Here is a 71778-nt window from a genome sequence, read left to right as displayed (position 1 = left end):
TCCACAATCATCTATAATGCACACCCACCCAATTTGGCAGCCTATTTAAGCAGAGACAATTTCCTGTAACTCCCTTTGCTCACTTCTGCGTCAGTATTGCTGCCAGTTGCTTCAGCCCCTCCACCACCACAGCATCCACCTGTAGGCTCAGACGGGGGGGTTATAAATATTTCCTCATCACACTCATCATATCTATGTTATCATATCTGGCTTACTGATAAAGTCAGAGCCTAGGCGCCAAACATTAACATGTTCTACTGCTGTAATAAACATTTGAATGTGAGTTATCTGGCTAACTACCTTAAATGACAGAATCCACCACTGTGGAAAATGTATTCTATGTGCACTTTGACTATTTAATTTGGTAAATGTCCTATCCCCTAACATGGAGGAGTTTGGGATTCTTTCCTATCTTGCAGCCATCCACCAGGGGGCAATCAAGACGATGTTGCTTCATTTTTGGAGAGCAGTCATGCCGTCCATCTTTGTATACAGTCTATGGATTTACCCTGCTTCCAGTCTTTATTTTCAGTTTAGCTCACTAATGGTTATCAAAATCTCAGGTTTCTACTTTAACACACAAGCAGCGTTCTGATCACTCAACTCAACAGTAATATTATCATTCCTGTCTCTGAAAGATGTCTGATGCATGAGTTACTGTGTTGTATATAAAGATATCCTCAATTTCATTCACTGTAAGTTAAGATCAAAAGGCTCAGTGGATGTATTAAGCAGAGATCCAGATCCTATTTGATTTCTATTGGGGTTGTCATTACATTATTACATTCACTAAGTCAACATGTTCTTTATTTTGTAAAAATGCTAATTGCAATCCATCAGTTGGTATTACTGTCACATTTCCATAGAGCTACATTAGCCTGTGTTGTCTCAAACTACATCTCTTGCTTGCAGCGTCCTTCCTCATTTAATGCACAGTGAAGTTTATTGAGGGGGATCTAATGCAATGCCTGCTTTGTTTTTCAGCTCCTACCCGTGGTGCAGTGAGGAGCTCTGCCTCGTGGACACAATTTTGGAGCATCAGGCCTCCTTTATCCCTTTCCTTACCCCCATCGACCCCCTTCCCTCCCTCACCCTCCGCCAATCCTAGCCACCCACAGAATGGCTTCCCCGTAGATACCTCTTGCATAACGCAGGAACACGCAAGCATTCTGATCGTCTGCCATGCAGGTCGGGACGTTGTGAGGGAAGACAAGTGAGCAAACACGTACAAAGGAGAAGTGCCGGAGAAATACACAAAGGCAATACACACCAGAAGACGTGTAGACATGACCAAAGGAACGATATTTTTGGAGGAGTGAAGATTTATATTTTCTACATCACACTTTTAGTACAAGCTCAAAAACACAAAAAAAGCAAGGCACGGAAAGACACAATTTGCACGCACAATCCCCCCATTTAGATTTTTTCTTCATTGATAACTTGACACCCACGCCGCGGTCTCATGATGATGTGCGAGGTGATGCCCACCATTTCTGAGGATGGGCGAAGTGGAACCGGCGGTGGCCCCTCCTCGCCTGCTGGGGCCGGGGTCGGGGGCACTGGAGGTGCGTCGGCGGGCGGAGGCTTCGGCGGGAGGGAGCCCAGGAGCGGAGGAGACGAAGGGGGCAGCACGGGGAACCTGGAGTCCCTGATGGTCAACATGCTGACAGAGAGGGAGAGGCTCCTGGAGAACCTGAGGGAGACACAGGACTGCCTGGGCACGGCTCAGCTCCGCCTCCGCGAGCTCGGCCACGAAAAGGAGTCGCTCCAGAGGCAGCTGTCCATCGCTCTGCCACAGGTACAACTGTGTTCATGCATGTGTGTATTTACAACGTGTGCGTGGAGTCGAGTTTGGAGGCGAAAACCGCGTGATTTGGCGATGCAAGCGTCTCCTCGGGAGGCAACGTTGTGTATCCTCTGTGCTGTGGGAGTCTTGTGATGTGTGAGCGTGTGTCATTGTGCAGTGAGCTCATGAGACAGTAAGCCTTTGCTGTGACACTTCATGCAGAGAGAGACGCAGCGAGAAAGTGGATGTTAAATACTTCCCCTTCCGCATCTTCAAAAGTTCTCTCGCTAATGCAGTGGGTTTATGCTCCTGTCATCCTCTGGCTGTTCTGTCCAAGTTGCATATGCAATTTTCTCCTTATTGTGTAATCAGGCTTCATTGTGTTTGTTGACCATGTTGTTAGCGGATGATTAATGACACTGGAAGATGATGTTTGTTCATGGCTTCAGCTTAACTTAAATGAACACTAGGTTTTCTATGGATTCTCTTTAGTTTGCGGTTGGAAGTAGCTTATTAATAATGACTGGAATTGGAAGATTTTATCCTACGGCTATAAAACAAGCAGCTCTCTCCAGCACTAAACATGTGTATTGTGTTTACTGTGTCTGTAGAGCTTGCTGTCACACCTGATTCAACTTTTTATCACTGTATGTGAAAGCCTGCTTATATTTTCTCCAGCTTGCGTGTAGTGTATCAACTGTATGTGCACGTGTCTCAAGTGAATTCCGGCTCCTTGTGCACATTTTGTCTTTTAGAAGTCGACACTGAATCGTCTTGTTCTAAAATCAAATCTTTGTGTTTCTAGTTTCTTTGAAAGGAGAGTCAGAGGGGTATTTTTACTGCCTTTTTAGATCTAACTTTAATGTTTAAATGTGGAAGAGGACTGAAAAAATGATGACATCATTTCAACATAGTCCCTAATGCTGCTCTACTGAAGAACATTCGATATTGTCATGTATGGTAAAGGACGAGTAGGGTACAGGGAGTGGATACAATGTCGTACAACTATATAAAAGCCCATGGATGACATTTCTTTTTGGATATTATCAATAATATAGTGCTGTGGCCTTTCTAAGCCTGCCTGTTGGAATGGTATGTTCGCTCGGCCTGTGGTGGTGCTGGTCGCAGTCTTCTCTCTGAAAGGGTAAAAGCGACCTGCAGTAATTGAGCCGCGGCAAGACCGGCTGCAGGAACGCCGATACAACACAAAACTTCACTCAGTATACACAACCCTGAACAGTTGTTGTTACCGTTGTCTTGAATGCGCTATTGTCGCAATCAAGGTCACGTATGCTAAATACTCCCAGGCAATTCTGCTCATTGATTCATCCTTTTTTCCATTGTTCAGGGAAAAATGCAACATATTTTCCAGTTCTGGCTTCTCTATATGATTATATAGCAATTGGATTGTTGGTCCCAGTACAAAACATCACACACAAGAAGGCAAAATAATTTTCTAATTTGTATTTCCTATTTGTATAACTCAGTAGGAACTGTATATTTTATAATATGTAGATTTAACTGAATGGAGACTGTAGAGATAGAGCGTGGTGAAATATAAAAAAAATTACAAGGGGACAAGGGAAGCCAACTGAGAATCTGACCCTTATCCAAGCAAGAAAGAATCCCATAAGGCCAGGAGCCAATGGACCCACTGTGTCACCATCTGCATCCCCCTCTCTCTCTCTCTCTCTGTCTCTGGCTCTCTCTCTCCTCCCTCCCCCATGCAAACACACAGAACCGCTTCACGTGTGTCTATTTTTGACTGTTTACATATCATAAGGCGATCCTGAACTGTAAACATCTGCACATCATTGTCACTCTTGTAAACAGCGAGTGCCTCCGTGCTGAGGCCGTGGATGTGGAGACACGAAGGAACCAATGGCCCCGTGGAATTATACGGGTTTCTGTTCCTTTTTTTAAAACCAAATCATGACACGTTCTCCTGTTTGACCAAACCCATGCCCTGCACTGTCATGGATTGATGCTGTTTTTATGGGGGGGGGTGAGGGGGTCTCCCCCCGTGCACTCCAGTACAGAGCCATTGTGTAACAGTGTGACGTAACCCATCCATGAATGCAAGTTCACAGAGGAGGATGAGCGAGAGAGAGATAGAAACTGTGTCAGTGATTTGCATGATTCTTATGTCGGTTTACATCATGTGCGTCTTCCGACGTCCCTCCAGGTCTCAGGTGTTTCGCAAAGTCTGTTCCTAGCTTCTGTGTATATTTCTAGCCTCGCGTGATCATTTATGTTTATGTTTTATTACTTTCCAGAGTCGCTAAATATGGCGATGTGGAGCTCGAGTTATTATTTGTTGCTTTAAACTCTCATCGCAGCTCAAGTGGCTGCGCGGAGAGCATTTAAACTATTAAACCCATATATTTAAACAGTTTGTTTTCCTCGCCCCTGAACGCAGCTTGTGTGTGTCTGTGTGTGTGTGTGTGTGTGTTCCACAGGAGTTTGCTGTGTTGACTAAAGAGCTGAACGTTTGCCGGGAGCACCTTCTGGAGAGGGAGGAGGAGATCTCGGAGCTCAAGGCGGAGAGAAACAACACACGTGTAAGATGTTTAGCGGCCATTTTGCTTATTAGCACTGTAGCAGCCTCTGTGTTATCTTCCTCACCCATTGTGCTCGTGTGGGTGTGACACACTGTCTCATTTGCTATTTTTTTGCCCCCTCCCCTTTTTTCCTCCTCCACGTTCTCTTTTCTCGTTTTCCTTATCTGCTTCTGTTATCTCACCCACTCCCTCCTCGTCCCTTTCTGCTACCCTGCACTCTCCTCATCGCCCTATTTCACCTCCTTGTCACCCCTAAAACCCTTCACTCCTCTGGATATTCCCTTTCTCTTTCCCCCCTTACCCTGCTCTCTGTTTTTCTTTTGTATCCCCGTCCTTCAAACTCCCTTTCTTACCTCTACCTACCATCAACCTCCCCATCTCCTCCCCCCTCCCACCCACTCCTGTAGCTGCTGCTGGAGCACCTGGAGTGTCTGGTGTCTCGCCACGAGCGCAGTCTGAGGATGACGGTGGTGAAAAGACAAGCCCAGTCGCCCGCGGGAGTCTCCAGCGAGGTGGAAGTCCTCAAGGCCCTCAAGTCTCTGTTTGAGCACCACAAGGCCCTAGATGAGAAGGTGGGTCAAAGTGTAGATCAGGCTCATAGACGTGCACTCGACCAATCGTAAGTCAGTGTCAGTCCCAGTTGTGTGATACAATTCTGCAGTTCTTCTCCACGTACGTTTGAGCAACGTTCAGCTAATTGTTTTTATAGCTTTCAGTGACAAAGCATCCGACAGACAGTCTGGCTACGTTTTTTTTAATAATTAACAATGGAAGTAGAAGTTTTACACATATCTTTGACTTTTTGCACTCACTGAAATATATTTTTCTTTTCTGAAGATTGCCCTTTTTACTGAAGTTTTCCCTTCAGAGGAAAATAAATCTCATCAGATTAACCCTTTGATACACAAGCTATGCAAACCCCCTCTAAGGCACAACATGGGTCAAAAATGACCCGTATTGACTTACAATGTTATTTCATGCACGGCAGTAGTAGTTCTGCCAAGTGTGGCATGTGAAAAGTTGTCCACAGTAAACATGTTCCTAACTACAAACATTTACAAATCAAAGGTTCCTATCAAATTCACACTTGCATACATGGGTAATTTTTGACCCATGTGTGTAAACTTGATGTAGTAATACAAAAAACATTTTAGTTCAAAAATTAAGACAGAGAAATTTAAAATAATGATTTGTAGTAATCAAAAACAAGATATTTTAATTAATACTTTGTAATATTAAATGATTAAATAAATAGATTTTAAAAGATATAGCAAAAAGGCACAGCCATGCATGAAATAACATGTGAAATGAATACGGGTCATTTTTGACCCATGTTGTGCCTTAGAGGGGTAGTGATACAAAAACAATTTTTATTAAAAAAGCAAATAAGGACAAATAAAAATAAGAATTTGTAATGATCAAAAACAAGTTAATTGAGGAATTCCTGGAATTCTGAATGATGAAATAAATTTATTGCAAAGATATTTACAATTAAAACTCCATCGGGTCACTTTTGACCCATGTTGTGTATCAAAGGGTTAAGGGAAACACAATGCATTGTACCTCTTTGCAATGTTGCGATATTTTGGTCTCTCGTGAGCTGTTTAATCAACTCTGTCACCTCAGACTTTTTCTTGCTCCTTCTAAAAGGACATTGGGAGGGTCAGAAGAAGTAGATACTGTAGGCAAATCATTTGAGTTATACAAAAGCAGCTTGAATTGTGGTTCTCGATGGCATTTCTACCTTCTTCACCTCTTGTCGCCTCACCACATAGGTGCGAGAGAGGCTCCGCGTGGCCCTTGAGAGGGTTTCCTTGTTAGAGGATCAACTTGCAACGTCTTCTCAAGAGGTAAAATCCAACGCAAATGATTTCATGTGTCTCAAGGATTCTTAAGTTTGGTATAAAGAACGCTGTGAAGAGGAGAAATAAAGCATTTTTATCGCCTGTTTTCCTGTCTTGTCTCCCTCTTTCCAGGTAATCTCTTTAAAAGACCAAATTAAAAGACGTCAACAAGGGGCGGACGGCGGGAAAGATGTAAGGGAGGGCTTTGTGCGTGATGGTTCCAGTTGTTGTCAGTAGAAATTAGCTGTTTGGGTTTCATGTTGTGTCAGCGTGACTTCATCTCAGTTAATTTACATGTAGCTGCAAACGTAACTGGCTCTAACTGATTGTTTTTCCTCATTGTTTCTGTTTCGCCATCGACTCCAGCGACTACCCAACGGCCCCTCCTCTGGCGTGGAGGACAACGATCTGGAGAGACAGAGAGAGGGAGAGATAGAGCGACAGAGGTCGGAACTCTCCCAGCTGAGGGAGAGGCTGGCCCTCATGTGCCGACAGGTGAGCGCATGCCTTTTTTTTTTTTTTTTTATAGTGAAGATGCAATATGAGTTTGTATCTTCAGAGAGACAATGTTTTTTAAAAGTCAATGTTTCGACTTCAGGGTTTTAGGCGAAAAAAAAGTATAATGCAATGTCTTAAATTAGTTGAGTTATCAATGTTGAATATGTTAAGGCCTATTACAAAAAAACTACGAGGCTCCAACACTCAAGTCCAAGTTAAGTCACAAATTGCAGTCTTAACTACAACATATATGATAATTATAATTCGTTATAATTTATTAAGATTCTTAACTCAAAGACTCAGCTAATCTCTCACATGAGAACTGTGTGGCTGTGGTTTGGTCCGATTTGATTGACAGCAGCTTTGCAGCATTAAAAAAACAGACTCACAACTCTCATCACTCTCTCATTCTGCAAAAACCAAATTGATCCAAATCGCTCACGTGAAATATCCGACACCTGCTCTAACCTATGCAGAAAAATGCGTGTGCATGTATCATGTGGGACGTTGGCGCTCATCGTAAGCTGACTGTTCAATTTTTTTTTATTAAGGTTGAATTTAATCCTTAGCATGTAAGAGAGGATGCTGTTATGGTGAGAGAAGCTGCAGCACGACACAGCCCTGGCACGAGCAAGTGTCAGATTATATCAGCCTCACTGTACACCTGTAGGAATATTATTGTCTGTTACTGTTCAGCTGATAAACAAGCTCCATTCTATTTGATCGTTAGCAAATTGTATATGTGTCTTTACAATAAAATCTCATCTGGTCAGAGGATTTAAGTCCTGAAGAGAAAATAGAATCACAAAAAGATGCACAATCTCAGAATCAGCGTATTGTTTCGGTCAGTAGTGTTTTCAATAGACTTACATCGACCAGACAGACATTTGTAATCTATCATGGGTGTTGTGGCATGTTGGGCTCAATCTGTGTCTTCTTGTGTCCCTCCGTGGTGCCGCGTCAGGTTGGGGAAATAGAGGAACAGCTTGCGGCCGCCAGGAGGGAGGTGACGAAGTCGGAGGAGGCCAATCAGAAGCTCCAAAGGGAAGTGAAAGAGGTCCGTGTGTGCCAATCTGTCTCTTCCTGCACGGCCAAAAGATCCTGTGCTCCCTCGGCTCCCGGGGCTGCGAGTGTATATTTGAACACAATGGGCATATGTTGCAGAAATGATAATATGCATTATTTTTTAACGAGAGGTCAGTCAGAGAAATTAAAGAGTTTTGAGGTGGATTTATTTTTTGATTTATTGCAGTTGTTGGAAGTCTAGAATTAATTCAGATACATACACACCTAGTTGTTTTCTCTTACCAGGCCATTATGTATAATCACAAGCTGTTACATCATGTATTTAGCTGTATCTTGTCTTATTAATGATATATATCTGTCTCCTTCAGGCTCTTTGCCAAAGGGAGGACATGGAGGAAAGGATCACAACATTAGAACGCAGGTAAATGTCATTGTGTTGAAGGAGTCTGTTCCTTATAATGAGCACAAGAATCTTTTTGTTTCACACACCGGCCGTAATGAACACATCGAATGCACCATATGTTTCACTTGTTGGCTGAGACTGTAGCGCAGGGGTGTCCTGACACCTCCTTGTGCAGACTCAGGTTGTTTTACATAATGAGATTTGCATTGTGTTGTCATTAAGAATGCAGCTAAGTGCAAAAAGCAAAAAAATGTTGAGTTCCTGCCGAACGAATGAGAGTCAAATTAAATGGATGCAAAAAGTTTCTGCCTCAGTTTATGCCCCAATTGTCTAAAATTAGTGCACTTGTTGATTTTTCTATTTCTATATCAGGTACTTGTTCCATATGTACCACACAACCTTATATCAACATGTCATTTCATATACATTTGTTATTTCGGTCAAGAGCTGCAGCACAGATCTTACATTCAATGGCCTCTTTGTGCTGCGTGCAGGTACCTCAGTGCCCAGAGGGAGGCGACTTCTCTCCATGATATCAAAGACAAGCTGGAGAATGAACTGGCCAGCAAGGAGTCCCTGCACAGACAGGTGAGTCCCAAGTAATTCATACTCCGCTCTGTTACTGTACTGATACTGTAGTATTTAGAAAAATATGTCTCAAGTTGTAGATCCTCTCACTTCTTAAATTTAGCTCCTGAGAAATAGCCTTCTTCTTTCAGCCTGAGATCTCAATCTTTATTTTTCTCAAATGACAAGATTCTTGAGATGAAATTAAGATCCCTAAAAAAAGACAATGGTGAGCAGCCTGATTTTGTGTTTTCTATCTGTGTGTCTAGAGTGAAGAGAAGAACAGACAGCTACAGGAGCGGCTTGATGAAGCCAAGCAGAAGCTCCAGCAGACCCTGCAGAGGGCGGAGACGTTGCCTGAGATCGAGGCCCAGCTCGCCCAAAGAGTAGCCGCTCTCAACAAGGTACTTTGACTCAGAGTAACAGGCGTCCTCTAAGCTTTAATTGGCATCCATAATTCTTAGACTACACCTTTGTAGCATTTGTAAATATTCTTATGTTCCCTTTCATGTAGGCAGAGGAGCGCCACGGAAACTTTGAGGAGCGGCTACGGCAAATGGAGGCTCAACTCGAAGAGAAGAACCAAGAACTACAGAGGGTAACGTCATTTATCTTGCTCCACTTTACTCCATGCTCTTTATTCATGAAATTACAAACTTGAACTGACCTTTAAGCACCTGTCTCTTGGCCTTGCTTCATTTCAGGCTAGGCAGAGGGAGAAGATGAACGACGAACACAACAAACGTCTCTCGGACACGGTGGACAAGCTTCTGTCTGAGTCCAACGAGAGACTGCAGCTCCACCTCAAAGAGAGGATGGCCGCACTAGAGGAGAAGGTACGGAGCAGACAAATCACTCGTGCAGTATATTTAGCACCAAAGTGGAGAATAACACTATTTTCCTCTGCTCTGCTAGAACGCTCTTTCAGAGGAACTGTCCAATATGAAGAAAATCCAAGATGATCTTATCGCTAATAAGGTATTCATTCCCCTTTTTAAATTAACTTGTTCTTACAGGGGTTACAACACCTCCAGTTTTGTTACAGTTTTCTTTCACAGCCTTTCTCTTCTGTATTTTAGGAGACGCTGCTTGCGGAGCTGGAGCGAATCCAAGTGGAGCTGGATCAGCTGAGAGGCCGGCCTGGCTCCTCTTATTCCAGGTTAGCCCCAGTGAACCTTTAAGGGGATTTCTTTTTTAACGCTACAGTACGTCCTTCAGTTTGTGAATGACCGAATAAAAACTAAATCTTCCCAGGAATACAATACTTTATGCACACTGCACCGCCGGAGCCCATATATGTGTAGCTGTAATGTACTTAAACTAATATCTATTTTAGAAACTCATTGTTGATACTGCACCTAGAGGGTATTGTTCTGGCTGGTAAAAATGCAAATATAGTGTACACATCTTATTCATATGGATGCAACTGATTTAATATGCTTTGTTTTCCAGAGAGAGACGCGTTTGTTGTCTTTTGTTCTCCCTGGAATTTGGGACATTGTCTTTTCACGTGTGGTTATGTAACAGTTGAATTGTGGATCTTCTCACCGTAGGGCGGGCAGCGTGAGCTCACTTCCCTCCACCCTATTTCGAAGATCTCTCCCAGGGAGCGCCTCAGAGCTGCGGTACCCCCAGGGCGGAGGCTCTCTCCCGGCCGGTTACAGCAACTCCAATAGTGGGGTGGTGGTCAGGCGGTCGCACCGGGGCCGCTGGGGGCAGTCTAGAGACGACAATAACAAGGTGCTGAGCTCAAGCTGAGATAATGTTGATGACTGTGATGATAATGTTGAATTTTTCTACTGAGATGACTTCATGCCCTGCATCTTTCCCTCTCTTTCCAGTATGGAGACTGGGACAGCGGGAGTATGCTGGGTCCTGGGTATGACGGGGGTGTGGACGGAGGCTGCTCCGATGACGAGGACGACAGAGAGACTCTGTTTGGATCGGAGCTGCTCTCTCCCAGCGGACAGACAGATGTACAGACCTTGGCCATCATGCTACAGGAACAACTGGAGGCCATTAACAAGGAGATCAAGTTAGTTTATCTCTGTCCGTCTCAACAACAGAACTCACAGAAAAATATTTGGTTGTGCAGAATCACCCTTAGTGGTTTTACTTTCTCCTCTTCTCTCTCAGGCTGATTCAGGAGGAGAAGGAGAGCACGGAGCTGAGGGCCGAGGAGATCGAGAACCGGGTCAGCAGCGTGGCCCTCGACGGCCCTCTTCCGCCCTCCTCACTGGGAGGACGGGACAGCGTTGGGCGGGGCTACATGACACCCTCCATCACCTCCTCCACGTTGGCGTCTCCCTCACCGCCCAGTTCTGGACATTCCACCCCCCGCCTGCCGCACTCCCCCGCCAGGGAGACGGACAGACAGGTACTTTGTCGAAAGTTGAGATACAAGCTCTTTAAATGAGGTCAATCTGAGGAGCGCTGTGTAAATCTACTGAACTTTATTCCACCCTGCAGAATAGCAAAGATGGTGATGAATGCCGAGCACTTGCCCTGATTGACTCCAACCCTCCCTCTGTACCTCGCGCCCTACGATTGGACCGAATGACACACACTCACCCAGGGGCCGGCCTCGACGACCACCGTGAATTCCGCAGGTATGCCCAATATTAATAAGAAATTAGCTTAGCATCTTTTTGCGGGTTCATTCGTTCATTCGTTTTTCTTCTCCCTCTCTGTCCGCCTAGTCTCTCTGCCGATGGCGCCATCACTGCTAGCCAGGATTCCCTCCACAAAGCCAGCAAAAAGAAAAGCATTAAGTCGTCAATCGGCCGCCTCTTTGGCAAAAAGGAAAAGGGGAGGATCGGGGCCCCTGGGCGCGAGTCTTCCTCACAGGGTTAGATGACCAAGTTTGACACATTCACAGAAGCCAGTTTTGTCGTCTAACGCACAAGTTGTCATCATGGCAAAGCAAAATATACCATTTAACCTCTGAATTCTTTCAGCCTCCACTCCGTCTGATGACCTGGGCTCTGCGGACCCTCTAGGCCTGGCCAAACTTGGGACTGGAACAGTGGAAAAAGACCGCCGTAGCAAAAAGAAGTGAGCCCACACACTTCTCATGTAGGATAGAGATCTGTGAACCCCAACAATAGGCTCTCTCTATTTGCACAGCAGTACATTAACCAGGCGTGAGGTGGAGATATTTATTAATCGTGCCCTGGTGGTGCTGCAAGGCACACATGTCACAGTATCACAAGCTCAGTGGGATTTTTTCTATTTATAAAAGGACACAGTGGTAAGAAGAGATATGAAGAAATTAATCTCTGTCAAACCTGTCTTTCCACTCGTCTTGCCAGGCACGACCTGTTAGAGGAGGCCTGTCGTCAGGGTCTGCCTTTCGCCTCGTGGGACGGCCCCACTGTCGTCACGTGGCTCGAGGTACGTCACGGCAAACTGTCCCGTTTAAACTGATCAATTCAGCTCAGATCGATGAGTCCGGTCGGATGAGGGCGACATTTAAACGTCTTCCCTCTCTTTGCCCAGCTGTGGGTGGGGATGCCCGCGTGGTACGTGGCAGCGTGCCGCGCCAACGTGAAGAGCGGCGCCATCATGGCCAACCTCTCGGACACGGAGATCCAGAGGGAGATTGGCATCAGCAACCCGCTGCACAGGCTGAAACTCCGCCTGGCCATCCAGGAGATGGTCTCCCTCACCAGTCCGTCCGCACCTGCAAGCACTCGCTCTGTAAGCCTCAGTGAAAAACAACTAGAAGTTTGATTTAAATCTGAACACCAGTACATGGATTTAAGACAGATGTGTGATTTTACTCTCATTACAGTCGACCAGTAATATATGGATGACACATGCTGAGATGGAGTCTCTCGCTGCTGCCACCAAACCAGTAAGGCTGAGTTTGTTATCACTTATTTACTTTACTTCATGACTTTTGCATTTATTCTGTAGATTCCGTACCATGAAATTCCATTATTTTCTGTATTGACATGTAATTGGTTTATGTTTTGGCCTCTTAACACTTAAATGTGACCAGAGTTCACAAACTGATGAGCTCTTCTCTCTTTCTTTGTCTCTGATTAGGCCTGTTTGGCTTCACCTTTCCCTCACTATTCCCTCAAAATCTGTTTTGTACGTAGTGTTTTTTTCTCCAACTAATTCTAACTCACTAACAAAAAACTTTTCCTCCCTTTGCCTTCCCTCTCTCTATCCTGACACTGATTCACCATAACACACACACACACACACACACACACACACACACACACACACACTGCCCCTCCTGATGTTTCCCTCTCTTTGCAACTCTCTGTTCCTTTTCTCTTTCATTCCGTCTCTTCCCGAAACACAAGGAGCAGAAAGAGTTCAGCTGGGACCAGGTGAGTGAAACCACAACCACAGAAGACTGCAATGCAATGCAATGAAATAGTAGTTCCCTGTGTCTTTCTTTATTTCCAAAATCCAAATATAACAAACAGAATGAAGTAAAATACAAAAATACACATATAAGGTATACAAACGTGTTAATATGTTTTATGGCTTCAAATCCCAAAACATGATACACTGAGCTATTCGAACTATTTATTCCAAACAAACTGACATGAGGTCGTATAAACTCCCTGACCCTAACGCAAACTGACAACTGAGTCAGCGGAGTCTGCTTCCTGTCAGTGGAGGGGAGAACTGTGGGAACATCTAAACTCATCAGATGGGTGTAATGAAAACAAGAAATACTCTGGAATCACAAGAGGAGAGTTAAATGGAAAACTTGAGAGTAATCGTGTTGTGATTATTTCAACACTGAGTTTGAGGCCAGGTCTTTTTGATGGATCATACTCATATTCATGGCCGATTTTCCCGGCTGTAACTGCTTTTATCTTAAAGCATTAGTAAATCAAAATTTAAAAAAAAGGGTTACTTACAACTAATAAACCATTTGTAAAGGGTTTGTACTATAAATAGTCATCTTTGGAATTTCAGCCTACAACTCCCATGTTTCCTTTCACCTAATGTCACAGCAGAGAGATGTTTTTCATAACCCTTGCCGACCCAACTGCGGCATACAAATTAAATAAAGAGCGACACTCTTAATGCCATGTTGTTACACAGACCATTTTTAATTATTTTCCACAGTGTGAATAACACTTTATCTGGTTCCTTTCACTTTTTCTCCATCCTCCAGATCCTGGCCTACGGAGACATGAACCACGAGTGGGTGGGAAACGAGTGGCTGCCGAGCCTGGGTCTCCCCCAGTACCGCTCCTACTTCATGGAGTCCCTGGTGGACGCCCGCATGCTGGATCATCTCACCAAGAAGGAGCTGAGGGGTCAGCTGAAAATGGTGGACAGTTTCCACAGGTCTGAAAGAGAGATTAATGAAATACATTTCTTCAGTATACACCAGCCGTGACGAGAAACTAAAGCAATGTGTCCAATCACTTACAGGGTGAGTCTTCACTATGGTATCATGTGCTTGAAGCGCCTGAACTATGACAGGAAGGAGCTGGAGAGGAGGAGGGACGACAGCCAACATCAGAATCAAGGTAAGACCTGCGGACGATGGGGCGAGTCTCCTCTCCAGACGTGACACACAGAGAATCTATTTCTGTAACTGAACTTTCTGTGGTGTTTCTCCCCAGATGTGATGGTGTGGTCCAATGAGCGCGTGATGTGCTGGGTGCAGTCGATCGGGCTGAAGGAGTATGCAGACAACCTGTTGGAAAGCGGCGTGCACGGGGCCCTCCTGGCGCTAGACGACACCTTCGACTACACCGACTTGGCCCTGCTCCTGCAGATGCCCAATCAGAACACACAGGTACTCCGCAGCACCTTCACTGACAACTTGTAGAAGCTCAATAAAGGAAAAATGTCCGTAGAGCGCTTGTCTCACAACTGCTTCCGTTTGGCTATGGCTCAAATAATCCTAATCCTCAACTTCTAAATTATCTTAATCAAGATCTTACAATCCGCTTTGTCAATCTATTTCAGGCGAGGCAGCTCCTCGAGAAGGAGTACAACACTCTGATCTCCATGGGAACAGAGAGGAGGCCAGATGAGGTAGGAGTAGGAATCTGTTGACTAAACTATTGTCTATTGTACTTGAAAAAATGTTTCAATGTCTGCACTTTCATTTCCACCGAAATAGGAGACAGAAATAACTCTCCTCCTCTTAAAGAGACGCCCTTATGGCATCAGTTCATGCACTGCTGGGAAATTGTTGGAAAGCCAAAGTGGTTCAGCTGTGTTTACACCAGTGCTAACTGCTAAGCTACAGCGTGTACACCTAAAAATGTACAACTGTGGTATTTATACCACAACAAATAGAACTTTGCCAAATACTCCTTTGTTTGACCTCCCTGATGGATAATGAATATGACCCTGATCCGAACACTGCTCCTGTTAATCACTGATTTTATTTAATAGTATCAACAGGACGGCACAAAAACCTTTACACGGTCGCCATCGTGGAGAAAGATGTTCCGGGAGAAGGACCTCCGAGGAGTGACCTCCGACTCCTCAGAAACGTTACCTGCCAACTTCCGTGCCTCCGCCATCTCCACTCCCTCTGTCACCCTGAGAAAAGTGCAGAGTGAAGGTGAGGAGCACAGAAAACCATCTGTGGCGCAGAAACAGCAGGAGATGGTGCTTCGTGCACATTTGTATGACTTTAACCTGATTTACTCTTCACACAAGTTGAAAAAGTCAGTAGAGGAAAAGTAACCGAAAGTATTGATATAGCTAAAGTGTTTTGATTGGGCCTCCATTCCACATCCAGCAGATCTGGCCCACATATACTACATGGATTGATGGTCCACTCCTGTTGGCCAGATCTGGGCCACAAGTAAGCCAGAGGCAAACCTCTAACATGATCAAAAGGGTTTGATGATTGAACCTTAAAGAGCTGATATCAGGGTGTTGCATGGAAATCAAACCTCAAAATTCAAACAGGAATGGGGAACAATGTCCTGATGACCATTTTTCAAAAAAAAATGTTGTCATGTCCCACCTTCCATGCTGTACATCCAGCTTAAACTTTGCGATTGTGATGTATGATTCTCTTATTCCTTTTGGGACAGGATTCAGCAATGTTATCTTGTTCATCTGCATCCTTGACTTGTTGGACTTGTGGAACCTCACTCAGAAGACGATCTGTTTTATATGAGGAAATACAGGAAATCTCTCTGCTGTGAAATCTCAAAGTTTTTTGGTGTCAGATTACGTTTGTGTCAGCTCGGCAACAGACTTTGTTAATGTCATCTCGGCAACAGTCTCGTTAAGTGGTGCTTTGAGTAACCGGGCTTAGGTAACAGGCAAATTAAATGAGTCAGATATAAACAGTCAGTTAAAAGAACCAGGGTGACAGCAAGGATGGACAGCACATTTATCTCTACCACTACATTTACCCAATCCTTTACAACCAAGGTTTATTTTAATGATAGACAATGTAATTTAAAGGGAGAATTTGAATTTTTGGTTAATAACATGCTTCTGGTTGTCTGTAGTACCACCAGCAGTCAGTTTTACTGAGCACTTAAACTGAAAATGATAAAAAATCAGTCGCGACACTGATTTTGTTAACCACCTCTTTCCACCATTTATGCTTTATTTGAACATTTTGGTATTCATGATTAATCAACTGATATGAGCTTTAGAGATAATGTTGTTATCATTTGAGAACCAGGCCAGCAAAATATATTCAGTTAAACTCGATCCCTGCTCTTTTTTATGTGCTTAATTCTCTCCAGTGTTTTTCAGCGGGCCGACACATAATGTCATCATTGACTGACTACATTTACTAATCGCCTGTTTCTCTCTTTCAGTAAACTCTGGTCCAAGGGGGGAGTCGGCGTCCGTGAGAACATATTCCTGCTAAAAGATAAGCACACCAGGTGAGAGAAGCATCCTCGCAGACTGACGGTATCTGCGGATAAAAATAAACTCGTGTGAACACCGAATCAAACGTCACATCTCAGCAGGGGCTTCTAGGGTTCGTCAAGTGTGTTCTCCATTTTGCAGACCCCCCTCCTCCATTTTAAACCCAAGGAAAAGAAGAAAAAAAAAACATACACACACACAGACTGCGGATGGACACACCAGAAGATGACAAACAACGTTCGAGCCTCGAAGAATCAAAGACACTGAGTGAATGAGTTGTGAAAAGATGATAAAATAATGAGTGAGTGTTTGTTTATTCATCTGTTTCTCTCTCTCTATCTCTCTCTCTATCTCTCTCTCCCTCTCTTTGTCTCTCTCTCTCTCTATCCGTCTCACTTCACCTTCATCCATAGTTGTGGCATGATGCTGTTTGATCCTGTAGAAAGTGACCATCGCCTCTTGTGAATTCCTCTTCTGTTTTTTGAGTGTGAGACGGCAATATTGACACAATGAATTTATAGTTTGTGGGTTTTTTAAAAACTGGAAAATGCATTCCTGTTCAGATCGAGACAATTATAGCCTGACACGTCCCTTCAAGTGTTCTTTCTACAACATAGACTGACGCTAGAACATACTCTGCCTAGTAACGTAACACAGTGGAGAGTCCGGGGGAGAGGGAGGTCCAAGGGGGAGAATGTGTGTAAGTGTATAAAGGATAAATGAGATGTATGTTCTTAAGCCATAACAGACATGAGATGCACAAATGTGAATAGGTCAGACAATGAGACAATTAGCAAAGTGCTTTATGACAAACTCCTGTTCAAACTAGGAATAAAAAATAAAAAGATTGAAGCATTTGTGTTAATATGCATGCCAAAATCAACCATTTTAGAGTGAACGCCATGATATCAATCATCTAATGATGTGGAAGCTTGGGTCAGGACTTTGTAAAACGTGTGTATTTTGTTTTTATCATTTTGTATGATAACTGCTATTGTATGTATGTACAGTATGTATGTGTGTGTGTGTGTGTGTGTATTAAACTGTACCTTCATTTCATACTTAGTTTTAAGACTGACTGTAATTTCATTTTAGGTTGACAAAAGGAAATACGTTTTAAATTATGGACATTTAAGATATGCTACTTGTATGTGTACATTTTGAGAAAAAACAAAAACAAATTGTGCTATGATGATTTAAATTCATATTATTGGATAGTAGTGATGATGATTGAATATAATATGATGAACAATAATGATAATGATTGTAAAAGCTGTAATTAAAAAAAAAACATACCTGTACAATGCTACTGAAGGAGTTTTTTTTGCTGCGGCTTTCCCACTGAGCGCTCACAGGTGAGTGTGAGCAACTGGGCTCTCAGTCGTCTGTGAGGATATGAGCCATTAAAATGTAAATGCCAGGTTTATCCTCAAACTGTCAGCTTTGGTAGCTTGAATGCATAGAGCTAAGGAGCATACTGTTACTAAGATACCACTAGACAGGGCATGAAAGGAGTGAGATGGGGAGGGGGTTGGGGGGGGGGGCTTAGAGAGGTGCTATGTGGTCCTGTAGTGCAAATGCTTTAGTTATGTGTAATGCATTCTTTTCCTATTTTTGTTATATTATGCTACAGCGTAGGGATATATTTATTTCACCCCTGATGAAATTGCATATTTACGTGACACATGGAAATTCACAAAAAAATTGCATAAACTCTTTGTAGAGTTGGTGATTTTGCACAGGCGACTGAATTGAGCACCAGAGGACTGGAGATGAGCCAAGACAGGAAAAGGAAACCCCAAAGCTCCATATTTAGGCATGACCAAGGTTATTAATAGTACCAGTGTTATTTTGTAAATTCTAAACAGGTGAAATATAAGAGGAATTTTACAAATAAATTGAATTTATAACTGATAAATGATTAAAAAAAAATTGATATATAGGCTTATATCAATATCCTTAATCTATGGAGTCATAATGAAAATAAGAAATAGGACAATATGAATTAAAACATTTCAATTAGTTTTTTTAACACTGTGGCTGGCGTTGGCAGTGATGGAACTACTGACACTATGCAACTATGCCAGCAGAGACTAAACGAATAAACAGGAGAGCGCCCTCTCCTGGCTGAGTTTCATCTTAACGAATATAATATTATTAATAGTATAGTTTTTGCTCAGGTCCACTTCAGTAACAGTGGAGGGTCGACATGTAGCAGAAAGTGAGAATCATAAAATAAACACTATATATATACAGTCCCTGACAAAAGTCTTGTCGCTTGGGTACAAGTTGACCTTAAGTGCCCCTCAAATATAATTGTAATAGCCCCTTTTCCACTGCAGCAGAGCTCCACCAGGCCTGGTCACCTCAAGTCCCTGTGTCAACCAGGACAGTTTGTAGAATTCTGTCTCGAAATGGCCTTCATGGTCGAACTAGTGCCCAGAAACCAGCACGAAACAAAAGGCAATTAAAAACACGTGTGGCCCACAGCCTGCTAAAAGGATGGATGCTGGAAAAGTGGCAGAAGGTGGATTTCTCAGATGAATCTTCGGTTGAATTACATCACAGCCGCCGCAAATATTGCAGGAGACCTACTGGAGCCCGCATGGATCCGAGATTCACCCAGAAAACAGTTAAGTTTGGTGGCGGAAAAATCATGGTCTGGGGTTACATCCCCAGACCATAGGGGTGTGCGAGGGATTTGCAGGGTGGAAGGCAATATCAATAGCCTAAAACATCAAGAAGTATTAGCTACCTCTTACCTTCCCAACCATACAAGGGGTCAAATTTTGCAGCAGGATGGTGCTCCATCGCATACTTCCATCTCTACATCAAAGTTCCTCAAGGCAAAGAAGATCAAGTGCTCCAGGACTGGCCAGCCCAGTCACCAGACATGGACATCATTGAGCATGTCTGGGGTAGAATGAAAGAGGAAGCATGGAAGACGAAACCAAAGAACCTTGATGAACTCTGGGAGGCATGTGAGACTGCTTTCTTTGCTATTCCTGATGACTTCATCAATAACTTGTATGAATCATTGTCGAACTGCATGGATGCAGTCCTTCAAGCTCATGGAAGTCATACAAGATATTAAATATGGATCTCACAGCACCCCTACTTAATTCACTGATGTTTTGCAACATATTTTCGTATTTGAAGTAAATTATTTGTTAAATTTTCACATTACTTTCTGTAGGCGACAAAAGTTTTGTCATGCCAAAATCTGACCTTTCTGTGTTTATTAATTGATCAATCTTTCTTCAGTGAAGAAAATTTATTTATAGTATATTAAACATAATTTGGGAGGGTTTAAGCTTTCATATGAGCCATTTCTAAAACCAATGGATAAATTAGAAGTCAGGTTATAGGCTGTTGTTTCTACAAAATGGATAAGTGACAAGACTTTTGTCAGGGACTGTATATGTAATTTCCCAACATCATTAAAATATATCAACGATCTATACATTGTAAGGAGATTGGACGATTGAAGAATCTATTCATCACTTTATTCTCCCGACAGCGTTGCGAATAATTGTCTAGACCTAAGTATGTATTTACTCTGTTTTGATTGGCAGGTGAGCAATGAGGAGGTGATTTAATTTTTTGGACCATTACGTTGCTGGTGTGAATCAGAGGGGAGATGCACTTTAAAGGCAAAGTAATGTTGCTCGGGGGGGACACGTCGCGTTTCGTCACCGGAAAGCACAAGCTGAAATCCGGGCCTGTCTGGGGTCTGCACAGCTGCAGTCCAGTAAACATGCCTTTTCTTTAGGATTGACTATTCCCATCATCATCCCCCCCCCCCCCCCCCAGACACACACACACAGACTATAAATCAAATTAAGGTAAACACAACTAAAAAGAACTTGTCGCTTCCTCTCGTAATTGTTTTAAGAATGTTTTCATTGGATGACGCAGAGAGAGGTGTTTGTGTTACGTTGAGAAATGTGTGTGTTTTTGAAGTGCAAGCACACATGGAGGAGATTCCTTGGTTTCTGCAACCTGTTTTGTCTGGAAACAACTAAGGATGATTTCTCGTATTTGGTTTTTTGCCTTTGGGAACAAAGCACAAAATTGTGAAATAAAAATAGAATAGTAAAAAATAGACCTCGGTAAAAGGAGGAATATTCTTGACATTCTTTTGCCAAAAATGGGAACCGAACAAACCGTGACCCTTGAGTTTGTGTATACTATAAGAGGGAAACTCATTTTTCATAAACACATACTGTTACTCAGAGTTCAATGTCAAAATAATCTGCCAAAAGAGTGTGAATTATGGAGTCACGGGTTCAGAGGAATCTCGAACCCACCTGCACCCTTGGGTGTCGAGAAACCCCGACATTATGAGCAGTGACTGTACGTGACACGGAAGAAGCCCATATATAGAGTGGAAGCACAGGTCTTCCTCTCAGCACTAAATCCCATTCAATCATGTCTGACTCATATGTTGCTCTCATGAAGTGGGACCTCCTTCTCCCAACTCCTTAAAAAGGACCCAAAACTTGCACTTGTTCAGAGTTGAAGTGAAAAGAAGTTGTTTGCGGAGTATTTTTAATATTTATTATTTATATCTATTATTTAATATTTTATCAAACCTTTTTTAAGTTATTTTTTTGTATTTATTCCTTATTTATCTTCTTTCAAGAGTTCCAAATGGTTTCCTTTTCACAAACACCTTTCTCTTACCTGTGCTCTTTCCTCTTTATCATTCTACTTCCATCCTCTCGGGCGTTTTATCTCCGTGACTCCAACCCCCTTTTGTCCTTTAACAATCAAGTGAGAGAAGTGCATCTCTACACAGGTATTTATACACCTTTTTATTGTATTCTATTATCATTACTAGTATGATATATTGCATATTGCTGAATTCTCATTTTACCTTTTTACTTTGTAAATAACTTTGCTCAACCAGGTTTAATGTGCTGTTTAAATAAACCTGACATAAACAATTACAAATTTAGTCCCAGATTTAATGCAAATACGAGATATTGATGCTACAATGTTGCTCTGAAACACCTTAACTTCCTCATCATGCTGATTTCTGTCTCCACTTTTTCTTCGTCTCTCAGATAACCACAGGAAAGACATGTATCTGCAGATGACCGAGGACGGCAGGGTGTCAGGAAGTGAAGTCCAGACACTTTACAGTGAGTATTAAAGGCAACAGGCAGCAAAGGATCCATTTTTCGGATACATAAACGCAATTCACCCGATCCTTTGAGGCCCAGAAAATTGAGAGCAGCAGGAGATTCCTTAAGACGACCCATCCATTCATGTTTCTGTGTTTCCAGGTGTGCTGCAGCTGAAATCTATCAGACCAGGCCACGTAGTCATCAAGGGACTGTCATCATCCCTCTTCCTCTGTGTGGACAGCGGCGGCCACCTTAGGGGACAGGTACAGTCAGTAAAGAACAGCTTTGACATCCTGAAGTCATTCTAGCCATTTGCTGACAGACGTCTTTTGTCACTTTTCAGATGCACCACACAGAGGCTGACTGCACCTTCAAGGAGCTGCTGCTGGCAGACGGCTACACCCGCTTCTTGTCCTCGCACCATGGATTTCCCTTGTCTCTGGCATCGAATCGGTCCCCAGATCGACACGCGGTCCCCTTCACCCGGTTCCTACCACTTGCGAACACTCTGACCAGAGAGCGCGTGTCTGAACGACCACCAAACAGTCAGAGTCGTTTCAACATGGACGCAGATGACCTTCTCGGAATGGGCCTAAACTCTATGGTCAGTCCTCAGTTCTCAGTGGACAATTAAAGGAATTCACCTGCATGGGCCTATTCCCCTGACCAGGTTGAACCTGTAGACTTGATTTTGATATAAAATGAGCAATATTTGTCTATTTCTACAATATTATATTAAGTTATTTATTTATTGTGCAGATGTTTGGCTTCAGATTCTGAGATCGAGGAATCGTTTGGGTTCTGAGGAAAAATGTTCCGTGAAGCAACAACAACATGAAGCTTCTGTTTCTCATAATTTCTCTGAAAGGGAAATCTCGAAATTCCCAGAATCCTCATTTTTGTGAGTTGGACACTCAAGTGTGTTTATCAGACTGGAAAGAAGTTTGGAATGGAAAATAATTATGATATTAATATAACTTTTGTCTGTTTGCACCTGTCAAGCAAAGACACAGCAGCTCTGTAAACAAACCAGGAAGGATTAATTTGTATTCTGAATGAGAAAAAACTCATTTGGAACTAAGTTGACAGCTTTCATGGTGGAGGAAGGAGATGGGCTAATTATTGTGAGAGCAGGGGCGCTCTCTGGTGGACAAATAGTAATGATGTCACTATTTGTCTACTATTTGAGGTATTTTTGCTGATCAAACGTCCAATCCTTCTTTCTCAGTTTTTATTGAGTGTATGTAAATTAATAAAGTTTAGTTTTTATGTATTTCCCTACATGTATGATGCTCCCATAAAGTTCCTTAATTTATTCAATTGTCTTCATCAGACAATCAACAGATATGCACTTTTACAAAAAATATTAACCTTCTTTACTAAATAAAATTGTTTATAATAGAGGGTTTGTTTACAGTTTGATCAGGTCTTAAAGCACTTGAGGTAAGCAGGTCAATTCATGATTTGTCATTTCCGGCATTAAATTAAATTAAACCAAATTGACCTGACACCTCGGTCTTTGAACTGCAGTTGACTTTAAACTTGAACTTCCTTCCCTCATCAACCTGTCATGTGCATATATGTTTTTATAAAAAAGCTGACTTCAAAATACAAATTTGTCATAGCACTGAACAGGGAGGGTTTGTACATGTACACACATTCCTGTAAGTTAACATTTGTTGTGTTGCCTGTTGATTTATTGTTGTTTTGTTTCCACCTGGTGTGGACGGATACATTTTCACAAATAAAAGTTCTGACAATAATATCTGCATCTTTTTTAAGAGTACCTCCTTTTGTTTTGCCTCGCTGATCCCATTTTTATCCCCCAAAGATTTCCCTTCACTTCCTCCTCCCTCCGCTCACTGTTAATCTGACGTCAGTGACGGCAGCTGAAACACATTAATGAAGCAGTTAACACCGGGGATGTTACTTTAGGACACGTACCGCTCAAGCTTTGTCCCTGTGATGCTGTGGAAAGTCCTACGTGTTCCAGTGAAACGGAGAGAGCAATGTTAGTGCATGCTACAGCTTACAGCAGCTTAGTTTAAAGGTTGCTCGTTGCCGTACAGGAGTGAAACACAAACCTTGTGTTGTTCTCAGAGATGCAGTAACCTAAACAATGAAGGCTTTGTATGATTGTTTTACTCAAGCTTGTTTTAATTCATATCCGAAAACAATAAAGCTTTAACAAAAAGGCAAATATGTGTTTTTAAAGGTTTAATTCGTCTCTCTAAATAATTACCACAGGCAATCATAGATAACACAGCTGCTTTTAAGAAAATTAATAAAATATAATCTTTATTCAAAACAATGAGTGCATACTTAAGCAAATAAATAGAGAGGTTCTGCCATTGCAATCAAACCTTTCCCCTTTGGCACAAATACAGACGGTAACACTGTGTCATTAAGTAATGCTACAGTGTCGTATTACAGCAGGAGAAAGGTCATGTGAGTCGCTTCAGGTCACATAAGCCAAAACTACACATGTGTGAACTTTGTACATATCTTACAGCAGAATGTTGAGAGTGAGAGTTTGGTGTACAGGAGATTTCAGTGCGTCTGCGGTGACAGCTCCTCTGGTGTTTGGTTGAATCTTGATGAGAGGTGACGTCTACATTGTCAATAATTGATCTGCTCACGCTCCAAACAACAAGGCAACAAAATGTGAAAGTACTAAGACATCATAGTTTCAAGGCGGAGATATTCAGAAATTCATTTTCATCACAAACACAAGCCGATAGCATTAATAAATAAAACAGCTCATATTACATTTACTGTGCATTATGACCCTGAGAATGTTAAACTCACTTAATGCCATTTATTTGCATTTCAAAGTATATTATACCAAAGCTGTTTTTTAGCGTCATTTTGTGGGCTGCTGCTGCAATAAATACATATAAATGACCACAACATTGTAATAAAAGTTTATTTGCAGATAAATTAGTGGTGAAATTATTGTTTACACAACTTGTCAGTTTCGGTTTGTCATTTTCTTTTTGCAAGTGTCTCTCACCTGGACCGGCACTTCTGATCCTTGAACTCCTTTATATTCAGCATTTCCTTCTCAGTCTCTTCTTACTATGTCTTGACAAGTGTACAGCTCTTAAACCTGAGTGACCAATGATTCGCTCAGATACGTATTTCCCCCTCTGAACTCCGTGCTCTGCGCTGTGCACAGTCCACCCAGCAGAGTACCATTCAGGGGGTTACAGCTGCCTTCAATTGCATAATATTCTCCATCTGGATCCCTATCCCCTTCATCTATTTCCTCTCCTTCTGGCTCATCGTCCATTGGCTGGACATGGGCGAACTCGGTTTGATCCACACATTCAGTCTCCCGATGGTAGAAGTAACTAAAATTGGATACTATGACAGGCACTGGTAGTGATATGGTAAGCACGCCAGCTATGGCGCACATTGAGCCAACAAGCTTACCCCATACTGTTTCTGGGTACATGTCACCATAGCCCACTGTGGTCATGGTGACGACTGCCCACCAAAAGGCGTGTGGTATACTGATAAAGGCCGTGTTATTGTGATCAGCCTCAGCAAAGTAGATGGCGCTGGAGAAAAGGATGACGCCAATAAAGAGGAAGAAGATAAGAAGGCCCAGCTCTCGCATGCTGGCCTTCAGTGTCTGGCCGAGAATCTGGAGGCCCTTTGAGTGACGAGACAACTTGAAGATCCTGAACACTCTCACTAACCTGATGACTCTGATGATGGCCAGAGATGTTGCTGGAGTGGCGTCATTGTCCTTGGCCAGCTCTGTTCCCAGAGTGACAAAATATGGCAGGATGGCACTGAAGTCGATGATGTTCATGACATCCTTGAAGAACAGCGTCTTACTGGGACAGCAAGTGAGGCGCATGAAGAGCTCAAATGAAAACCAGCATATACACATTGTCTCCACCAAGAAGAAGGGGTCGTGAAAAACACTTTGCGGAAGAGGCATGTTCTCGGATACATTCTTTTCTAGGGAGTGGTACTTGTAAAAATATATCTGAAGAGGAGAAGACAAGAAAAAACACAAGTTAAATACAGCAACACTAAACAAGAATGAAAGTATGCAACTATAAAACTTCAACTATACAAATTGTTCTTTAAATTACACAGAACAACATCCCTCTATAGGTCCACATGTATATGCTCACTTGCTTATTCCAAAATTTATTCTGCACCACTTTCAAGTTTCTACTATAGTAACTGAGCTATTACTGGCATCCTGTTAGCGTGGTTTAGCACAAATGTCGATTTTATTCGGCTTGGACAGAACCAAAGTGAGCAATTGTCTCATTTTCTTCAGGTTAGCTCACAGGCTAGTGGCTAAATCCTATTTGTAATTAGCTTAGCAGTTTAGTAAGCTAACCTCAATTTATCGTAGTAACTTGGCAAGTTCACAGAGTGGGTGCAGCTGTGTACGGTATTTTCAGTGAAGACGAGCAGCATCGACTTGGCAAGAAAGAAAGAACGTAAAGTTGTTAACTACCGGATACTGTTTTCGTGGTGTCCTAATAAACTACCCTGACTTTCAGGAGCCTATAATGTCCACCATCTCATTGGTCCTCACTTTTGGCAACATCATAAAAGCAGATGACATCTGCGGCTTTATATTTCCACATAGCTCAACGAATCTCTTTTTCAGTCCACCTGTCATTTCATCTTCCGTGTCAGTGAGCATTGCAGCTAAGCATTATGCGATGACCATTTAAAACATCTTACACTTAACATCAAGTAAGAAGTATGAAAACGGATGATATGGATATATGAGGATCAGTTCAACATGCTGTAATGGGCTGTGTGCAATATATAACATTTCTGGGCAGTTTAAATAAACCTAGAAGTATTCCTTATGGCTTTCAGTAGCGGGTCAGTGACAGTGTTTATTTCTAAAGGTGGACATTCGTATGTGTTGATCTGCTCCAAGGGCTCTCCTAACACTAAATATAACCCTGTGAGATCTCTAAAGGGAAACATGAGAGTGTCTTGCTGCACCATTCCTCATCCATCTGCACCTTTGTCGCTATCCCATCTCTCTCGCGACTGCAGCCCTGTGACATAGCCAAAGCAGTTCAGCGAGTCTGCCGCTGACCCGAGCGGGAGTAAGTTACAGTTCTTTCCTGGCAGCTTTGCTTGAGCAAAGGCAGCCTGGCCTAACACAGCAGTCTTGGAGGTATGTGTTAACATGACCCAACTTATGCTACTCATGCTGTGAGACCTTTGAGTCTCCGGTTCTAAGCCACCCGAAGACTTTGGCCCACCCTTGTCTATGTGTTCAGTCACTTGTGTGACCTTCTGCTAACACACCTAGCCGTGTCTTCACTGTCTCTTTCCTTTCTCTCCTCTTAGTTGTATTCCAGGCAGCACCCGGTACTCTCTGTACCCTCCACCACTTCCTGAATCCTAGCGTATCATATTTAACTGCTGTCTAAAATAACCACAGCATAAGCTTATCTGACAGTCTCTGGTTTGCTTCCAGACATATTGGCCAATAGTGGTCAGTATTTTTCCCAATAATAAACTGTAGTAGTCATCAAGTGTGTGTTTACTTTCAACACCTGCTTCCAGGGTCGTCGTGTTACCTTTTGACACAGGCAGTCACAAATCTCATTCAAGACCTGATACCCTGGTGGTTTGATTTGTGCTGTTAGAATCTTTTCCAGTAAAGGGTTACAGTCTCTGTTTTAGCAAGTGCCATTGATTGTTGTGATATTGAAGCTATTGCATAATGTGACAATTATTGAGTAATAGGGTAATTATTTCGAGCAAGAAACCTAGATAGAGACAGGAGGCTGTCTTCTCTCTAGTACAGATATCTGCCAATTCACCTGACTTTCCGGAAATTGAAAAAAAAAAAACGATTTTTCTGCCTCCCAAACCTACAGCAACATTTCAATCATATATCCTACCTCTCGCCTCTCCTTCTCATGCCTGAAGTCGGGTAGTGTCTCCAGGCAGAAGATGATGATGGACACCACAATGACCATGACGCTGATGATGGCTATGATACGTGCACCCGATGAGGACTCAGGGTGCTCAAACAGCATCCACAGTTGTTTCTGAATTTCGTTGGATGGCAGCAGCCTCTCCTCCTCTTTTGGAAAACCTTCGTCCTCCTTGAAACGGTTTACGATGTCCTCTCCTAGCTCGTAGAACATCAGCTCATCCATGAAGATGTCCAGTGGTATGTTGGCTGGCCTCCGAATCCTCCCGCCCGACTGGTAGAAATACAGAATGGCATCAAAGCAGGCCCGATTGCGATCCAGGAAGAGCTCATTTCGGAGAGGGTCAAAGTACCGTGCTCTCCGCCTGGCGTCACCTAGTAGGGTGTCAGGGAACTGGGCTAAGGTGCGAAGCTGAGTTTCATAGCGCATCCCTGACACATTGATGGCAAGTCTTTCACTCAACGCCCATCCACTCCTCCATAGAGACCCAGATCGCCGACGCTCTTTCTTCTTCTCTTTCTCATTCCCTTGGATCTCCTTTTCCCCTTTTTCCTCATTGTTGAGCTGGTTCTTCAGCTGTTTGTCTTTCTCACCATCGCTCCCATTCCTTCTGCTTCCTCTTTCGTCTTCCTGTGGGTCGCTGCTGTCCATCCCTTTGAGTATTCCACACCAGGCAATGCGGCGAACCACTCTCCTGACAATTTGGAGAACAACTGGACTTAAAAGAAAACCGTGTCTGAAACCAGAGTGATAGTTCCATCAGTGGAATTCAGTTTTCAGCTAATACTAGGAAGATACTGCAGCAGTGTGTCGTTGTTTACAATTTTTGTGACCGATCTCATCACAGTTAAACTTCTAATCACTCAAAATTTGCGAAAAACTATTTCAAAGGTGAACTGCTGATAAAAAGGACGAACAGCAAGCCATGTTAGTAGCCAGTGAATGAGATAAAAGTGTTTACTCACTAAATGCAAAACAGCTGCTGACTAACACTAATGGAAAGATGAAAAATCACATGTTCGTTTCCTGTGGGTCATCAGGTTGTCCGTCTTCCTCTCTGTCATCATGTCCGTCCGGTATATACACAGAGTCCTTGTTTGGCTGTCTACCTCCAGTTAGAACTCACACAGCTCCACTCCCGGTGCTGCTAAACTCTCTGACCAGGTTGTACGGCGACCTGTGCCTCCAGTTTTTCGCTCGGGTGAACATGCCTCACGATGTCCGTCTTGAAATTTTTTGGGAATGCTGTCCTGTTGAAATACAATCTCGGTTAGAACCCCTCCAGCCCCTCCCTTTCCCTCCGGTTAAGCTATGGGGCAAGACAACCTTCAACCTCCCTATCAAATGTCGCCTCTGCCTGGCACTGCACGGTGTGACCGTCTCTAACAAGCATGGGACTCTGACGGACAGAGCTCTCACTGTACTTCATTAACCCCAAATTATTTGATTTGAACATAACAGGGAGCCTGCTGTTGCCAAAATAAACAGCCAACATTGAATATTGTATAACTTAAGTGTTTTAGAATATAGGTCAACTGCAACAGATTTCCTGTTTAGAGAGAGCTATTCTGGTATGTTTGAATTGAGTTGGTAAAGAAATGTTATTCTCTGTATATTTTTAACTGTGAGCTTTCAGTAAACACATTTCTATTACTGCCAGTTTAGTTTACCCATTTGCTCTTTTTTTCCCCCATATACAGTACAACATGTCATACTTTTTCGCAAACGAACATAATATAATATAATAATAAATGTAAATTTTCCTGTTTATTGTCTGTCAATTTGTATTTAAAGGAATCTTAAGTTTATAGACACCGGTTTGTCATGTAATTATTCTTTATCTAGTCCTTTTAGCTTCTTATTTGTTTTTTTGTAATAGCTAAATGGCTTTAGCCTAGCATAATGTTAGCATCGGTATAGCTATAGTAATCCAGATGTAATAATAAACGAATTATGGTCAAACAATTGCAGAGGTATTATAGTAAAAGTATGAAATGAGTCAGGTTTTATTAAGCTTATTTCCTCTCATTTCTCTTTTGCACATCAGTATCCTCTGCACATTACCTGAGTAGAATATCATGTCATATTTTATTATATTTTATTTATTTATTGTTTTTATTCCTCCTATCTCAGTATCGCATTGTGCTTTTACATTCTTCTGCGGTCCATCCTGTAATGTTGCACTTTACACAAACACATTTTTGTCTATATGTACAAACAATATTTTTATGTTGTGAAAAGTGTATATTATGTACATACTCAGTATTTTTCCTTTTGATTTTCTTATTTTATATTTGTATTCTCTTATCTACTTTATTCTGACTTGGCTGCAGGGAATTTCCTGGCTGTGGGATCAATAAAGTTTTATCTTATCTCATAAAGCTTTGATTCCAAACAATTCTTTGGATCCTTGTTGTTTGAAAGTATCCTTGAAAGATCTGTTAAGAAAAATGCTTTTCTATTGCTGTAAAACTAAATAATTAAAGCTGATATATTTAATGATACAGCCGTCTGCTCTTTAACCTTTTAGCCATTATTTTGTGATGTGTGTATCCAAACGTATACTGGCAGTATAAAGGACAATAAGTATATGTTAATAATATAAAGTACAATAATTAACGCTAATAATAATTTATGTTTAATATAATGTGTTTTTCGCTGCAGGCTTGTGCTTCAAAATTTTCAATTCAATGGTTGAGTTTGTCGGTAGAAATAATTAAATAATAAATAAAAATGACAAACCAAAGCACAAACTAATTATATATACTAAATAAACCAATAAAAGAGATTTACTGTTATGAGTCATAGCTCTTCTGAATCTACCGAAGCAGATGCTACTGTGTATAACCACCAGAGGGAGGTGATGTATCGGCACAGAGGAGAAAACATTGAAAGAGGCCTTTGCCGACATTTTCCACAGCAGAAAAACACTGCCAGCTGGAGTGCTATGATACATACACAATACAACTATATGAAATCAGGAATTCCTCTTGGTATTTGTGCAAAGGAAGTAGAAACCAAAGACGAGATTACAATTTTGTGTGATTTTGTCCATAAATGGTGTGGATCAGATAAAACTGTGACAGAGAAGCAGGTGCTTCTGCCTGTATATAATGGTTTTGAATAATTTCGCCTTCATGCAGCGTTGTATCACGGCAGAAACATTTGAAACACATAGTGGGTATATATCCCTAAGTAGAAGATAGATGGCTCCACATTACTATTTCTTGCCACGTGGTCCTTACACTATATGATTTAGTGCCTTCATAAAGAGCTTAATCATTTTCCATGAAACCATGCTGAGAATATTTAGTAAATTAAGTAGTTTATACTTAAAATGTCCTGATTTTCAAAGCACCTTTTTATATGTAATACTTAAAAGATGATTTGTCTGTAAGATACATACTAATTAAACCTAATGTCAAAACCCTTGAAAGTAATTCATATTATTTTTTATAGTAAATACTAAGATCTTGTAAATGCTTTTGTGATTCAGATATATGAACTTTTCATTTTCTCGACCTCATGTTTTTCTCCTTTTCCAACCAAATCTGTAGAATTTAGTGCTTGAGTTTACAACTATTCAGGTCTGTTGGTTATAGTTACATTTATCTGATATGGAGCAAGTAAAACGTCTCTTACATAGCCTCATCATGCTCAAATATCAGGACAATGTTACAGTTGACCTCAAACTTATAGATTACCACTATGTGACTGTCTATGGTCTGTGGAAGCTCAGAATAATATTGGCTAAAGATTAAACTTGACAATTTCTTGGAAATGCCTCCATCCAAATACACTTGTCTTGTGTTTCATATCAAGTTTCTCTGCCTCCTCACTTCAAATCAGATAAAATCAATCACTGTATTGTGGTATTGCGTTCCTGACAGGCTGATGTTAACTATGACAGTCAGCACAGGAGGTAATAGTATCAGTCACTGTGTACAGCAGCGTACATGTCATCAGCTATAAAACCTTAAAATAAAAATGACACATTGCTGATGTTACTTTTTCATTTATTTTAAGTTCATTTCAGTGATTTTAAGCAATTTTAGTTCAGTTTCTGAAAAAGCATCTCATGACTTTATCAGTTATTCATTCAAGCTGCTATGAAGATTAGTTCACATTAGATCGCATTGACATTCATACATTATAAGTCTCAATAGTAGAAATAAGTTCAATTATGACACTTTATTGATATGTTTCTATTTTTTTTCTCTTCAAAATATAAAAAGATAGATCATGAACATTCCATTGAAATATACTTTATACAGTTCTTAATGGGTTGTTCTTTGTGTTCCAACATTTCAAAAATAAAATCCGGCATAAGTCACAACCAGATGCTCCAGTGACCACCTCTTCTCCCCATTCACTCTCCTACTAAGACCGCAGTACAATGGACTAGTACCTAAGTCTGTTTTACACAATTTGATGGCATGTAAAATGAACACACATCTTTTATCTTTGGAATGCTTACGTGGATGCATGATGTTCGTCTGTAATATTGGATGCATGTATATCGGTATGACTTGTATGGTGTGTGTCGCATTATTTCTAATTAAAATAAGATATTAAAAATATTAGTAAAATCTATTCAGTATGATAACATTTACTCGGGTATTAATCATTTTGTTAAAATCAAAAAAGGAAATTTAAAGATAAGTGTGATTGCTAAGTTGCCCTATGGAGAGCCATTAGGCCACTGTACACACATGGTTGCAATCATCTGGACTGATGACAGAACGTCTGTGTCTCAGGGAGCGTACAGTAAGTGTCGATCAGTGGCATTCGTGGTGCAGATTGCATACAGTGTCCTCAATTAAAACACACACAAAAATAACATGTTGAACAGAGACAGGCACATAAAGAAAATACATTTGATGTCGTTAAGGATGTGTCGTTCAAGGACCACATAACACCTCCGAGCTGGAGGACGTGTCATAATATTGTTAATACACAATAGGAGCTGTTTACAGTGGCACCTACTTACCGTGTAAAGCATTTTTTGTTATTTTGGTTATGTGAGTGTTACAGAGGAAAATGTATAACATGGTATCACAGGTTTGCAAACTTCGAGAAAATAAAACAGACTTAGCACTCTCGACATTGTAACTCATTCTGTTCAACATGACTAAATCAAATGGCAGTATTAAGCAATAGAAAAAGGAAAGACATCTTTTTTTTCAGCCTGGCATTGGCAGAGCAGTCACGATGTTGAGAATGAAGAGATGGCAAACTTAATAGCGACAAAGAAAGAAAAAGACAGTAGTACTTGGCCGTAAAAACACAAAAAAATACTGCAGGGTGAAGCACAAACCTTTTGCGAGTGTGCGCACCGCCACCAGAAGTTTTCCTCTAAAATATTCATCATCGTCTTTATGACCATCCAAGCTGTGGTTGCGTAATGCCTTCCAAAACGGGAACAGAAATCGGGAGGTTTAAAAAAAGGACCAAAACTAAAGACCCTGTAAAACCAACGTAGACCCAACACAATACTTGAAGTATCTGTAGTCTACATTACACTATTGAGTCTCAATAGTGTCTGCAATGTATCTGGAATGGACGGAGGACCATTCAGCTGCCTGAGCTGAGCCCTGAACCAGCAGGGCCTGAAACTCACTTGGAATGCCAAACCAAGGATGAGGTGCTCGGAGAGCACTCAACAACGAGATGCTTTTTATTTGAACAAGACTGTTTGTTTTTTTACATCAATCTCCCCTCGGTGGACACTGGTGTCGCTCCTCTGTTCATCTTTTCAACAGTTAAAGTACTTCACTGACATCATTTTGGAAGCTCTGGGTCTTTTTGATTGGTGCTCACGTAACTGTGTTGTGTGCTGTGATGAGCTGCCAACTAGCCAGCTGGACGACGGTAACTCCGTGGGTAATGACGGATGCAACGACCTGACTATCTAAAAAAAACGAAGACAAGCTACCTAACACACTCATGCTGACACCGCGAGTGCGAGTAGTTTTCAGTTGCCTCTGGGAGGAAGACGTTTTCTGCTCTACGACACGGCACAGTGTTCATAGTTATCAGGACTGGGTTCATGACAAACAATGACAGGAGGCTAAGGGGATATGTCAAGACTACGGGGATAGGCCCCCCTCGAGAGATTATCAAGTCATAATGCATGCGTTTTTTTACACATCACTATGAGGTGCTCACATTATCGTCATCTATATACTAGAATTTATTCATGTTAGAAAGAAAATAGCAAAACACCTACACCCACTAACACCATCAACACACCTGAGTCCCTTAAACCAGACGCTAACTTTGGAACGACAGTCGGTTCCACGCAAACCGGAAATCTCTCTTGACGGTTGGCCAATACAGTACGACGTCTCCCATAGTCTCTTATTGGTCCTTATTAGATTTTAGAACCTGCACTCGTAACCTTATGTCTCACCGTAGGACTGGAGGAACAGATCTGCCTATCCCAGCAAAATCCCGCCATGGGACATCCAAGGCCTTTTTTACGAATCTTTTTAACACTGAGGCGTTGAAGATACTTGTGACGCTCTCCATCCGCCCTGCTACAATCAGGTGACAACTCTTGTATTATTGCCAAAGAAAAAAAGCAAACCATGAGTACTAATCAAGCAGTCAAAGTTGTGGTACGGAGAGCTGTTGTTTTTAGAACTGCTGCTGTTGCTGCTGCTGCTACGGTAGTTGTGCAAATGATTCGAGGAAGGAAAGTGAAAACAAACGGTGAATTGTGACATCCTTTGCGCAAAATGCAATAGTCTGGCAAAGTCTGTATCGATGATCGCTGTTGATTGGATGGTTAGAAAATATACTGCTCAATGCGTCACAAAGTAAAACAATTGAAACCACTGGAATGAGGAATGTAGGCCAGGAGTAGCAGAGAGATTTCATCAAACAAAACATAGTTCAGGGTGTACTTTGCAAACATACATGTTTCAATATTCACATTTTTTTTACTTTTCAAAACAAAATATAGCTCTTCTCTTTCATTATAATCTTTTTTAAAACATTAATTGCATATAACATTTTTTTGAATTCATTTTATATATACTTTTTTGTATCTCTAGCACCCTTGTCTTCAACTAAGGGCTTGCAGAAAAGACAGTCATGCAAAGTAGTCATGCTGGTAAACAAAGTTACAAAAATGCATTATCTTTTTTTTCATTTTTTTGTCATTTGTTTATCTCAGCTTCCGTCGTTCATTGTCCCTGTGTCTTCATAGGCAAGAGTCTGTTATCACTCATTGTCTCTCTTCGTCCACCCCTCATGACAAAATAATCACTCCCCGTCATTTTTTTCCAGGACTTCGTCTCCATTTCATGATGCCCAATTTTTCTATTCACATTTGCATCTGATTTTTTGATTTTTTTTTGTATTCATTCCATCCTGGATCTTTTCTGCTCAGAAACGTTTCTCCAAAGCCACAGATAGTTGATTTGTTTATCAAAATATAGATTTGTTCTCTTTGTACACTTCCAACGCGCTCGCTCTACTCTTGGTCCATTTCGTCTCATCTTCCCCTTTGCCTAAGGGCTCCCCGGGCAGGGGCCATCCTTATCTCCACATCGACTTGCTGGCGAAGCAGTCGTTGGCAGCAAGAGGGACAAGAGAGAGATGGGGCAGTATACATCGCTGGATTATTGTGCCTAATTGGCAGTGTCGGCTTTTGTGTTAAGGGGGAGCGGGTATCTGATTGGTCCCTTTAGAAATGATAGCACACACTCTCCAGTTAATGGGCAGTTTTATGCGACGTGAAAAAAGTGCCTTTGTGGTAGGGGCGTCCTCGTAAATTAGGCAAAACAATATCCTGGGATATTCAGTAGCGACTAACAATTGTCTCTAGGATTTTGTTGTCCTCGAGTCAGTCTTTCTGCTCCTCAAGACTGAGCACTGTGTCAGTCCGACCATGGGAAAATACTAATATTTAAATGTGCATATAGTGGTGGAATGTTAATGGCATTTAAAGGACTATGTTCTTTTAGAGGAATGACTTTGTTCGGAATCTCATCCTAAATGGAATCTCCTAATCTACAGTAAGTTACAGAAGGTCATCCAGCAAGTGCATGCTACAGGACCTTTGGTATCCCACGTGGAGTTTTTTGGGCAAATCGGCTTCAGTACATGAGCGATAAAGAGAAGCCTCCCTCCACCATTTCTCTCACGGGTGCGTGTTTCGGGTGAGTCTAGATGTACAGTTAATGCCATACGTGATTTGTTTGAGCTGATGCTACATGTGCTTCATGTGTGGTGTTTTGATTATCGCGGTACTCGCGAAGAGGGCAGTGTTTCAGTCTGATAGAAGTGAATGGAAGACATAGGTTCTTGCAAGTGCTAAACTTGAATGAGGAATTGTATGAGTGTCATTCGATACTGTGCGTTTGTGATTGATTTCATGAACACTGGAATTACTTTCTTTTTTGGAATGTCAAGTGTGAGACCAAATCCTTGTCCCTCACGTACTTTATCTCTGTCTCTCTCTCTCTATATATATATATGTTGTTTTTTTTCTTCACTGGAAAGGAACCCAAGAGGAAAATGACATCTAAAAGATCCCTTGTATGCATAAATTCCTCTCTCTTCAAAAACGGGTGATGATGGAATACGTCAAGTTATTTCCCAGCCAACAAATGCTACAATAAGTTAGCAGAGATGCTACATAGTTCATTCAGTCCATTGTGAAGTGTATTTGTTTTTTTAGTTTCTTTTCAGGAATTTGTGAAGTTGCGCAGTGGTTCAGCACTGTAGATGGTACCGAGTTGGTCATCATACAAGATGGCGAGTATAGTGTTGTCATCTGGAATGTGTAATCAGGAGTCCTTTCCTGTCCCAAGGTGTGTCAGTGCAATGCTCAGTCAGTTTGCCAGAAAAAGACCAAAAAAGACCCAAAAAGAAGAAGGAGGGAAAAAAAAAAGGGTCAGACAGTTGTCAAAAGTGTGGTCGGAGTTCCAAGAGGCTGCTTTGGTAACAATGTGAGGAGAAGACCATGTGATTTATTAACTCATGATTAACCTCTGGTCTCTCTCGCTTGTCACCCCCAAAAAGATCTCCTTTAAACTGTCCAGCCGCGTCACACCCGCCGCTTACGTGGCTCCCGCCGCAAATTTGTGTTTACCGGTTACTGACTCCTCATTAGAGAGAAGGCGAATGCTAGAAACTTAACACTGTGAAGACAAGAACAGAGAGTCATTAATATTGAGTTCACAGAGAACACACAGGGAAACTGAAACGTGTGACATTACATGTATCTAGATTGATTTATAGAAGTGCTCGACTAATATAAAGCAATCTAAAGTGATACTTTTGGAATTTGCCAATAACATGTTTTTTCCATTACACAGATAGTGTTACTAACATTGTGCACAATATAGGGAAGTAATCAGGGATCACCATTACCTGTGAACTGCTGGTTAACTGTGCATGTCAGAATGAAGTGCACAAATTTAAAGTGTAAGCACAACTCTAGCAAAGTCTGTCTCCAACACACACACACACAACATCAGCACATATGTTACTGCAGGAGAAGAAGAAAGTCAGGAAATGGCGACATTAAAACTTGCGGCAGACAACATTAGAAGAACAAATAACAGACTGGATGAAAGGAGCTGCCAGCCAACTGACCAGAACCGTGCCCCCCCCCCCCCCCTCTTCCAACCCTACACAAACAGAACCGCCATCTTTACAGGAGGGAATCGTGTACAGAGATTTCATAAGTGAAGATCAGGTGATTGGGAGATGTTGATTATTCACTATATAGTGTGTGTGTGTGTCAGTATGTGCAAACACTTTCATTTGACAGATAAATAATTCAGTAAATATCATGGAAAAACACATTTTGGACGGATGGACACATACAATCACACTACTCACATTTGTTCCACTTTGTAAAACCAAAACAAAAACTTGGCTGACACCATTTCAAGAAGCTTAACCCCCCAATAAAGCTACGCACCGAGCAAACACAGGTGCCGATTCGACAAAGTGTTTGCGAACAACGGTAGATTGAGCTTTTTTTTGTATTCTTCGCCAACAGTTCTCGAATCACATGTGCTGGCATTACGCATTATTTACTGGGAGCTTAAATACTTATGTTCTGGTCTCACCCGCTTACAATAACCCCACGATATAAACATTATGTTTCAAAGCGGCTACATTCGCTCTCCCCGTCCGTTCTTGGCTTCCCCCTCTTCTTCTGTATAATTCCACTGTGTAGACGTAGTTTTATCCAGAGGAAAGCAAGACACTGTGCAGCAGTACATTTCATGTTAGGGATGTAGAGAGTTAAGGCCTTCGTACAATCCTCCAAACAAATATGGCTTACATTGTGGGGAAGAATCAGCTTAGCTAGACCACCAAAACAGCATATTAACGTTGTGAGTGGGATGTGTTTTGGCACCAGAATTTCCTAATATGTTTGTTAAAGTTTAACCAAATCATCCATCATTGGAGAGTAACGCAGCACTTTTTGTCTGGATATAAACTAGACTTTTCTGTCTTTGCTCTGGCACCGGTGACATTCTGACTCCGTGCCAGAGCAGCCTTTGTGTTGGCACAGGCTGGCATTGTAAAGCACAAGAGCTTACGGGCTGATATAGGTCAAAGTCCCAATATTTCTGCTGCACTACAATGTGTACTGTATTCATATTCCCAAACTACCATATAATAAGGCTCAAATACGTAAAGTACCAACAGAATAAATGTTATATGAGGTATTCTTGATCCTATCGTGAGCTCGTCTTGAGATCCTGGTTTTCTAACAGTAAAAAACATATTCAGGTCAACTTTGTGGAAGGAGGTGCAAGTTTTTATTTACTGTGCAAAATTTAAGACTTCTGGTCCCTGTTGCCAAATTGAATGAAAAGTCCAGCTTCTTCATAAAGTTTGATCAAAGCATTACATTGGTTATATAGCATTAATTGGATGGGTATCATCAGCTGATTTAACCATCTTCTCAACTTCTTCCTACATATTTAAAGACCATACTTAAAGTACAGGGTCACATTCCTATGCTTTCTAAATGTAAATATGGTAAAAGTCAAAGTTAGTTTATATTTGTACTCCATTTCAGGATACATTAGCATCAACCATTACAATGTTTACATCTACTGTTCATTTGTATACAGTAAAGTGCATTTACTCCCACGCTCCCATGGCAAACAGTCCAAAGAAAATGTTCCTGTAAGTTGTCATTACTTCTTATTTAATAATAGATTGCTTTAAAAATAACAACAGTGAGTGGAAATATATAATAAAATATAATATAATAGTGTACTTGGCACAATAAACATTTTAAAACCTTTCTGATGACAAATCATTAAACTCTGTCAGAACCATTTGTTATACAACCTGCTGCCCGCACTCACAAATTATTCATCGATGTATTAGTTTCATATGACTTTAATGTATTCACATGTGTTGTTACAGATATATACATTTTCAATAGTAACCGCTGACCTATTTAGCATTAACGCTCTGAAGGTTTAGCTAGTTAAATCTAGCTCTTACATGAACTCCAAAACTGACATTAGAACCTAAACGGGGCCTCATAGAGGCACTTACGACATCTGCCTGTTTTTTTAACGTAAGCAACGTTTAATTCAGAATCTCATAGCTGATTTGCATTGGCCTCAACTATGGGATGTGGCTCTTTAAAACTAAACAGAACCACAGTTATGACATTCTTCAGAAACCATTTGCATACAATACAAAGCAAATATGACAGTACTCTTATTCTTATTAGATTCTTTCTCTTATCCGCCGACAATAGAGTATAGCGTTAAATAAAAACATTTCGCCACAGATGTAGAGGATGGATGGACATTTTCTACAACTTGAGAGAAAATGTGCACTCCAAATAAAGATTTATACGAGAGTATCTTCAAACTGTAACGTCCACATTGTGGAGTCACTCTCAGGTTATACAGTCTGCATGTGCGCTTGAAAGGTTCAATGAGTCTTTCTGCACCGTGAGAAGTGATGCTGGAAAAACAAAACCTTAATATTTTTCCAAATTTCAGGATTGTTGATGTGGATTAAGATTAGTTTTAGGGACTAAACCCAGACTGATCAATCTCTTCTCATTAAATGCTCACAAGCAGATTTCCTTCTGCAAATTAAATCACCTTAAGAAAGTTCTATCCCAGAGTTCCCCCTACTTCTTATCTGTACATGTTCAGGTTGTACTTATACGTGAAGGAGCTGCTGTCACTGGACGAACAAAGTACTGCATGCTGTTTCAGATATTTTCAGACAACACGGAAAATAATGTAATTTTTTTTTTTTTTGGACATCATGATGGTGAAATATAACAATATTGCGTTTACACACAACTATTAGAAACTTCAGTCTGAAAATATGTGCGGTGGCCTTCAAAGACCTGTATCAGATGAAGCCAGTGATGTAGGATCTATCCTAAACAAGACAGTTAAAACCTTTACAAACCTCTTAGACTCTAGTCATCAGGAAAACATTCGAGAGATGTGATCGTTGTCACCGTCAATCATAATACTGCATATGTAAGTTCTGAGGGGGTTGATGAGTCTGGAAGCACACTGATTCTTTTTTTTTTTTTTTTTAAAACAAAATGGCAATCAGGGCCATGTATTATAATAAGAACAATCTAAACAAACACTCTCCCTTTACACCTGCAAAACAAATGTTGGTCCTAAATCACTTACAGTTGTTCCTCGTGATTTCAGTCTTACTACATTACTGTGTTCAAGAACGAAAAGGACAGTTAAATAAAACTGTATCTTCTCTTTTGGAAAATGTTATTCGAGACAATCAGGTGGTACAGAACGTCAATGCATACAATGAAATACACGTTACCAACACAAGTGAAGAAAATAGAAAAACAGTTACAAAACAATTAGAAATGGCAGCAACAACATCGAAAAGTACCAGCTACTGGAAATATAAAACAAGACAAATGGCTCATGTCATCGTAACACTTTCAGATCTAAAAAATCAAAGGGAGGAAGTAGACCGATAAGTCTGTGCATTTTTAGAATAAAAAATAGATCTGCGTATTTACATATGTATGTGCACAGCATGTTTTCCAGCATAAAGTAATATTGCATGTTTATTGCATATGTGAATGTATCTTTTTTTGCTCAACTTTAAACACGAGATCTAATATCATGTGAGGATGGAATATGAGGAAGGTCCTCAGCGGCAAAAATAACCAATAAATTGACAAAGATATTTTTTTAATGAAACATTATTGAGGCAAAAGTCATATTTTTTCATATTTTAACTAAAAGCCAGCATTTAGTTCTTTTTATGTGTTTTAGATGAACAGTTGAACAAAAACATTATAATAATGGAATAAAAGAAAACAATGAAGAATAAGCAAAACTGATATTTAAAGAAAAGCTAAATCTATTGGATTTGGTTAATGATGTGATCTCACATGTAATCTTGTAATGTTTTCTCATATATTTTGCCAACATGCAAGATTTCAAGGTAAGTGAAATAACTTAAAGTGCTTTTATTTGTTAAAACTATACATTGTATTATATACCCATCCATGTTTTCCTTTTAGGTTGTATTTATATAGTTGCTCTAACGTTTAAGTCATTTTCTAAATACATTGCAATTGGATTCCTGTAAGAATTGTAGGCCTGGGTTACATATTGCAATTGTCCTTCTGAGTTGTCCTTCGAAGGTCCCCTCAGGTCATTCACCATCATTAAATATAGTATAAATATAATATGATATAATGTGTTCTGTGATCTGATAGCTATGTTGTGGAAATAAAAAAGGCACAAGCCAGTCAGGGAGTCATACTCAACTGCCGCTAATTGCAAAATCAAAGGAATCATTTTCAATAATAAATCTGGTATTTTACGGCTCCATCTGTCGCCATTAACACAGAATTACATGGATTGGTGCGTTAATGTAAAGAATTGTATACTAGCAGAAAAACATTTAGTTTTTTGTTTGATTGTTGTAATTGCATTGAAATCATGATGATAAAAATACATTTAATAAAATGACTGAATAGATCTTTTACTATACAATGTAATGGAATATCTGCATATGGGATTTTATATAGCAATGTATTGAAAGAAAAAATGCTATTTTCAAAATTCATGTTAGGCTGTACACTTGATAATGGCTCTTATGGTACAATAGTTTTATTCTTTTCCACTTAATCTTAGTTTTTCTTTTTTTACATTTGACATTGTGTTGTCACAATGAGTTTCTAAATGAATTGTCAGTCTGTTTTTTTTTTTTAAAGATTTACAAAAAATGATTGACTGTAAATACATTAATATTCACAAAAGACAGAAAGTAGAAACCTATTCAACATCAATCTAATCCATTAATGTATTTTTGTCTTTGGCTAAAGGAACTGAAGTAGCTTGTTTTCGCGGTCATTTCTCTGGACGGTGTCGTGAGCTCAGTTTTATTTGGTCCATGACACATGGGGAAAAGATGGTCATTCCTCGACATACTTAGTTTTAAAATGTAAGTGTGCACGTTTTCATAATTTTTTTTTTTAACCTCTGACAATATCTTATTTACAAACATGTTAATATAATTTAAATTTGTTCTACTAATTTAAAATAAGTGAACCCTTAAAACTAAAGATTTGTGTTTGACCCCCCATTAGCTAACCTGACGCATGCATCATAAACCATTGGATTCACAAGACAATACGGTCATTCTCTCTACATTCAAGTTCATTTTATGTTATTGCTATTGTTTTTTGCACGTGAACAATCCAAACGGGGGCTCCGGTGCGATCGGTCCATAGCTAATCCACTGCGTCTATTATCCTCCAATCACAACCCTCCTTTCTGCTACAAGATAGACGGGATGGGGGAACGACAGCGGCGCATTGGTCCCGGGGCCTCGTAGGTTTCAAAGGGGGGGCTAGTGATAGGAGCGAGCCGCAGGGAAGACCCAGCCATTCCTGATATGTTATTGAGACTGCGGGACTTCTCGTAGCTTCCCGTTGCTTTTGGAAAATAATTTGGACCATCGATTGACACATTAGATTATATTATGTATTGTTGTTTTGATTTTGTATGCAAATAAAATGAATTATAGGTGAAACATTTGGGCATTTATGACAAATGTTCCATATTTGTTTTGTTTTTTTACGAATGTTACATATTGAAACGTAAACATGACATTTTAATATTATAAGAAGGAACCAAATTGAAAATATGCAAAAATAAGTAAAGAGTATAAATGGAGGATAAGGAATAGAAAAGGTTATCAAATCATAAAAGACATTTAGAGGACAAACGAGTACAGACACAGACAGGACAGGACAAAACAAGAAAATGCGAGTTATGATATGTCTTATTTTTGTTTTACAAAACAGAAAAGCAAAAGATTCTTAGATACTACGAAATGTAAAAAGCTGTAGGAGGCTCGTTGAATAAATCACCCGACATCGTGTCAAGTGAATAATAAAGAGACGATGTTCAGGTGTTTTAGACAATTATTCAGCCCAAACCATTACACAGTTTACCACAAACTCACAGTAGCAAATACTCAGATGTCACAGTGTGGGAGTTGACCACATGAAGTTTCAGGTTAAAAAGCTTAGGCGATAAACCATTAATGAATTAATATAATTGCACTGCCCTTCATAAACGTCCCATTTGCTTTTTGTTCCTTCAAACTTCAAATGGTTGACTCGTTTAAAAACCCCTCCTAACCTAATCCTGTGGTGGAGGCCAGCTCACATGTTGTTTGCAGTGGGAAATGACACACGGGTTAAAAAAGGGGTACGTGTGCATCGTACTTCCACTGCTTGAGGTGAGTTTGCAGAAACAGGTTGGCCCGTGTGTCCTTTCCCACTTGTTTTACACAGCATGCACACAATAAATTTCCCCCCTGCACTGTTAGAAGCGGCCACAGAGAGGGCGGCGCTGTGCTGACGGAGTGTTGTTGCATCAGGTGAAGTGAATAAGAAAAAACACCATTGGTAGGTAGAAGGCTTCTCCCCCAACAATGGCCACCTGACCTTTAATGGGTGGAGTTTTAGAGTGTTTTGGGGGGTATGTGTTGTACTGGCTGAAAATGTGTAGTTCTAGAGTGTATTTGTGCCAAACTCCAACCATCACAAGGCCAAAGTCACACAACAAAGAACACCCATGGTACAGATTGACACCCTTTGTGCCTTCCTGCTCAAATAAACCACAGTAATGTGGCGCACATTCGCCAACCCCACCACTCTATATTACCTTATTTGAACATTAACATATAAAAGTAACTTTTTTTTTTGTTTTTTGGTCATGATTAGCTCAGACACATCAGCCTGTAAAAATATTGATGTTGCATTGTCACCAGGATTCTTTAGGCTGCGTGTCGAGCAAAGATTGCAGAGGAGCTGTCTGGGATCAAATCTGTGCTGCTGCTTCATTCTCAAGTTCAATTTCTTTCAGTTTTTCGATCATATAATCATATAATTTGCTGCTGTTTCATATTGATGCTTCAACTGGTGAAAAAAAACAAATGTGTTTGTCTGTGATACTTTATCAAAAACAAGATAACATTTTTCAGCTTCTTAGCAACAGACTGCACACTTCCAACTACTCATCAAGGTAACCAAGGATATCACCGACTGACATCTTGATAATAACTTTTTGAATGTCCAACTGGTATGAGCCAAAATACTTACAAAAATACTCTAAATATAGTTTGGAGTTAAACATCTTTTAATTAACAAATGTAAACAACTTTAATGTATTTATTCCTGCCTTAAAATAACAGTTTTATAAATATATATGAGGGTGAAAAAATATCCAGTATAAAAAATAGCTCATCTACTGTATTGTGGTATTTACATGTATAATACAACTCTCACCTGATTTTTTTCAGGGCTTTACTTGTGTGCTATGTTTGATTAACAGTGAAAGATGATGCACAGATTAAGCATACGTGTTAAGTTAGTTCCAAAAACATAAGGTTGAGAAATCTGTATATGAAATTACAACAAAAGGTTTGGTTTCTACTGAGATATTCCTTTGGATCTATTCTCTGTTCTTTGTAAAACTCAGCATCCAGCATGCTGAGAAGTAAGAGAGGGATAAAGAGAGAAAAGAAAAATACAGAATAACACACTGCTCACGTGATTTTAAAAAGAAAAATTCAGTGAAGGGGGGCCGTGTTTGGATAATTCAGTCCCGGCTTGAATGTTGGATCTGTTGCTTTTTGATTAAACGCCCTTAATTTGTCCCCTTTACATCTGGAATTAAAGGGTTTGAAACACTTGTCAAGTGCGACATGAGTTAAATATGAGAGAGAGAAGATGAGTTCCCGTCTTTTGATATGATGAAGGTGGAACTGATGAAGAGTGGTAACGTGGTTCTGGTGTTTAGGATAAAAATACTTTAAATGACTGGTTTTGCAGCTTTAAAAAATAGAGGGTGATTTGTTCATTAGTTTGTTTTTACAGATTTTTTTTTTTTAAATAGCTGTAAAATTCAAGACGGAGAAATATCTGGACTTATCCTGTGAAAGTAATCATGTCTCAGCCGCTGCCGTCGGTCATGGTCCGCTACCTTACCTCCTTCTCTCTGCTAACTACTATATTTTCAAACAACATCGACAAGGGCTTTGTGCTTTGGGACCGTCTGTCTGTCAGGGGAAGTGGCTGCGAGTCTGCCTGTCACTGTATTCAGTGATGACATAATTCCCGTCCAAAGTCAGACTTCATTTACACTACGGAGCGGGTGCGTACCTACCGACAGTCAGACGTTAGCTACACTTGCACTGCAGTGGCGGCCTGCAGGGGATGGGGTGGAGAATGAGCGTTAATCACAGGAGGAGAAGGTTGTGGAGAAGGGAAGACACAGACAGAGAGAGGGAGACTGCAAATATTCTGACCAGCGTTTACCAAGGAAATCAGCATGTTTCAATCAGCAAGAGACATACCAGACTCAATCATTCCATCTGTTAGTTTGCAGGATTACGCAAAAACTACAGAACAGGTTCCAACGACATTTTGTGGAAGAACAAGTATCGTTCGAGGAAGACACTTTTAAATTTCGATCAGATCCAGGATTATGACGTTTCTGAAATATTTGTTGCTTTCTCAGGGAATAATTCAGGGATCTTGATGAAAAACAAATCAGACATGTTTAGGAGACTGCTGTTTTGGTGCAGAGCCAAACAAAAATCTGGATCTAGTGGATTTAAATGTTGTTTCATAAGTGCAAATGCTCTTGAGTGCCTTCTTGGCTCGTATGGACAAAAGCAGACAACTATTCGATCACCTCTGTTCCTTCCTTCACATACGTCCGGCTCTTTCATGAGCACTTACTGGATGCACGTGGGGATTTGCTGACTCTTCAGATGCTATTCGTGGCAGAGCCACATACTGTATCATTCTTGCATGGTATCAATGGCCTGTTAAAGATGGGTTGATCTCCTGTTACCTATAATTAGATATATTGATCTCTGCGCGACCATCACTGGAGCCACAATGAGTCTGTACATTCGAACAGCACCTGGGGTTCTCTTTTGGGGGAAACTAAATCACATGCAACTTTATCCTGCGTCCTCTAGTCAGCCGCATGTAGGTCATACAGACCTGATTACACTTTTATATTTATAGTTCTCATACATTTACATTAACATTTATCGTATGTACATGTACACATATACATATCATGTATTATTCTCCTGGTAAGGTAAAAATCTCGCTCAGACAAGAATATTTGCAGAGTGTTGCGGTGAGGCAACACAGTAAGATACACAGAGGTATCGCTACACACTTCACAACATGCATGACAATGTTGAACAAGTTTTACAAATGATTAAAAGAGCGCTGGGGCAAAAAGAGGGACACTGACAAGTGTTACCACATAAAAACACGTTTTCCAAATAAACTACTTATGCAACAGAGATTTGCAATACATTTGCATGGGCAAAGCAACAGACACTGTGGTGGCCAGTAAGTGAATACTAGAAATGCACTTGTCGAGGAGAATACCTCCAACAACAAACTATAAATATAGAAATATAATCCTTAAAAATTGTACCTCGAAAATGTACTGAGTTGCAATACTGAAATACTGAGTGTTACATAAAAAGGAATAATCCTTGTTTTTTGCATCAAATATACATTAAATGTTTTCATAATAAGGCTTTGGTTGAATTCGGAATATAAAAATATAAAACTTTTTAATAAAGTGAGATTTGTGCCATTTTTATGTGAATTAATTCCACTACTTTTTTGACAATTTCCTTCACCTTTTCCAACTCGCAGAAAAAAGATAGTGGGTGATGGTAAAACTCAAACACAGGAAGAGCACAGAGGGAGTCGCAAACACCAAACAACAAAACAAAGTTGTACAAAAACTCAAAAGCATTAAGAAAAACTGAACATTTGCACACAACTACAACAACAACAACAACAAAATATAATAATTCAAAATAAACACAAAACAATCATATCCACAAAATACTTCACAAAAATACTTGAAAGATCTTCACACCACGTTAGAAACATAAATTAGCACAAGAAAGACCCAAGAAATAAAAGAAAAAACTAATGTACGCGTAGATTGAGGAAGTGAGAGAGGTGAGGGGGGAGAGACAGAGGAAGAAAGACAGAACCAAACACGACTGCGATCCTTGAAGAAGAGGAGTGATTGGAAGTAGGCAATCAAAGGGGTGATTGACCGTTTGACCTTAGTGAGCCATGCATATTGCATTTGGTGCATAGTAAGTCAAATGGCCAACAATCAAAGAGAAGGAACGGAGAAGCTGATAAAAAGAAAGAAGTTGGCAAAAGACATCTTAATGCGTATATTTATATATCTATATATCTACAAAATGAACCACAACTGAAGCACACAAGAAGGAGTTTTGGACAGCGAGAGAATCCCTCTTTAAAAACAAGAAGGAGGATGTTTAGTATCAGCTGAGAACAGAGACAGTAAGTCCTTTTTTTCCCCTCTTGTTCCTGATGTTTAGTTATTTTTTTGAATTATAAAATGAATCATCTAAATTTTATAAACACTTCCACTGGGTGCGAGTTGGGTAACACTGTGCACAGGCCACAGAGCTGTACACTTGTACGAAAGACATTTTATATTTTTTCTGGTATTTACTGTGACCAAAAAGTATAATCTTTTTCCCCAGTGCACGAAGTTTGATATATTAACATTAAACTAAAGAAACAAAGGCATTTCGGATTATATGCGGTTGAAAATGTTCAGTATAAAAAAGCCTGACCCTGATGCATGTTCCTTGTGACTCCTGATTGGCTTTAAAGAGGGATTTTTGCAGCACTTAAATTGCAGTTAAAACATAAGAACCATTGAAACTGAAGCAGTGTCAGGGACCTCTGAGTGAAGGGCTTGGACAGCTCAAGGCTCGCTTACCTTAGACAGCATGTAGCCTCTTTTCAATCAAATCTGCCACAGCGTTAAGTCTGTCTGTCTGTCTGGTCAGTAAGTGTGTGAGTGTTTCAGTCACAGAGTGCAGCTTTTGATTTTTCCATCCAGGTCTCCACAGTGCAAATACAAAAATAAAAAGGTCCTGAACTTTGGACTCCACTAGGCACTGAAAGCACAGTTACAACGGTCGAGGGAATAGTATTTCAGATCCATTACACGCTCACAGCACGATCTTTTGCAAATCAGCATTGCGGCTTTGTTTACAAAGCTGAGGCGGAACACCGAGTCGTAAAAGTTTGAAATCGTTTGCTTGTCTCCAGCGTGGCATGTCTCAGGAGGTACTATTCCTTGACCTCGACGGCTCCCGTTACCCCAGTGACCTTGAAAACATGATTGTCATACAACACTGCAATCAGTGCCTCCGCAGTGTGAAGCCAGCGAGGCCGGCCAATTGATTTGGCATAAGATAAGGCGTATGTACATCCAAGCACATCTTTGAGCCTGAGATGAATTCCAGCATTGAAGGTGCCGCTCAGTTATAACCTGAGGTTTGTCGGTTTCACCTGTGCATGAATTAATGAGCATATCATGGGCACAAATGTGGAAAGAGTATTTTTCAAGGCACGAAATGTCTGGATTGCAGTGTGTTCTTTTGTTTGCCATGGTGGAGGTCCACGGGGGAGGGAGCGGCACGAATACACACAGTAGAAGGGAAAGAAAAGAACAAAATTAAGCCACGCACAAGACCACACAAACACGACACTCAGACGGACGGCATTGAGAGGACAGAGACACAGTGTATAACACGTAAGAATGAAAAAGCCCACATACACACGCGTGATATGACACAACCTGAAGAGAGAGACAACAACACAGAGGCACATCAGACAACAACGTGACCCACTGTTCCCGTTCAATCTTCTTCTGTGCACGTTTTGATTAGCTCTTTTTATTAGTTATTGACACGACAACTTTTTCACCTGAGCTGCTGCGTGTATTTGCATGTGTGCACGCCGTCACGTTTTGAGCTCTCACACAGACACAAACACACAAGTTTGCACATATTAGTGCACACTATTCCTTACGGGTGTATCTCACTGGATAATCCCAATTACTCTCTTTTTTCTTTAACATCTTGTACATTGCTCATAGAGATTGTCGTTGAGTTCACAAGATGATAAATGTGCAAGCAGGTAGGATACTGTGCTGAAATACCTCACAAATAAGATGAGGAATCCTAAAATGCCTTTTTACACCCCAAACCTTAGCGCCTAACCTTAGCTTAACTCAATCTTTTAATGTGATCTTTAAAAAAAAAAAACTGACAGCACACATTCAGGCACAGTGAGGAGTGTGAAACAGGCGACACCTCAAACTCCATTGAACATGTAGACACAACACTGTGGAAATGGCGGTGTGTATCTCTCCTTTGAACTCAAGCAGAGTGTGTGTGTGCAGCTGTGGCTCTGTTTGAGTGGGTGGCTGTGCTGGTGTAGTGTCACTAGTGCAAAACATGCTACATCATGGAGAGCCAGATCAGAATTTCTGGGTTAGGGTTAGGGTTAGTGTAATTCTTAACTTCTGTCAGTGTTACCTCTGGGCTATGGTTTGATCCAGGAGGAGGTGGAGTTTGCATTGAGGTCCTGCTGTAGCAGAGACCCCTCCATCTTATACCAATCCTCAGTCAGAGGGGAGTCTGGGCTGGGTGCCGGGGCTGCTGCCTCTAGTTTGTTGCCAGCAGGGGGGGGCGTTCAAAGTTTGGAGGGAGTGTGAGGGAGTGTTTTGGTGCAGGTTGGCGGCAGTGGTGGTGGTTGGATTGCAATAGAAAATGAATCAAGGTGTCAGGTAAAGAAGGTAATGCACATGGGGTTTTAAACAAGGTGGGGGAGAAGTGTGTGTGTGGGGGGGGGGTGTTATGATGGAGCACATAAGGAAAATAACGAGGGGATATAAGGGCATGGGTGTAAAGGAGGGGCATAAAGGAGGGAGGTGTAAAGAAAGGGAGTAAGGGAGTCAGGAGGGGAGATGTGGGGTAGGTTAGGTTGGGAGGGCGGGGGTAGGGGTCATCATAGAGGGTCAGGGTGGGATGGGGTGGGGGGGCAGCATGGCAAAATCAAAAGGGCGGTGTGAGGCAGGAGAGAGAGAGAGAGAGAGAGAGAGAGAGAGAGAGAGAGAGAGAGAGAGAGAGAGAGAGAGAGAAGGAGAAATGACGAGAAGTAAATTAATGCATGGTCAACTGTCTGAGTCCGGAAGACAGAGAAAGACAGAGATCGTTAATGAGCATGAACGAACGTGACACCGTGGGACACAGGACGAATTTCACGGACATCATGGAAAAATATGGAAGACACGATCGAGGGAGCGAGAAAGAGAAAAGAAACTTAAAAAAGAAGAGAAGTAGAGTAGGGGGACAGAAAATCTCGTCCGACAGAGGAAATAAAATATGATACCAAGCGGCGATGGATACACAGACAACAACAGAGGTGAAGAGGTGGAAACGAATAGAAGAGCTGAGTGTATTTGCATGAGTTGTGTGATTCTAAATATGTGTGTGTGTTTTGCTGCTAGCTGTGACTGGAGCCTCCTATCTGTGGTTTCCACAGTCACTTTCATGTGTGCTCTCTCTCATCCGACCCATCTTTCCTAAATGTTCGAGTCTAATCTCCTGTACATGCAGTAACCCGTGTGTCCCTATCCACATATAGATCAGACATATGTTTACAGTATGTTGTCCCTGGCATCTTGCTGTGTGCGTCTGTTAGCATAAGATGGGCGTGTTTGTGTTTCTGTCTCCTGGTGTGAAACGTACCTTTCCGCACATTCCCATCTGTGGCGCGGAATTCCCTGGTGTTGAGCAGGAAGCAGGCGTGGTCCTGCTGGTAGCGTTCCCGGGTCGGCCCATGCCCTATAGGGCTCCTCTCGTCCGGGCTCAGTACCTGGTCGATGGTCGGGCAGTCCTCGTTTGCCAGAGCGGCTGAGGCTGCATCGCCGTTCTGCTTGGAATCTGAAGGGAAGGTAATGGAGGAGGGTATAGAAAAGACTGCAGTAGCGGATCACCATCGAAAGAGAATATGTTGAATATAGTGTGTCAAAAAGCAAGTATGTCTTGTCTTGTGTTGGAGCTTGAAGTGATGGATTTCCTGCTAAAGAAAATCTCCTGACACAACCTCCAAGAAACCTTTCAGACTGGAAGACAGCCAAGCAGACAGGATGTAGTAAAAGCACTGATAAACCCAGCATTCTCTGGCTCGCTGATGACTAAGGCAGTAAAGTGATGCATTAAAGGTGCATTATTGTTGCAGGTGACAGAAAGCTGACGCTGCAGTGTGCAAAGAGCAAACCTCTCATTCACAAACCCCTGAAGTCAGCCCATATTGAGATGCATTAAACTGTTTTAATAGATAATTGAGTTCATTTTTCTTCTGTAGTGTTTGTTCTCCAGTGACAGATGGACACCTTAAGGCGACTGGGGTCCTGCCAGTTGATCATAAATTACACATGAGTTCTGATGGGCCAGTGATTTCTCCAGAGTGGATCCGGAATCAACTATGCATCACTTCTTGATAGCACTCACACTTTTTTGTCAACACTTTCCCAAACTAGTCCTTCACATTCCTAAAAGTTCCATCACTGAACCGTCCATGTTTCCCTCAAGCCTGCGGGTCCGTTTAACCCAATTTACTTAGTTGAAATGTGACTTACAAAATACTTCTTGAGCTTTAACAGTCGCACAGAAAAATAAATTAAGTTCATAAAGGAATTTGACACTTGAATACAAACATGAGTATCTGGTACATTAATTTGTTCTCAAAATGAAAGGAAAAACTCTCACCTCTGTTCATCTCTATAATTTCTTCCTGGGCGAGAGGACAGTCACCCCCTAGGCCTCCAGAACCTATCACTCCACCGAGGACATTTCCCAAGATCCTTTGCGGTGACGCAGTAGCCATTGCCAGGGCATCTGGCTTGCAGTAGTTGGGGGACCCTGGTTGTGGTGCTCGTGGGATATGTTTGTTCTTCTTTTTGGGCAGCTTTTGTTTGGCCATGGCCAGAGAGTAGTACATGCCAAAGTTGTTGACAATGACAGGTACAGGCATGGCAATGGTCAGCACACCAGCCAAGGCACAGAGCGCACCCACCAGCATCCCTGACCACGTCTCCGGATACATATCTCCGTAGCCCAGAGTGGTCATGGTCACAACGGCCCACCAAAATCCAATGGGGATGTTCTTGAAGGCGGTGTGGGCGCTGGCTGTCGGGTCATCTGGGTCTGCGCCAATTCGCTCAGCATAGTAGATCATAGTGGCGAAGATGAGGACACCCAGGGCTAAGAAGATGATGAGCAGGAGGAATTCATTGGTGCTGGCACGAAGAGTGTGGCCGAGGACACGGAGACCCACAAAGTGGCGAGTGAGCTTGAAGATTCGGAGGATACGGACGAATCGGACGACACGGAGGAACCCCAGGACATCCTTGGCAGCTTTGGAGGACAGGCCACTCAGGCCCACCTCCAGGTAGAAGGGCAGGATGGCGACAAAGTCGATGATGTTGAGGCTGCTTTTGAAGAACTCCAACTTATCTGGACAGAAGGTGACTCGCAGCAGGACCTCAATGGTGAACCAGATGACACACACACCCTCCACGTATGTCAACCAGCTGTCAGTCACCACCTCGTATACAATCTCCTCACTGGTCGTGTTGCCCACGGTGACGTTCTCTGTCTTTTTGAGGATGGTGTTGAAGGCCTCGTGCGTCTCCATGCAGAATGTGGAGATGGAGATGAGGATGAAGAATAGGGAGCCAAATGCCACATACTAGAAGAAGGGAAGAAACAAGCGAACAGAAAAACAGAAAAAACTAAGTGAGAAAGGGAAGGAAAGTCAGATGCAAATCAAGAGAATTCAGCAAGGAAACAAACGCAAAGAAGCATAAAGGAAAACTAAAGCTTTAGTGTCGTCTGAAACCTCATCCAGCTGCAGAGGAAACCACTGAGTTATGCGTGACCCTTGTTCTGTCAGCTACACGTACATCAGTGATACTTAAGCCAAATACACTTGATCAAAGTGAACCATGTGCTACTGTAGACAAAACTACTTCTCACTGCAATGGTATCTTAGCTGACCCATTCAGAAACAGACCAAGGAGATTTTCAAACAAGGCAAGCAAAGACCTGTTTGGTCAGAATCCTGTAGGTATAAGTTGACCTTCCGTGAAACGGACAATGTCACAGTTTGACCCAAACCAAATTCTATTCGACAGCGTTAAATGATTGTGATGAGCGATGAAGTTGTAAAAATAGATGAGCTGTCAGTATTGTGTCATATCATGAGGAGCCATGAGGAAAACAATGCCTCACTGTGGTTATAAGTTAATCAAATGATTAAATTATACAATCAGTACATTCTAATATGCATGTGTAGCCTATATTATATTTTAAACAAATGTTTTCTTGCACAATCATGATTTTATGGATTTGTTGTTGTTGTTGTGCTATCTGATCCCTGTTGTTTTGGTTGGGCAAAAGTTGTCAAGCATTTTCAAAAGCTTACATTTTTTTCTAGGTGAGGATTATAACATTAAACTACAGTTCTATAGGGTTTAACTGCCACAACTACAAAATGTTTATATGCGCCATAGTTTTTGCAAGATGTAAGAGTGAGGAAAGTACAAAGCTGTAACTGTGACCAAATAAGGAAATAAATACTAGCCAAGAACTGTTGTAGTACTGTTTCTTCATGTCTTACAGTTGCACGTCTGCTTACTCACCTTCAAATCTTTGACAGGAAGCCAAAAAATAAGCGATGTTACAACCGCGTCCCACCACTGAGATCTCTGTTGTTTATTTTACCGGTTTTCTTATTTCCTCATCCCTCGCAGGCAATTTTCTCCAGCCATCTGTGTGCTCTACGGGCCCAGTGTCTATATGCTGTTGAAACGTAATATTCCAGTGTAGCTCATTCAATTGTCACCGAACCCGTTGAGGTAGCGTGATTACAGCGTTGTGGGCATGGCTAGTGCACAATCCTGCCCTGTTGTGGTCCAGTCCTATCAGGCCCTGCAGCGTATTTATAGATCCAGTATACTTTGTGCTTTATCAAATAAATAATGAAACACACACGTGGCCTGAAGAGCAAAAGAGAAAGGTAATTCATACTTGAGTGGAGTCCATATATATAAGAAGCCTAAGTGCCCTCAGTCTTTTGTGCGCGTCACCTCGTATTTTCGACACTATGCACTTATGTAATATCGAGAGCAACATACTTATACGAGGAAGGCTAATAACGAAGAAAAACAGAGGGAACGAGATTCAGTTTATTTGATTTTTTCTTTAACAAAAAAATGTCTCGCTTCTCTCGCCCAGATCTTCTTTGGATTGAAAATTGGATGAGAGCCGACACATATTTGCCTTCATGACAGAAACAGACTGAGCGGAGGACTTACGACTCTGACCCGCTGTATTTGTCGAGGAGATTAGCCGACAAGCGTTTAGCCAAAGAAGTGACCTTCCGTGAAAGTCAGCCGTGATGCATAATTCAGTGTCCAGTCTGTACTTTGAAATGGCTGTACTGGTATCAAAATTTGCTTCACTGGTTTTATATGTAGGTTATGCAGTGTTGCTTTATAGACTTGAGAGTTTCGGGGGAACAGTAGTAAAGTTAATGTTGCATAATTTCAACTAAATCAAGGTAGTGTAACGACATAGTTTGTAATAGTGTATCTCTTGGTATCCAGAGCAGTTTGTAATGTATACATCAAGTTTGTTTGTCTTTGTTTTGTATTTATCCTTCCCTGACTCTGTCTAGCCTTACCCCCCCCCTCTCTTCTTCTTCTCTACTCCCTCCATCTCCACCTTCCCTCTCCATCTCTTCTCCCTACCTCTTTTCTCCTCTTCTATGTTTCTCACGAGTCGGTGTCTGACCTACTTTCTCAGATTGCTGCAGTGCTCTCCCCCTCTGTATCCCAAAAAAACACACACACACACTCTCTTACACCCTAACACACAAATGCTGAGGTTCTCAATCACCCTCCTACCTCTACCCCCACACCAGCACCCCCTGTCCCAAGGAAGCAAGATAGCACCAGCGGCACCTGCCCAGGATGCTCCCTCATTGGCTGAACACCTGGATCCCTTCACATGTACAAATCAGGTTGATGAGGAGAGTTTTGTCCTGAGGTGTTTTGCTCTTATTTTAATGCTGCCGTTTATTTCTTGCGATGACATGAATGATGTTAGTAATATAATAACAGACCGGGAGCCCTGGTGCTCACAGGGAGTAAAGAGGCTGGAATGTTGAGGGGAGTTAGAAGTGTGGGATCTGTCCCAGTTCGTTTTTCCCGCCGCAGTCCTTTCAGAGGTGAATACACTCAGGTTATTACACTCAAACTAGCAATACATAAGAGAGCGCAAACAGAAAATAGTCACAAAGCATCAGTAACGTCAGATCTGGTATGTAGGCTACGCAGGTGGACACACAGGAGGGGGCAAAGAAGTGGGAGGGAGACCAGACGAAGTGGATCCATGCGTGGAGAAGCACAAAGAAAAAAGTTGAGGCAGTTCAGAGGAAAGGACAGAGCGTGATGGGAGCGAGAGACGCTGAGGAGCGGATGCCAAACCAGCGAGCGTGAGTCACTGACGTAGCCGACACCGAAGCATCGGGTAGCTCGTCTCTGCGATGATCTGGACGTGATGTGACTGTGTCATGAAAAGAGAAGTTCTAAAAAGAAGTGATAGTGAGAGGAAGCGTGAGGGGGTAAAGACAGAGGAGGAGGGATATCAGGAGCCGGAAGGCTGATAGTAAATGACAGGTCTCAGCCATAAAAGCAAATCTGTCAAGCAGAGGGACGGAGGACGTGTTCTGTGTATTTTTACTACACGGAAGTTCATAAAATATCTAGAAGTGGTGGAATGTTTTTCTCCACAGTACAATGAAATGAACGGATCGGACTAACATATGCATTAGAAAACATGTATTATAATGTTAAGCAAATGATGCTTAAAGCTACAAGGATGTTATAGGTAATGTAACGGACAAGTTAACAGCACAGTGGAGGTCCTCGTCTTAGGATGTCCAACATGATCAGATCTTAACAAAAAAAACATTGTACAGGCCGGGGTGTCACTTTGAGTTCATCTTATATTAAATAAAAATTACGTTCATTTTAAATGTCGCAGAAAACTCTTCATAAGGCTCATCGTACCTATGCGGTCATGTCCGGAGCTCCAAATCACAGGGTAAAGAGAAAACACAAAACAGCTGTTGGTTTAAGCAGCTCAAAATGAATTCATATATAATATTGTACAGTATCTAATCTGAGGATCATGTAATCTATATGAGCAAAATCTATATAAAATAAACACTATTCAATTTCCATTTCACAACGAGCTATGATTGCTATTTTTTTTTTACATTTCTGGATTAATATGTACCCACTGCAAAACAATATTTTCAAAGCGCCTAGTCTTCCTTGTCTTAGCGGTGGCAATATAAATACAGCGAGGGCCCCAGAGACCTGCGATGCAACCAGGAAACCCTCTCCTGATTTGCAGATTCGCTCTCTTCCTCTAAATTAAACTGTGGCGTCGAGTGATTTTACTGGTGGGACATCGAGCACACACACAGGAAATAACACCTCAGTCTCAAAAACCTGGGATTCCAGGCTCCTAAACATCAGCAAATGGATAAAGGGAAAAAGACATTCAGGACAAATAAACACTGGGTTGCACTCAACGATGCTACATGCGACGCACCAACAGGATGTGCTGCAATTAATTTGACCGTGCCGCAATTAAAAGCCACAACATAGTATCGGTGCTGGTAAAACCAAATGTTCATGGTTTGGGTAATTAAATCCGACAGTATTTCCTGATGGCAGAGCACAGTGGATTACACTGTAGATCTGAACATCAAATCAATATTGATCAATCCATCACAGCAGCCCGTCCTATTTAAATATGCAGCAGCATGTCGAGCAGAGCTCTGTGTGAGGAAACAGGGAGAGGCGCTCCCACTGCTTTAACAGGGATAAAAATGTTCTTAAAGCTATTCATCACCTGCCTGTGTATGTTGTATGTGCCCGTGTACATGTGTGTCGTTGGCGCGAGTGCCTGGCACGACCGTGTATGTGTGTGTGTGTGTGTGTCGGTTTGTGTGTGTGGACATGACTCACATTGCAAGGGAGACAAACAGCCTATGGGCACAGGAGGTGTGCGCTCACACTTGCTGATCGCAGATAGTAAGTGGTAGCTGCACGAGCACTGCATTGAGCGGATGGAGAGGCACGAGCAGAGAGACAGAGGGAAATAAAGAGGTGGAGGAAGATGATAAAAGGAGAAGTAGCAATCTGTCACTTCACACTTATTTATCTCCTCCGGCACTTTGTCTCTGCACCCCCACCGCCAAATCCCTCCCCTCACTGCAACATGAAGGTGTGTGCGAGTGTGTTTTGGTCGGCACAGCCATGTTAATGCTCGGAATGTACGATTCAGAGGCACACTGAAATAATGGTGGGAAGCGTAATGGGTTCAATTCCCTACAGTAGAGCCTCCGTGTGTGAGACACCTGCAGCCCAATGACCTTCAAGGCCCAATAGAGTCCCCCTCGTTCTCCAGACTCTGGAATTAGATTCGGAAAGATCATCAACATAAATTTAAAAGAGCCGGAGTCAGAGACGGGGGGGGTAGAGAGAGACTTAAATGACAACGGGCCTTTGAGAGAGAGAAAGAGAGAGAGAGAGAGAGAGAGAGAGAGAGAGAGAGAGAGAGAGAGAGAGAGAGAGAGAGAGAGAGAGAGAGAGAGAGAGAGAGAGAGAGAGAGAGAAAGAAAGAGAGGGGAACTTGATTGAAAGCGTTGATTGTGTTTCGATGGATGAATGCAGAGCGGAGAGTGAAGGAATGGAGGAAGAGGAGGTGAAAAGATGAGCGGAGGAGAGAAGACAATGGCGTGAATCTCACCAATCAAGGGGAGACAGCAGGGCAGCGGAGTTTGAGTGCAATAAAGAGACGGAGAGGTAGAAAAGGAGAGGGGGGGGGGGGTGAGGGGCACGAACGTAAGCGATATAACCAAGGAGACATTGTCGGCGCTGATATTAGCTCTACGGGCGTTTTGCATGCACGGCGGTGCGCCGCGCTCTTCCTTAACGGGACCCTAGTGGCGCTGTGTTTACTGCGGCACCATCCAGAAGAGCTTTATCATTACAGTATTACCACAGCCCTGCCTGGCTCCCTGTCACCATGACAACCACTGCGTTAGCCTCTGCTTTCAGGCACCAAGGACAGGACTAAGCCAAATACTCCTACAGCTGGAGGAAAAGGGGGCTAAATGTGCAGGAGCGAGAGTCAAATTGTGAGCATTCGGTGCGGCTGCCGATTGTTCAGGGAAAGATGAACATTTGTCAGCTCGACGGAAAGAGTGACCTTGACAGAGATGGGAGGACAAATTAAAGGTTTCACGTCTTATTGACAATCCCTTTGTCCCATGTACACTGATGACGACGTCTCACCAGCATTACTATGACGAACAGCGCCCGGTTAGAGGGGGAGTCTTACCCAGAGGGCGAAGCTAATAGGTGACCACTGCTGCAGGGTCAGCAATGATAAGAAGACATTGACGGACAATCTGAAATCTGCCCATGAATGAGGCAGGAAAAAAAATGAACATTTCAAACGATGGGAAATACAGGAGATTCCCCCGAAGGGCAACAGGCGCGACGGGTTAGACTGGGATCGGGCGATAAATCTATTATCTTAGGGTGAATGGCTACGCCCATCACTCAGAGACTTCCGAAGTAGCCACTTAGCGAGCGGTACAAGTATAACCTTGGGTGGGCTACAGGAAAAGCCCTTCACTTGTACCATCATCATCATCATCATCTTCATCACCGTTATATTCCGAGAAACACTGCAGAGCCATGTCGAACTTGAAGGTTTGGCTTCTTTAGTCAAACATCTAAAATGTCAAGAGAGAGCGTTTCCTTTGGGGACGTGTTCTGCAAAATGGACAAGCAATAAGGCAGAGTGGAAAGACTGAGAGGGAAGGAGAGAGAGAGAGTGAGAGAAAGTGAATAGTACAGAAAAGACGTCTTTCGTATTTGTCTTCACTTCTGTGGCTTTTAACCGCTCCCTCAAACATTCCTCAGGTCTAGCGTTGGCATGGTCCAAGAAATGTGTCTAAGAGTATAAATCCCCGGTGGAGTATTTAGTAAGTCCACTAAATACAATTAATATGACATAAAGAACAATTATCTGTGTGTAAGCAAGTAAATTTGACTTCCAATAATCAGATTAATCCTTGTGTCACATTGGGGGTTCTGGACGGATATCTTGGGTGTAAAATCAAGATCGTTGTCTGTACCTTCGTTTTCTTATCTATACTGTTGCTATGAAATATTGGAATACATCCAACATTTTAGGACATATGTTTTCTTGCTTAAAAATGTAATGAGAACGATGACACCGCTGTTGTGACTGCAAAGTAAATACAAAACCACTGACAGAAGTATTAAAATGTAAATACGACTACGAATCAATAAATGTTGGGCCATTTCTTAGCGGACCAACATTGAACAGGTTGACAAATAATTGTGTTAACTGACAGTTGCTCAAATAAGAATTTACAGTCTTGTCACCCACATAGTCAACCTGTTTGTGCATTAACAAGACAAAGGCTCTATCATAGAAGATGCGCACTGATCCAGAGGGACTTAAGTCCTCATCAAGATCCATGACAGCTGATATGAACATGAAGAGAGGTAGAAAATATCTAATACTTCTGACCCCTTCATCCCCTCTAGCTCTCTGGGTAGGTGGAGGACGCTGGTGTCCGAGCCAGGACGGGCAGTGACAGCAGAAGACGCTGAGCCCAGACTGATGGAAGCAGATGTGGAGATGGGCAGAGAGGAGGAGGAGCATAACGGGACGCCCGCATGTGTAGAATGACTGCATATGTGCGAAACCACGTGGCCACATGGTGTGCGAGTCTCATACGTATGCATGAGGCTTATCAAACACCTGAATGCAGGGGGAGATGGAGGAGGAGGAGGAGGAGGAGGAGCGGTGACGGAGGTTGGAGCCAGGTTTGCACGAAACTTAGAGATATAATTAGCGTCTGCTCTGGGTAATCCTTGCATATACTTAATTTTTTTTCCGAGTGCTGGAGACACTGACTCGCTGAGGTCAGCGCTCTTGGAAGGGATCCTGGTTAAAAAAAAAAAATTCAATAACAACACAGACTTGTGCTGCAGAGATTTCCATCCATGACTCAACTCCTTGACATGATGCAGAGGAATCGGGAAGCTCTCTCCCACACACACACACACACACACACCCATACAGACACATACACACACACACCCATACAGACACATACACACACACCCATACAGACACACACCCATACAGACACACACACACTGCTGCTCTCCAGGCGGCACGTCACTGTGTCGTATCGGCTCTGCAGCGTTCAGGTCCGTTTCATTCCCACTGCAATCCTGACAAACATTTCTGAAGACAAACAATCGCCGTGTGGAGGTGAGTGAACTGCACACGTGTCTGTCCTCTCTCGTCTGCTTTGTATTCGCCACAGATTACTGCAGCACACTATTTGTCCTTGTGACGCAGCCCCCCCCACCCTACCCCACCCCACCTCCAGTCTCTTTCTCAGCCGATCTCCCCTTTATCCACCCGTCCTCTCCTGTCCTGCTTGTATCGTCCAAGGCAAATAAAGCAAGTCCTGGTACTTTGAGCTGTGATGACCGATCGACTTCATGCCTTCTCCTCCTCCTCCCCTTTTTACGACCCCCCCCCCTCCCCATCTGTCCTCCCTCGCTCCCTTCCTTGTCCCCCTGTGCTCCAATAACTGTCTATAATCAGTCATCATAAAAGGGGGAATGAAACATCATGGGACACGCACAAAGGACTTTTTCGGTAAACTACAGCGCAACACGTATCAATCTGTCAATCCCTCAATGTCAAGTCAAATTCTGAGACGATGTCTTGATCTCGACAAACGTCCTGAGGGCATTTCTAACAAATAATTTCCAGTCCACATCCGGAATCGGACTGCTCTCGATCACGTTTCCTTTTAGAGCGATTCGATGGTACACACACACACTCTGCTCGCCGCTCCCCAGCCACTTGGACGGGAGGGACAATCACGAGGAAGCAGATGGTCACACAGGGATTGTCCCTCCAAAATCATTTTCCAAGGGAATGAGCATGGATCCACTTTGACTGTTTAAGTGCCACCGGGTAACGACGCACGGCCAACCATGAAGAGACGCTCGCAGGACGAACCACCTGCACATTAGACAGGACTTATATGTTGCTGTTTTTGTTCACCGCACCACAAATCAGCCACATATTTAATAATCAATTCCTATTTTAACTCATGGTCTCTAAGCAAGTCTAAATCGCGTCAGGTTCTCAAATGTGAATATGAGCTGACTGATTTCTCTACTATGATGTTGAGTTGAATATCTTTGGATTTTGACCTGTTGTTTTTGACAAATATAAACATTGGTTCTGTGAAATTCTGATGAACAGTTCTTATAATTTCATGATGAATAATCTCGAAAAAAGGGATAAATTCATAAAACGATAAATTGACATAGGGGCAAAAAATAAATATTTTTTAAGGTCAATTCATTTTGAGTGTAGTTTTGTATATTTTTTCACCATTTTTCACTATTTCAGCCATTTACACCAAATTATTTATTGCCTTATATTGTAAATAATCAGCATATTTATAATATACATAAAATACAAAAGGCTCAGCCAATATTATTCTAAAACCTTTTTTTATTGCATCACTTCAAAATTGTAACTTAATTAACAGAAAATATGTAAAGAATTATGAGAATAAATCTAAAATATTAGGACATTTTCCTGTTTTAAATGGTGTTAAATGGAATATTGGTGGATGTTTTGAATGGCAGTCATATGTATAATTGCTTTCTTATATCATATCTACAAAACAATAAACTGATTCATCAAAACAGGATTCACAGAAAACTAAATAATGACAATATTTCTTGGAAATCGCTCCTAATTAAAAAGCATAAGTGCAATGTAGGCTGCCTGCTAATTAACATTCAGGTTGTTGATCTACGTCTCTGTATGTGGGACATTCCCACGTGTGAGAGTGATCTGCGGGGTTACATGTGGAGGCGTGTCGAACGAGGTGATTTATCTTCGTGCCGTAAGTGTGAACGCTCGGCTGGATGGTTTATGGGCAGCTACACTTACAGAGTATGGGCCAATGTGTAAAGGTGAGTGTACGGGGAGAGATTTATGTCCAGCCGAGTGTTCGAGGGGGTCAGATGTATAGACGCGTGTCGCAGCGGCCGGCGGGTAAATGGGTTTGTGTACCACGTCGAGTCTCCCTTTGGTTACAGTGTGTGCCTGGAGATTGCTCATGAATAATTGACCGCCTTGATGCAGTGAAAGGATTTTTGATTCAGCGCACAATTAAAACATTTTTTTCTCCATCAGTATGTGCCCAGCTGTTTGTTTACATATACATGTGCCCGTGCGTGTGGCGGTTTGTGTGATTATAGTACACAACACACTGTTCCCTCATGTGTTTTGACAAGATTTTCCCCATTTAGAGAATTCAGACTCCCACCACTGTAATCGGCTCTGGCACCATGTGAGCTCTCCACCATGCCAGTTTCCTGATTCCTGATTCCTATTCCGGACCATAAGAGCAAAAATGTCCGGGGTTTACCACAAGGTCCGACTAATTGACCGTCTGTACAGTAGCGAGGAGCGCTGACTCAGCACTTAACCAGCCCAGCTAAATGGACCTCAGAGGAGGAAATGGAGGAAGATGGCTGAGAAGGACATAAAGAGGAGAAGAAGAAAGGTAGCTGGGGGAGTTATTGCAGCATTATCAGACTAAATGTTAAAGACTTCTATTCAAAAGGTGGCGCCACACTTAACAATAGTTCAACATTTTGGGAAATACACTTGTTTTGTTGTTGAACGACTGTAAATAGACGAAAACTCACCACACCAGCACCTTTAAAGCTCAATAATCAACATGTAATATATTACTCCTTTGACACAAACAAAAAAGTCTTGTATACTGGTCTATTTTATAGATCCGTATTTTTTACAATAAGATAACAAACTAAACGATATAAAATGACAATTACTGAGGTTTCTAGGTGAGGATAACTTATTTTTATCTCTTTGAACGGACTGGACAAACTGTTTCCCTCCATTTACCAGTTTTGATGTAAGTTAAGAATGAATGTCTTCTAAGTTTGGCAAGAAAGTAAACAATTATATTTACCAAAGTTGTAATACTGATGATAACAAATGGGGGTTTAATCTGGACACAGGATAAACCTATGAAGTTCAACTTTCACAGACAACAAATTAAAACCTGGAAAACGTGACGGTTCCCCAAGAAGTGTCGTAATTGCCACCTGGTGGTTGGCTGCAGTATAGTTCATAAATCCTGCCTCCTCCATGTTAGTGGTCAAAATGGGAATGTCCCTCAAACCTATCAGGCCCCAAATACAGAAAAACAAAAGTCTGATTTAGGACGGGGGGCAAAGGGGCCACTTGTACATTTCTGAGCTACAAATGGTGCTTTGAGAGAAGATTGACGACAAAGGCATCTGTGTCCTTCTGATCAGAAACTGGTAACAACAAAAACAGAGCTGAACCAGCTGGCTACAGTGTAGTTCATCCATCCTGCCTCATCTATGTTAGTGGATGGGATATGAGCCAATTTAAAGTAACGGTTTTAAAATGATATTTTCTGTCATATACTTTACTTCTTACTTCTCACTGTAATATTGGTTTAAATCAGTTATTTGAGTTATAAAAACAGGGTAAAGTCATGATTGACAGCTGAGCCGCGATTGGTCGAGCATGTAAATTGGCAGGAATTCGCTACATCGAAGAATCTGGCTCCAATTGCACAAGATGACAGCACTCGTATCCCTATTATTTAAGCGTTGGAGAGGCGTCGTCCATCTTCTACATAAAGTCTCTGGATCCACAACAGCAGGCCAGAATAATCCAGAAGACAAATTTACGTCTATATTAAAACCACAAAGTAGTTCAAATCAAACCCTGCTTTCTGTTTTCATCCCCTTCAAAAGGGCGTCTTGCTTATACAACATTAAGATCTTCCCTCTGTCCTTGTTACGAGACATCAAGCATCTATCCATTAAAGTATCACCAACAGACAGCGCTCAGGTTACAAGGCGGCAAGCGGACGGACTGTGACTTCTGAGGATGTAAACACAACGTGAGAAGGCCTGAGGTACATAACGCCGTCAGGGAAAAATTTAAACAGTACACAATACGTTTACCAATTGCGGGCACAGGAAAGACGGGGGGACTAATTATCACGCCCCTGCCAGCAGCTACTGCCAGAGGAACACTGTTTACCTCTTTAAACTTAGTGAGCACCTACGAATATCTCCCTCGAATCCTTCTGTTAAGACGGGTTTGGTGCTTTAGCTATTTCCAGTTTCTATAAATGTTGCTTATGTGCTGAACTGTCATAACAAGTGACAGCCTCATCCTCTCACCAGAAATGGAGGAAAAGATTCAGCCACCAGAGAATGGAATTATGGCCTCCTTTCCCTCTTTTTGCTATTTTCAGATGCAGCCCATCGGGGAGAGGAACAAGAAAGTAAGTGGGGAACAGGCCTTTAAGCGGGGGGGGGGGTCACGCTTGGAATGAAACATTGCAACATGCGCACATAGGTGCCTTTTTTGTGAAAAGGCTCAAATCAATATCATTTGGGATAATTGAGGTCACAAGTCTCTGGCAGGGTTATCTTGTAGGTCGTGGGCTGAAACAATTGGGAACCTTTGACCTAGTCTGTTAAAAATCTAACTGGGAAAAGAATACTTTATTGAATATGAAATGGAACACCTTCCAGACCTGTTAGAAATCAAACACCTTCCCGTATATTTTTTCCAAACTCGCACAGAACTCAACTTCTTGGCCACAAGGTCTTCCTCCTGAAGAATTTGACGCAATGTCCCAGACAAAAATGGGAATGTCACCCAAACTCTGCCCGGGCGATGTCCTTTCCTACCCAACACCATATCTATATTTACGCCCGCACTTATTAATACATCTATCTTCTCATTTCTGTCCGGCCCAGTGATTTTCTACCCAGAGACGACCCGTTCCGAGCCCGTCCGGAGCATTGGCAGGTCACATTTCTGTTAATGACAGCATCGTGCGTTCCAGAGCAACGAACGCTGTGGAAAAGAAGAACGGAAAACAATGAACAACAAGATATGACCTTCAGGGAGATGAATGAATTAAAAACAGGCCCCAAAAATGGAAAACAAAAGTCTGATTTAGGACTGGGGGCATAGGGGCAACTTGTACATTTCTGAGCTACAAATGGTGCTTTGAGAGGAGATTGACAACAAAGATATGACCTTCAGGGAGAGAGAGAGGGGGGGGGGGTTCTGGACAAAGCAATGCTCCCCATTAAATGAATTAAAAACAGGCCCCAAAAATGGAAAACAAAAGTTTAGAACAGGGGGCATAAAGGCAACTTGTATATTTCTGAGCTACAAATGGTGCTTTGAGAGAAGATTGACGACAAAGGCATCTGTGTCCTTCTGATCAGAAACTGGTAACAACAAAAACAGAGCTGAACCAGCTGGCTACAGTGTAGTTCATCCATCCTGCCTCATCTATGTTAGTGGATGGGATATGAGCCAATTTAAAGTAACGGTTTTAAAATGATATTTTCTGTCATATACTTTACTTCTTACTTCTCACTGTAATATTGGTTTAAATCAGATATTTGAGTTATAAAAACAGGGTAAAGTCATGATTGACAGCTGAGTCGCGATTGGTCGAGCATGTAAATTGGCAGGAAATCGCTACATCGAAGAATCTGGCTCAAATTGCACAAGATGGCAGCACTTGTATCCCTATTATTTAAGCGTTGGAGAGGCGTCGTCCATCTTCTATATAAAGTCTCTGGATCCACAACAGCAGGCCAGAATAATCCAGAAGACAAATTTACGTCTATATTAAAACCACAAAGTAGTTCAAATCAAACCCTGCTTTCTGTTTTCATCCCCTTCAAAAGGGCGTCTTGCTTATTCAACATTAAGATCTTCCCTCTGTCCTTGTTATGAGACATCAAGCATCTATCCATTAAAGTATCACCAACAGACAGCGCTCAGGTTACAAGGCGGCAAGCGGACGGACTGTGACTTCTGAGGATGTAAACACAACGTGAGAAGGCCTGAGGTACAAAACGCCGTCAGGGAAAAATTTAAACAGTACACAATACGTTTACCAATTGCGGGCACAGGAAAGACGGGGGGACTAATTATCACGCCCCTGCCAGCAGCTACTGCCAGAGGAACACTGTTTACCTCTTTAAACTTAGTGAGCACCTACGAATATCTCCCTCGAATCCTTCTGTTAAGACGGGTTTGGTGCTTTAGCTATTTCCAGTTTCTATAAATGTTGCTTATGTGCTGAACTGTCATAACAAGTGACAGCCTCATCCTCTCACCAGAAATGGAGGAAAAGATTCAGCCACCAGAGAATGGAATTATGGCCTCCTTTCCCTCTTTTTGCTATTTTCAGATGCAGCCCATCGGGGAGAGGAACAAGAAAGTAAGTGGGGAACAGGCCTTTAAGCGGGGGGGGGGTCACGCTTGGAATGAAACATTGCAACATGCGCACATAGGTGCCTTTTTTGTGAAAAGGCTCAAATCAATATCATTTGGGATAATTGGGGTCACAAGTCTCTGGCAGGGTTATCTTGTAGGTCGTGGGCTGAAACAATTGGGAACCTTTGACCTAGTCTGTTAAAAATCTAACTGGGAAAAGAATACTTTATTGAATATGAAAATGAACACCTTCCAGACCTGTTAGAAATCAAACACCTTCCCGTATATTTTTTCCAAACTCGCACAGAACTCAACTTCTTGGCCACAAGGTCTTCCTCCTGAAGAATTTGACGCAATGTCCCAGACAAAAATGGGAATGTCACCCAAACTCTGCCCCGGGCGATGTCCTTTCCTACCCAACACCATATCTATATTTACGCTCGCACTTATTAATACATCTATCTTCTCATTTCTGTCCGGCCCAGTGATTTTCTACCCAGAGACGACCTGTTCCGAGCCCGTCCGGAGCATTGGCAGGTCACATTTCTGTTAATGACAGCATTGTGCGTTCCAGAGCAACGAACGCTGTGGAAAAGAAGAACGGAAAACAATGAACAACAAGATATGACCTTCAGGGAGATGAATGAATTAAAAACAGGCCCCAAAAAATGGAAAACAAAAGTCTGATTTAGGACGGGGGGCATAGGGGCAACTTGTACATTTCTGAGCTACAAATGGTGCTTTGAGAGGAGATTGACAACAAAGATATGACCTTCAGGGAGAGAGAGAGGGGGGGGGGTTCTGGACAAAGCAATGCTCCCCATTAAATGAATTAAAAACAGGCCCCAAAAATGGAAAACAAAAGTTTAGAACAGGAGGCATAAAGGCAACTTGTATATTTCTGAGCTACAAATGGTGCTTTGAGAGGAGATTGACTACAAAGGCATCTGGTTACTTCTGATTTATACAACATACTATAGAAAATATTTTATTGATGCAAGATTAACTCTATATTATTGTGCTTATATATCTCATTTAAACACTTCGAATACTGCACAGCACTGTAACAAGTATTTTTCAATACTTATTTCAATAATCAAACTTTTTCAGTTTACAGAACAAAAACAAATGCTACTTTTAAGCGGAAACCATCTAGCGATCAAATCTTATTTTCTACATCTTAATTTAACAACATATATTCAATCCGCTGTGCGACAAGCGATTGCATTTAATTAGATTTGCATTGGCTGAAGAAAAAAAAAACAGCGACAAAACAATAAACACAGTTCATTGACTCTGGAGGATCCTTTCCTTATTCGATTAGGATAATTGTCTTTCAGGCAGATTAGAGTTTAAAACAGTAAGTTTCATGATACATGTGTGCGTCAGGATCTATTTGTTAACCAGACGTGGATCAATAAAGAAATCAGATGCAAATTGTATCGTGTAACACCTCATCAAAGCAATAAATACGTCCATAAATTTTCTCTGTGGGTTGGCCATCGTGTCACCATGAATAAGCCCGGAGTCCTTGTCAGGTTTCTCCTTTTTTTAAGAGGTGATGGAGAAACAGAGAGTGGCTTTAAAAAAAAACAGACAAAAGAGAAGATAATCAATAAAATATCAATCAATAGGCAGGCGGGAGGACCCGGGCGGGAAGAGTCGATGGCTCAAGCCGTCACAGATAATCGAAGATACGAAGACAAGTGTCCCCACCCCCATCACAGAACCTCTTCCTCCCTGTGGCTGTCACCTCCTCTCTCCTTCTCTCCTTCTCTCCTCGTCGTCTCCCTCGTTCCTCCCTCCGTGTCCTTCTCAGGCTCACCCCCTTTTTCCCTCCATTTCTCCCCACTATCTTACCCCTTCTCCATTTCCCTCACTCTGCCAATATCCCTCTCGCTCCCAGCTCCCTCCACCTCTTTTCTCTTCCTCCAGTGCTCCCCCTCCTCCTCCTCCTCCTCCTCCTGCTCTCTCCTGTGTCTACTGCAGCAGAAAAGCCAGCACAGACACCAGCATGTGTGCATTTCTACATGTGTGTGCGACCGTGATAGATCCACAAGCGAGCCTCGCACGACCGTATGCGAAGAAAGAGAGAGGGATGGTGAAATTTGAAGGAAAATAAGAACCTGCGTTGCCCATCGAACGCTCTCATCAAAACAATTGATTGCTGATGCGTTACATCACAGCCGTGGAAGCAAAATCCCCTTAAAATCATTAGAGTATCGTTTCTCCTCCTGTCTCCCTCTATTTCCTCTCGTCTCCCTCCTCTGTCTCTCTCTCATCTGTCTCATTGTTTTTCCACATCAGCTCTCGTTTTTTTCTCTCCGTCCTAGCGTCTATTCATCTCTCTCTCTCTCTCTCTCTCTCTCTCTCTCTCTCTCTCTCTCTCTCTCGCTCTTCTCCTCACATATAATTTGCATCTCTCAGGACCGAGAGACCAAAAGGTTCTGCCACATCAGACAGGATACTTTTAGAAAGGAGCGGCGATGGAGGAAACAGAGAGTGATCTGGGTCACGGCGCTGTTTGAGGTATAGCGCCGGCATATTAGACCTATGTAGGGAAATGGGGCTGCGTTCACCCACAAATAGAGGCAGCGTTGTGCAGCCACTGAAATGAATCCCACCCACTACCTGCTCTGTACTCTGCATAACCCCTTTGTGGTGTGTCACAAACGCCACTATCTGCATTCAATGAATCTGGGCTTTTGTATCATTTATGAAATCTATGATACCAGTGTGATGTTTAAGTGTACATTACATAATATACAGCGTTCCAGCGAACAGGCAGCAGGTACAGTATAGCCTGCATCCGAGGTATGGCAGTGCTGCAAAATGCTGCCCCCTCTTGCTCTGAGATGATTCAGAATTCAGCAGCGAATCCACTTCTGTTTACACGCGGAGCACCTTTTCTGCCTCGTGCTCGTCACCCTGCCTCGCTTGAAAATCTCCCTCCCCTGCATCATTTGGGAATCATGCAACGAGCCTCTCGGCTATGAGCTGTTTTGGGGAGGTTGGGATGGTGAGAAATCAAACCTAACCCTAACCCTAACGTAACCCTGATCCCAGAGTCCAGGGAGACAGATCAGGTGGCCTCAAGCAGATCATCTGTCGGGTCAAAGCCAGACACTTCCCTGCTCCATCACATGGAACTGAATCTAGGTGTGTAGACCAAACCATGGTGCCAGAAGAGGTGTGTGTGTGTGTGATAGTGAATAATACACAAACTGGCCACTGCAGGTGTCTGCTGCCTGTCTGGATTTGCATGTGCATCTACAGTGCATGCATGCATCCAGAGCATGCACCTAAGAGCCCTCACACACCCTCCTGACAAAATTGCACTGGCACAAAAAAGCGCAGGCAAGGATGATCAAACTATATCACCGGCTATACAAAACAAGAGAAATCAAAGCAGATGTGATCAAGCAGCTGGATTTGTCTGTAAAAGAACCAAAAGGCCACTGGATCCGTCTTATGTGTCCGGGATCACAAACGCAGTGAGGGGTACTTGTTACTCCAACACCTGTGTGATCAAACGCCATCAACTGTTTGCTTTCAAGAATAAGACTATTAACTATTTACACCAGAACAATAGCAGGCATCCAAATGTATAGGAGAAAGTTATGCGTAATGGTAACAAATCCTGTGCGTAAAAGGGGACTGGGACTGGTGGGAATGGCCCCCTCCCAATAAAAACAATAAACAGCAGAGCACTGGGAAGGGCAAATGTGAGAGAAAAACATTCCACTCCAACACCGAGGAATCGTCGTCGTGTGAGCACCCCCCACCCACCTTCAGTGCGCTGCTCCAATAAATAAGAGTAACGGTGAAATACGGCGCATTGATGTGCATCGTAAACGGACACGTATGACTTAATGGAGGCGTTTGGATGCAGGACGCGCGGCGGATACAGCGTCCGGAGGCAGATCATGTATCAAACCCGCTCAAGTAGTGTAGGAATTACGAGGTCGATAAAAATAAAAAAAAACGGCATTCAATATGTGTAATGTATCCAGGCGAAGACGTGGAGGTGAACGAGCCTGGTTCGTATATATACACCCATGTACCAGCAGATATAGCTGCCATACCATTTTCCATTCTCCCCCATATATGCTACCTGCATTAATTATTCAATATCGGTAGGTTAATATATCCTGCCAGTTAATACGAGCTGCAGCTGACACACGCATACCAACAGTCAGGTCATTAGCAGGGGCGGGTTCCTCTGCAGGTGCGATGGGAACAAGAAGTTTTAAAACTTATCAAGCAGAGGACAACTTGCAGGAGAGAGAGATAGACATATGTGTGGGTGGGTTGGTGGGGACTCACCCGGGCGTATTTGGAGGAATACGGGTCCTCGAAGAGCGCCCATATTTTGGGCTGCCAGGTCTTCCACCAGCCCGCCTTGCGCGCGTCCTCCTGCATGCACAGTCTCTTCAGGTCTCCGTCCGCGCCCCCCAGCGCCGGGTCGTCGTCCGGCGCGTCCGGCTCCGGGTTCTCGAAGCTGTCCAGCGCCTCCTCCGCGTCCCGGTGCTGCCGGTAGTTCATCCAGCAGCACGCCTCCACGTCCGTCTCGTCGATGCCCCAGAAGGCGAGCTCCTCCTCGAACAGCGGCCCGCACACGTCGTTGGGACAGTGCAGCTTGCCGGTGCGGTAGTAGTTGAGGATGAAGGAGAACACGGACGGGTGGCGGTCGAAGAAGAACTCGTCGAGCTTGTGGTCGTAGTCGAAGTTGTTGGACGCGTCCGCCTCGGTGAGCCAGGAGAGACGCGTGCCCGGCAGCGTCTTCAGGGTGCTGCGGTAGGTCTCATGGCGCACGCCGCCGCAGTTGATCACGATCTTCTCGCTTTCCGACGGACAAGTCATGTCTGCGCTGTAACATGCTTTGTTGGACGACTTGTTCCCACCCTTGCGCCCTTTAAAAGAGGATACACACACCGAGCTGAGCATAGAGGACCGGGGGGGGGGAGGAGGGGAGGGGAGGGAGGGAGAAGGATGAGAGAGACCGGAGGGAGGAGTCTGCGAGGAGAGAGAGAGAGAGAGAGAGAGAGAGAGAGAGAGGGGAGAAAAAAAGGGGAGATTTTTTTTTTAAGCAGAGGGTAGAAAGAGAGACGGTGGATCATCAACATTGCAACACACAGAGTGTGGGGGGGGTGGGTGCTTACAGCAGCTGCAAAGGTTTGATCACTCGGTAATCATGGTGA

General features: G+C 42.2%; 4 protein-coding genes across 8 annotated transcripts; 2 read left to right on the top strand and 2 right to left on the bottom strand.

Annotated features, from left to right (window-relative positions):
* The first annotated feature begins 1465 nt into the window (after window positions 1–1465).
* LOC133027835 (liprin-alpha-3-like) lies at window positions 1466–16525 on the top strand. Its single transcript, XM_061094978.1, is given in 32 exon segments — window positions 1466–1520; window positions 1614–1798; window positions 4246–4347; window positions 4755–4919; window positions 6123–6197; window positions 6324–6398; window positions 6558–6686; window positions 7654–7746; window positions 8084–8136; window positions 8613–8706; window positions 8955–9089; window positions 9200–9283; window positions 9390–9521; window positions 9601–9663; window positions 9765–9844; window positions 10281–10425; window positions 10527–10720; window positions 10822–11120; window positions 11165–11294; window positions 11385–11533; window positions 11643–11739; window positions 11997–12078; window positions 12184–12384; window positions 12479–12541; window positions 13005–13031; window positions 13835–14010; window positions 14098–14195; window positions 14292–14467; window positions 14641–14709; window positions 15085–15247; window positions 15289–15294; window positions 16473–16525. Coding segments are annotated over 32 exon segments (3648 nt in total).
* Window positions 16526–21180: 4655 nt separating this feature from the next.
* Window positions 21181–22293, top strand: fgf21 (fibroblast growth factor 21). The gene is made up of 4 exons (XM_061095439.1): window positions 21181–21328; window positions 21597–21674; window positions 21819–21922; window positions 22003–22293. The coding sequence occupies exons 1-4, from the start codon at window positions 21181–21183 to the stop codon at window positions 22291–22293; spliced, it is 621 nt and encodes a 206-aa protein (XP_060951422.1).
* A 2469-nt stretch (window positions 22294–24762) lies between these two features.
* Window positions 24763–28252, bottom strand: LOC133027925 (potassium voltage-gated channel subfamily A member 7-like). Its single transcript, XM_061095099.1, has 2 exons — window positions 27566–28252; window positions 24763–25659 (listed from the first exon to the last, which is right to left on the bottom strand). Exons 1-2 carry the CDS (start codon window positions 28250–28252, stop codon window positions 24763–24765), a joined length of 1584 nt encoding a protein of 527 aa, XP_060951082.1.
* Window positions 28253–42396: 14144 nt separating this feature from the next.
* Window positions 42397–71524, bottom strand: kcnc3b (potassium voltage-gated channel, Shaw-related subfamily, member 3b). 5 transcript variants are annotated; one of them, XM_061095160.1, is made up of 5 exons: window positions 70904–71524; window positions 51791–52772; window positions 50768–50962; window positions 48790–48810; window positions 42397–42554 (listed from the first exon to the last, which is right to left on the bottom strand). In XM_061095160.1, exons 1-5 carry the CDS (start codon window positions 71522–71524, stop codon window positions 42397–42399), a joined length of 1977 nt encoding a protein of 658 aa, XP_060951143.1. The 5 variants fall into 5 exon arrangements, with proteins under 5 accessions (XP_060951143.1, XP_060951146.1, XP_060951147.1 ...); XM_061095163.1 differs by lacking the exon at window positions 48790–48810 and having other exon boundaries at window positions 42397–42544; window positions 50764–50932; window positions 51791–51811; window positions 51866–52772; XM_061095164.1 differs by lacking the exon at window positions 48790–48810 and having other exon boundaries at window positions 50810–50932; window positions 51791–51811; window positions 51866–52772.
* Between the last annotated feature and the right edge of the window lie 254 nt (window positions 71525–71778).

The sequence above is a fragment of the Limanda limanda genome, chromosome 21, assembly GCF_963576545.1.
Source record: "Limanda limanda chromosome 21, fLimLim1.1, whole genome shotgun sequence".
Taxonomy (NCBI): Eukaryota; Metazoa; Chordata; class Actinopteri; order Pleuronectiformes; family Pleuronectidae; genus Limanda; species Limanda limanda.
This window is presented reverse-complemented; position numbering and strand designations above follow the sequence as displayed.

Bases quoted from the DNA above. Each gene is read 5' to 3' on its own strand.
- fgf21 (XM_061095439.1), top strand. From the start codon at position 21,181: ATGGTTTCCTTTTCACAAACACCTTTCTCTTACCTGTGCTCTTTCCTC. The intron at 21,329-21,596 runs GTATTTATACAC...TTCGTCTCTCAG, and splicing joins AGAAGTGCATCTCTACACAG to ATAACCACAGGAAAGACATG. The intron at 21,675-21,818 runs GTGAGTATTAAA...CTGTGTTTCCAG, and splicing joins TGAAGTCCAGACACTTTACA to GTGTGCTGCAGCTGAAATCT.
- LOC133027925 (XM_061095099.1), bottom strand. From the start codon at position 28,252: ATGGACAGCAGCGACCCACAGGAAGACGAAAGAGGAAGCAGAAGGAAT. The intron at 25,660-27,565 runs GTAGGATATATG...TCTCCTCTTCAG, and splicing joins ATGAGAAGGAGAGGCGAGAG to ATATATTTTTACAAGTACCA.
- kcnc3b (XM_061095160.1), bottom strand. From the start codon at position 71,524: ATGCTCAGCTCGGTGTGTGTATCCTCTTTTAAAGGGCGCAAGGGTGGG. The intron at 50,963-51,790 runs GTGAGAGTTTTT...CCTTCCCTTCAG, and splicing joins AATTATAGAGATGAACAGAG to ATTCCAAGCAGAACGGCGAT. The intron at 42,555-48,789 runs GTATGTGGGCTT...ATTTTCCAAAAG, and splicing joins TTGTGTCATATCACGCGTGT to CAACGGGAAGCTACGAGAAG.